The sequence below is a fragment of the Peromyscus eremicus genome, chromosome 15, assembly GCF_949786415.1.
Source record: "Peromyscus eremicus chromosome 15, PerEre_H2_v1, whole genome shotgun sequence".
NCBI lineage: Eukaryota > Metazoa > Chordata > Mammalia > Rodentia > Cricetidae > Peromyscus > Peromyscus eremicus.
This window is the reverse complement of record NC_081431.1, coordinates 86,712,314-86,784,402: the sequence shown is the minus strand read 5'-3', so window position 1 is coordinate 86,784,402 and position 72,089 is coordinate 86,712,314. Positions and strand designations below refer to the sequence as shown.

General features: G+C 42.8%; 1 protein-coding gene across 1 annotated transcript; it reads right to left on the bottom strand.

Moving 5' to 3' along the window:
• Positions 1-35,585: 35,585 nt before the first annotated feature.
• Serpinb5 (serpin family B member 5) lies at positions 35,586-59,515 on the bottom strand. Its single transcript, XM_059280783.1, has 7 exons — positions 59,426-59,515; positions 49,091-49,265; positions 47,101-47,238; positions 44,398-44,515; positions 41,720-41,862; positions 37,401-37,568; positions 35,586-36,087 (listed from the first exon to the last, which is right to left on the bottom strand). Exons 2-7 carry the CDS (start codon positions 49,256-49,258, stop codon positions 35,695-35,697), a joined length of 1,128 nt encoding a protein of 375 aa, XP_059136766.1. The 5' UTR covers positions 49,259-49,265; positions 59,426-59,515; the 3' UTR covers positions 35,586-35,694.
• Positions 59,516-72,089: the final 12,574 nt, after the last annotated feature.

Below are 72,089 nucleotides of genomic sequence, written 5' to 3'. Positions count from 1 at the left end.
GCGTGAAATACTATTTATGCACAATGGTGAAGCACACATAGTGTTTTCAGCACACAAAGCTTCCCAGAGAGTGACAATGATTGGCTCAGTCCTGTGGAGATCAGCTTCTGCCCAACGAAACAGTAGTCTCTGGGTGGGGCAGGCAGGGAGTGGAGACAGGTGGAAGTATTAATCATTCCTTGCTTCCTTCTTGGGCGTAAAAGACAATTTCCCCCATCTCAATTCTGCTAACATTGGCTGAAGTGATAAAGAATAGAATCCCTCTTGTTTTAATTTGTGTTTCCTTCATTGGTTATAAATTAATATCACTCCATATTCATTAACATTAGGTTTTATGTCCTACTGTTTTTTTAATCCAGTGCCACTTTTAATAGTTGAATTAGCTTGTGTTTTTTATTGACTTACACAAGCTTCTGATGACATACATTTTAACTGTGGGTCCTGTTTTGACTGTTCTCTCATTTCTATCATTTGGTCTTCAAATTTATTGTTATTTATTTACAAATCTAGATTTTTACTTTGTCAAATCAAGAATCTATTTTTCTTTAGGACTTTCCTGAGAGAACTTTTGCTTCATTTTTAAAATCTGTATCAAGACCTAATTTCAAATGTTGCAAGAATATTACAAAAAACTACTACGTAACTTTATCTAGATTTACCAGTCATTGACGTTTTGTCTCTTTCGCTTTATAATTGTCTCCCTAATACACGTGGGCACACATGCATGTGTATGAGAACTGTTAGTGAATTAGGTTAATATATTGTGCCTTTACCTCTAAGTATGTTGCACATCTCCTAAGGAAAAAAAGGAAGTTCCATTATATAAACATAGCCCAATTATTGAAATCTGGGCAGTTAATAGAGTTCACAGTACATATTCCACTTTCCTTAGTTGCCCCCAAATGCTGTTTAAATTCCTCTTTCTCAGTCCATTATTGAGTCCAGGATTGTGGGCTCCATTTTATAGCCATCTCTCTTTTGTCTTCTAATCTGGAGAAAATTCCCTACCTTTCTTGACTCAAGACTTTTAGCAGGGTACAGCCAGGTATTATATAAAACAGCCGAGTTGGACCTTTTACATTTCTACATGATTGCATCCAGGTTATATATTTTGGGCAAAAATGACATGTATGTTGCTCTGTGCCTTTACAAAGCACTGTGACCGTGCCATGTCACACATTGCCTCTGTGACTAGTCTTCTTGCCTTTGGTCATCTAACTGGTGATATCCACTTTAAGTACTTATTGCCCCTTTTACTGTATAAATTATAAGGAAACGTTTCAAATAAATATCCTTAAAACATTTCTGAAGTTTAGTACCCTTTAATGATTCTCATTTAAGTTATAACAATAACAGTTGCAAAATTGTTACTTTTTAATACAGCATTCTGTTTATATTTATTAGTTGGTGATCTTGGATGTCATTCTTAAAATTAACTTCAAAACTCATTGACAACGGTTTAAGAAAAGTTGCTTCATTTCTCTGAGACATGGACTCTCCTCCGGGAAAATCTGAAGGTGTTGCATATGAAACCAATTTGTTGGTCATCATGTGCTGTGAATAGGTTAGGCAACTTCGATTTCCACATGCATTGGATCTCGGGCACACACCTTCCTCACTACCTAGTCATTATGCCAGAAGCAATGAAGACAAAAGGACTGTTGCAAACTTATTGAGACCAAAAAAGCAACTTGTAAGGCAAGTCATGATGATTAATGAATAGACACACCATATTAGAATACAAATGGGTACAACTCCCTGGGGATTCTGATTGGTGGGTTTCTCCTAAACACTGGCTCTTTCTGCTGTCAGAAAGAGAAAAAGAAACTTTTGTGAATTTCTGGTACTTCCACTAGATTGACACTCAGAACCAAAGCAGAGTCAAAATCAGCAGAGCCTAACTCTTCTGTACCAGCCAATATCACAGTTGTTTATGGGAAGTTCATAGGGTATTGTTTGTGTGTGGTAGACCCAAAGATGTGCTTCTGGGTTTTAAATATAGAGCGCTCTCTCTCTCTCTCTCTCTCTCTCTCTCTCTCTCTCTCTCTCTCTCTCTCTCTGCATTCCAATGTCACCTCACCTCGCAGATCTTTTCTCTGGAGGCTAAAAACACCATTGAAGAGTTCAGGCTAATCTCCTTCAGTCAATAATCTCTTTATGGAAGTTAGAGCACAGCCACCTAATTTCACAAGCCGTAAAAGTTTAGTGCTAAAAGAAGTGGCAAAGAGAAAAGAGAAAATCCACCCCTATTCCAAACACGTGTGTCTCCCTCCTTCCTGCGCAGTTTCTATAATTCCATCTTTGTGTGTGTTTCATCTGTGACATGGCAATACAAGACTGGGAAGGTTTACTGTGAGAGGAGAAAGATTGCACACGTGCCATAATGGGTAGAGTTAGGCAAACTAACTTCCAAACCCGAGGTCTAGATCAGCAATGATGAAGGCTAGAGCCTGATCACCGTAATAGCCACCAGGGAATCTGGATTAACATGTTTTCAAAGACCTTACTGGACTTCTGCCTCATTATCGGCAGCATTAAGGATTTAGATAGAGGGAATTGTGATTCCTCTCAACTGAGACATTCTGTCATTCCTGACTGGGGGGGTGGAAGAAGTGCTGTGCTTGTTCACATGAAAATTGAAGGGATGGACAATGGCTGGATTAGGCAGTGATTGTATGAAGATGACAAGGTAAGTGACATTCTCAAATACTGTCTTTATATTCCATCTTATACAACCCCCCAGATTAGACTTAATTTTGATTCATAACCATGGACTGAGTGCTTACTAGATGTCAAAGATTTGTGTAACAAGGAGAATCTGTCACACCCTAGATCAGTTTTTTTTTTTTTCAAGCTTAGGAAGATTTGGGACACCTGGAAATGTACTCTACAAACACTCCTGCCCATGCTACTGTCTTCTTTTCCTCTGTTTTTCATTGTTCTTTAATTTCAGGCATCATCCAGATGACAAAATTTGCATGAACTCTTTGCAGATTCACCCCTAAAGGCAGCAGCTCTTCAGCAAACTTTCCAACTTAATTTCAAGAACCATTTTCATTTACCATGGAGACAATCTCTTTCATCTGTAACAGCCCTGCTCTTAATGATGAGTACAGGGTGGATGAAAGACAGAATTGTTGAGTCGGAGGAAAGTTACTGAAGTTTACACCTCCACATGCAACACTCCCACCACTCCTATGGACACCCAGCCTAGAACATCGAGTGATACCAACCCACTAATCAGCATTCTCTCGTGTCTACCAAAGCCTCAGTATTCAGATTCAGTGAGAACTTGGTCTTTCTCTTATTACCATGAAAGTGGGAAATACCAAATAGCTGATCTGATAAGTTACAGGTAAATAGAAATTTCCTATAATATTTGTGACCTTCTCTGAAAGCCCATGACCTTTATGGACAGTCATTGGCATAAGGCTGGATGAAAATACAAGTATTTTCAGTCATGTGCAAGAGGATAGCAGGATCTTGGCAAACTTGTAAATAGAAAGTTAAAAGTGTCAGCCCTGAGCCTTTTGAGTTAAAATATACAAGTGTGTCCTGTAACTGTGTGGCATTCCAGCACTAATAGGTGTCTTTAGCCTTTCACCATAGGATATATGGAACAGGCAGAAGCATAGGCCTCGGTCCTAAGGGCCTTGAGAGCCGGTTAATGGATCTGTGTTGATTATAGTGTTACTATTGCCAAGATCTCAGAAATAACTTTTAAAGCAACAGGAAGTGTTGTGGGTGCACGGTGGCTGCATGGGGCAGAGCAGCAGTCAACATTTTATCATAATAACAGAAGCTTTGCCAAGCTGTCCTCCCTCAATGCTCTGAGTACCACAATTTGGGCAAAATTCTATCCACTATAATTATGTAACAACTTTCCCCAAGAATGAAATCCTAATAGAAACGGTTGCTTTAATCTAAATAATCTCTTGAATCCTTGGTATTTGTTGCAAATTATCTATATCAGGAATAGATATGAGGCAGTGTACAGTTTCAAAGACTGATAAGGGAGAAGCAAGCATGTGTTGAAAGTCTGCTAAATGAGGCACTAAACTGTATTTTACTGGTTGACCTCACTTAATGTTTATCAGAAGACAGAGAGTGTTATCACAGTTTTGCAGATTAGGAAGTGGAAACTCAAGATGTTAAGTAATTTGCCCAAAGTCACTGAACTTAAGAATGTATGATTCAAACCTCCAGTTTACTTGAAGTCTGTGCTGCCTCAAGACCTGTGTCTGCCTGAGATTTGCATTTAACAACATTCTTGCATTTCATTGTGAAGTCCATGCTGTGGCCCACACCTTTACAAATGAAAATCGCAGACTTGCCCTGTGTCTCTGACAGTTTCTCCTCCTTCCTTGTGTAATCGGTGTAAATTGCTAGCCCATAAGTTGGTTAGAATTTAAGTAAATCTTCATCAATTCAAGCCAAAGACCCCAGAAACAGTAGAGAAGGAAATTAAACAATCCAAAGGTCTAAGTGAACCCTCTTAACCAGGAAGGCTAAAGGAGCTCTCCAGAGTATCTAGTTTTTTGGAAAATACAATTTCACCCCTTGAAATTCCATTCATATTTGAACAAGCAATTATGCCAAACTCCTGGGCACAGTGTTATAAAGGAAAGCCCATAGTGTTTGGGGAATCTTTGGGTTTTAAGGAATTGTTTCTCCTTTCCATGTACAGTATGTCTACATATAAATTCTCTTTCTCAGTGAAAAAGACAATGCACATGAACATGTCTATGATTTAGTATCTGATCAGTAAATATTTATTAAATTAGAATCTGACTTACCACACTGTGCAAATCTACTGCCTCCATAGAGCTTTCCCAGTGAACCTATTTCAAACCCACCCCTCCCATTTAAAATTCACTGTTCTAATTATTGCCTTTTGTAACATACTTCACTTAATCATATGCCTGTCAACTGTACATCCTTGAGGGAAGATCAAAATCTGTGAGTGCCTGTGTTAATATAATCCGAGCATTTGATAAGTGCCTGCTAATTGAATATGTTGTGTGATGAGATTTGATATCAATCATTAAAGGCCTGTCTTTTAAAGTAAGAAATATTCTGAAGGCAGCAGTAACAGAAACCTGTGAGTTTTGTCCACATTGCTTTGGCTGATGGCTGACAGCCGAGCAAAGAAGCATCATTCCTCCCAGGATGAGAAATGCAAGCCAAAATTCAGAGAGTTTCCTCTACTTCAAAACCTGAGACTTGGAAGTTTAGAAATAGAGGTAATTCCAGACCTGACCATCCTGTGTCACCCATTGAAAAATAGCAGTGAAGCCAGACACAGCCATGCATATGTGCAGTCTCAACATTTGGAAGATGGAGGTAGAGTTTTAAGGTCATACTCAGCCACATAGCAAGTTTAAGCTAGTTTGAAATGCATGAAAACCTTGTCCCAAAGAAACAGAGAGAAGGTGGAGAAGAGGGAGGAAAGAAGGAGAATGGCTGTGAGCAAACAGAGTGGTAAAGGGAATCCCAGTGAAGAGCACAGCCAGGAAGAGCAGAGCCAGTGTAGAACCCTGACCTGTGGCAGGGTCACCTTCCAAACTGAGAATCTTAGTGGGTTACAGAGACACTACTCACTGTGGCTTGGCTTTGGAGCATGGGACACTGAACCTTGCAAAGCCACCTAGCTGGAATCTTACATGCCCAAGGCACTCAGTTCTCCCAGCAATGGGTGAAGTGATGCATCCAGGTGCTTGTGTTTCTAAGGAACAGTAGTGGTGACAGAGGGGGATGGCTCTACGAGCTTCTTCATTCTGACAGACTTGTTCTTTTCTTCGCTAATATTCCTGTACTGTCATAATACGGAGTTCTTCCTTGGGACCTGTAAGAATCTGGTTTTAAAGTTAGGTTGGAGGGAGTTCCTGAAGAAGGAAAATAGGATATTACAAAGTAAGTAAAAAATGACTTATAGCAGAGTTATTTAATTCAAGTAGAGTGAGCAAAAACAACCTAATTTGTGTCAAAATAGATGGACATTTTAGGTACTGTACATTTAATTGCATAATTCTGTCTCCAGAGATTTGAACTTCTCCTACCCAAGGCATAAGTGCATGCACACACACAGACACAGACACACACACAGACACATACAGACACACACACACAGACACACACACACACACACACACACACACACACACACACTACTTTACTCCATAAATATATATAATAAAATCTTACTGATTATTTTCTCTAATAAAAGACTATCTCAATATATGAATCTATATTGAAGCACTGGAACCTGGGACAGTAACAACTATCAAAACATCAAACACTGCATAGTCACAACAAAATTCAACTGAGTTCCCCCAACTGGGTTTCTGCCTGCACAGCTGGTCATCCACTCATCCACTTGGTTGGAAAATCTGGGAGGCAGTGTTGAGGTTTTCTCCTGTTTGCCCCCTCTCCTTCCACTGAGTGTCAAGCGCCTGGTTTTTGCCTGACTTCGACGTTCTTCCCTCTGGTGTTGGGCCTTTCCACTGCTCTCCTGAGTGAAGCCTTCGAGGTCTTTATTCTGAACTATAACCTCCATCAGCATTTCTATTTCCAGCTGAGGCTTTCTATTTCCACCTGTTTCCCAGATGCCCTTGGTGTATCCATTCACAAATGCACATCTCTAGCCAGTGTGAAAGACTGATTCGTGGTATGGTTCTCCAGAACCATCACATGGGTTCCATCCCTTACTCTTCCACATGTCTGCACTTTGGCCACACAGGCTTATGCTATCAAACACACTACCTTTTCACTGTTATTACCTTCCTTTCCCAGAAATAGCTGTCACCCCACCCTTACCCTGCTTGAAAACTCCTTATCCTCCTCCAGGGTGAGGCGGGGAACATGACTTCTGCCACTATTGTCCCATCCTGGAAACTCTGGTACTGAGTGTGCTCCCCAATTAAGGCATTAGATCACTCAGAGCCTACACTGAACATGAGGTCACACCCTACTCAAGGGAACGGGTCTCACATGCAGGTGGAGGTTCTGCGAGCAGAAGCGTGTTTACATGACATCGGTCTCTGTGGAAGAACAAGAGCTTGAAATTAAAACTTGAGGCCAAGGACTTTTTGTGCCTTTGTGTCCCAGGGGCTCAGAGGATCTCTATGACTGGCCATTCTGTGTGGAGATGAAAGCACAGAGACTCACAGGGGTATGGGCAAAGCATCTATGAAAGTGCAACTGCCCTGTGGGTCACAAATTTATTAATCTGGGATCCTTGGAAACTATTTCAGAATCACAGGTGGTGCTTGCTTCAGAATTCTTATTCTCAGGACTGACCTGCATGGGACTTTGGGATATGTATTTTTTTCAAGGTTCAATAATTTATTTATTACTCCTAAAAAATTTTTAATATTTATTTATCTTATTTTGTGTGTGTGTGTGTGTGAGAGAGAGAGAGAGACAGAGAGAGAGAGACAGAGAGAGAGAGAGACAGAGAGACAGAGAGAGAGAGAGAGAGAGAGAGAGAGAGAGAGAGAGAGAGAGAAAGCTCACAGAGGTCAAAAGAGGCATTGGATCCCCTGGAACTTGAATTACAGACAGTTATGAGCCACCACACAGGTGCTTGGAACTGGATTTGGGTCCTCTGCAAGAGCAACTGCTGAGCCATCTCTCCAGCCCCAAGATTAATTTTGACTAGACTCAGACTTAGAAGTAGAAGCTCTCAGCAAGACAGCCTATGTCTCTTGGCGATCTGTTCCTGGCATTTTTTTTTTTTTTTTGGCTTCCTTCATTCTCTTGGGCAAGAGCTTGGCATATTCTGTAACCTCCTCATTTTTCATGTTGTTGTTTCTTTGGATCAATACATTTGAAATTCTCAAGGGCAGATGAGATTTCCTGAACTCTGGAATGAGAGCTGAGTAATCTCTTGACAGCAAGGTAAACAAAGCAAGGCTGTGCATACCCAGCTTCCAGCTCCAGGTTCCAACCATAAGACTTCATGCCTAACTTGAAAAAGAGACTTGCTATCTTCATCACTTAATTGTGGTGAAGCATCAAGGGGGCTGGAAACAAATCGAGGAAGAAAATCAATTGGTCAATCAGCTGAAAGGGATAGCAAGAGCAGAATTAAGGAGGAAACAAAGAACAATTAACAATCATCCAAGAAATAAAACCTACTACTACTAGGTCTGAGACCCCTCCTAGTGTGGCTGGTAGAGCTGGTAAATGAAACAGTAGAGCTAAAGCCTCACATGTTACACAGAGATCCCAGAAGATATCACCCACCTTGGTTTGCTCTCTATGGCTGTAATAACACACAGTAACCAAAATCAACTTGGAAGAAAGGGTTTATTTCATCTTATACTTCCAGGTAATAGTCCATCCCTGAAGAAAGTCAGGGCAGGAGCTCAAAGTAGGAACCTGGAGGCAGGAACTGAAGCAGAGACCATGAAAGAGTGCTGCTTACTGTTTTGTTCCCTCTGGCTTGCTCAGCATGTTTTCTTATACAACCCAAAACCACTTGCCCATGAGTGGCAGAGACCACAGTGGCGTGGACTCTCACACATTAGTCATTAGTCAAGAAAACACCCACCACAGGCTTGCCTACGGTCCAATCTAATGGAGTCATATCACTAACTGAAGTTCCACCTTCCCACATGTTCCCAGAGCCATTCCTGCTAAGTGAAGCTAAGTCCCCTGGCCTCCTGGTAGGTGACTTTGTTCTTTAAAAAAAAAAAAAAAAAAAAAAAAAAAAAAAAAAAAAAGAGGAATTACTCAGGCCCGAAGCTGAGCCTATATATTCTGGTCTCCCTGAATGAGTTGTGGGGAAACTCATGATCTGACTAGATGTTAAATAAGGTCCAGAAAGATTGAAAGTAAAGAAGTCATGAGATCAAAAGACAATACGCAGAGATCCAAAGCTGGTGCTGTCAGTCACAGCCCAAGTCTGGATCTGTCTTCCTGTGTTTCTCTATTCCAGGGGCATCGGAGTGACAGTATGGGACTTCAGTCCTCCCTACACGCAGTTGTTTGTCAGCTCCCTTCGTGTCATGGTCCAGGAAGAACCAGCCTCCAGGCTGCAGGCAGAGCTCAAAGGGAAAGCTAAGACATTTCCTATCTGAGTATCAGAGGGGGTTGGGAAAACACTCCCACACCTGTTCTGATGGCTTCTCTCTTTATTCTCTTACGTTGAATCTGAATCCCTCTGTTCTTCACAGCTATGTATACCCAGCAGAATCTTTCAGGCAATATAGGAGTTACGTTGGAAGATCACATTCCATTTCTTAAGTAAATGATAAAAGACGAGTCATCCTGAAAACTCGCATGCAATAAATCTAAATAACTTGTCACAAAGCAAGGAAGGAGAATTTTTTTCTCTGTTGACTCTCTAATTGGTGGGCTGTAACTTGCAGCTACAAAGAAATAACCAGTCATTTTGTTATCAACCTAGAGAGATAGTCTTATAAAGGATTTTAAAGGAGTTATAAAACTGAGGAGTCTAAGAAAATTAAGGAAATTGTGTACCACATCCTATACATTTTAAACTAACATTTTGTGATTAACAGTCATAAATGCCAGGGTTTCTCAGACTCTGAGTGCTTACAGAGAGAGAGATGTGTCCTAAATGCTTTGGTTCGGACTCAGGATTACCTTAAATCTTTTAATATTAGCTCACTAAGCATGTTCGAAGGCACAATGACACTAAAAGCATCTTAAATCTTAAAAAATATTTTTCTGTCTTGCATGTAACTTTAGACCATAAAAAAAGAAAATTTGCAACTCTTTCTCGGGGCTATGAAGTCTGTAGCCCTGGCCAATTGGAAAATCTTCCCCTGTGGTGTAGCTGAATGAAAGACATTTTTATCTCTAGACATTGGTTGATTGCTCCCTGTTACCTGCACAATTTCAGGGCCCAACACAGAAAAAAGTTAGTTGGCTGAACTTTAAGTCTTAAGGTTACATACCTGTACCATAAAACTGAGGTTAGGAATTTGTGCAGAGAATTAATCACTGTCCTGGGTTATCAGCCAGACCCAGCAAGAGAGAGTGACACAGTAATTAGGTTGCTTGCACCCTTGGTTCAGCAAATCAGACAGCTGGCTATAATGTCCTCATGAACTGGACTGCTTTTTCTGGGAATAGTTTATCTTAAAAACCATTAGCAAGGCACCTGGTCTAATCTAAAGCTACTTTGAAGCTTTAAATCAGCTAATAGTGTACAGCTATCTTGGCAGCTGGGAAAATACAACTATTTTCCTATGTCAACCTGAGCTGTGATCTAAAACAGCTTTTGGGGGAATTTATAATCCCTGACTTGTGTAGCATTGCTTTGTATTCACTTTTATTCATCAAAACTCTGTATAAGCTAACATTGTTGATATCAAATGGACAATATACCTTAAGAAGGAGTCATCTTCTAGACATTCCACAGCTAGAGATCCCCAACAGATCAGGATGCATACATGAGATAAACACACTTCAGTACAGGCAGTGGGGTATTCCCCATAGCCACTAGGGGAAAATGCAGTAGCACATGTGGAATTACAGACAGAAGCAAATGATATTCCAGAGTCGGTGGCCTTGTGGCCTTGCCTTAATTAACAAGGTTTCCCTCTGGAGAGTTTCCTCCTTGTCGACTGATACCTTGAATGTTAATTGCCCTGTGATGTTCTTATGTCACGGCTCTTGGCACCTTTGTATCATCACAGGTGACCTGTAAGTCTTTCTACATGGTGGGGGAAGGTGCCTCCAAATGTCATCACACTGGACTGAGCCCCGAACACAGAAGAACTCATCCCTGCCTGCCTTCTGGCTTCTTTTCTAGTGTTGCCATTTAAATTTAAAATGGGTGTTTTTTAAACAATAAGACACAAGATTCTCTGATTCTGAAGGACAGAGAAGCCACTTTGAATTCAGAAGACTAGGGGCAGTCCCATTATTCATGTATTTTAATTCTCCTACCTTGAGCAAATAAGACCTCTCTGAACAACATTGCTGTCCTTCCTCAAAAGGGGCAATGGAGAGCTGCCAATTTCTCAAGGTTCTTGTGAGGATTCATCAGCTTTCATGTGAAAAAAATAGTTCATAATCCATAAAACTAATAAATGAATGTAGAGGCTGTTGCTAGTCTCAGGTGTGGAAACTCTAGCAGTTAAGATGGTTGTGATCTTATAGTGCCTGGATCACTTTGGGGAAGCAGGTCACCAAGGATTTTATTTAAGTGTTTAATCCATGAATGTTCCAGTTGAAAGTGAGAGCAGACCTCACTTGAACTCCAAAACTAGTACCCAAGCCCAGCTCGAGGTTAAATACATGTTGGGGGCAACTTCATGCATGTCTTTATAGTCTTCTTGGGGTCTATTCAAGTCCAAGTGAGTTTCTCATGTTATGAAGAGGTAAAGTCAAGCACTGAATTGTAATGTCAGAGTTACCGATCCAAAAATGTAAGCTACCCATCACACCAGAAAAATAATAAATTAATTATAATGTACACTGAAAACAGTGTACTGAGCTGGGAAGGTGGCTCAGGCAGCAAATGTTTGCCATACAAACATGAGATGCTAACTGAGTTCTCAAGCACCCATGTAAAAAGCCAAGCACAGTCGTACATGCCTGTCTACCCAAGTGAGGGAGAAGTAGAACAGGAGGATCCCTGAGAGTTACTGGGTGACTGATACAGCTGAATAGTCAATAAATTCCAAGCTCAATGAGAGAATCTCAAAAAATAATGTGGAGAGTGACTGAGAGAGATATTCAGCATGAATTCTGTTCTCCACAAATGTACACATATGTGCACATACAACACACACACAAATACATACATTCACATGTATGTGCACATATATATGTGTGTGTGTGTGTGTGTGTGTGTGTGTGTGTGTGTGTGTGTGTGTGTAGAAATATACACAAACTTTTTAAAAAGAAAAGTATTGTTCTTTCTTAAGTCCAACTCTCGATGTAAAAATAATCCTGGAATTTGACAAAAACTCCTAATGGGGACCAATGATATGTTGAGCAGTGAAGGGATTAATCAGACTCTCAGAAAAGCTGACAAGTACCCATAAAAATGAAGAGATATTAGCTGTGAGGGAAAGTACCTGATCTGTTTTTTCTATTACTGTATTCCAAGTGTCTTGACCATGTCCTTGCACATAATAGGCATTCAATTAATATCTACTGACCACATTGAATGGAATTGAATGTAATCAATACCTTATTTGCTTTTTTTGTTTTCCTCTCCTCTGACAGAGCTGTCAATTTTTATATGAAATTACATATTTACCTAATCTTCAGTCAGTACCTTCTGCTGAGGACATTGTCTTCAGCCCATCAAGGAGCTCACAGGACAAAGATATAAGCCAACAACTCCCTAATATTGCTCTGGCCCCATTATTGGTTCAGTGGGGAAATTTGTCCATCCAATAAATGCTCACTGAGCACTTCCTGTTCTGTGAGACACCGAGGTGTGCACTGGAGATGCTGTACACAACAGAAAGCTCGAGGCTTCTATTCTCACTGGAAGCAGTGGTGTGAGGAGGAGACATGAAAATATATCCATGCATACATCTTTATATATTTCTTCACAGATGGATACATGTATGCATGTAATATATATCCCTGTGTAGATGTGCATGAATGTGCATTGTTGCTGTGATCTAGGGAGAATGGAAGGAGGAAAAGCAAGATGTGAAGCAATTTAAAAATCTGTTCAGGTGACCAAAAGAGTGACCACAGAATTCAGATAGAGGAGTAAAGAATGCAGAGAATTACACTTGCAAAAGCTACTAATAGAATTGGCTGGAGAAACAGCTCAGTGGGGTCGTGTGCTTGAGTTTGGATACCTAGCACCCACATAAATACAGGACTGGCTGCACTCACCTGAAAGAGTGAGTCAAAGACAGGTGGATTCCTCCCTGGCCAGCCATTCTAGCTGATCCCCAAGCAGTGGGTTCAGTGAAAGAACATCTCAAAAAAGAAGGTAAAGAATGATGGAAGAAGATGCCTGACTTTGACCTCTGGCCTCATTGATGCACACAGGCACACACACATGCAGAGAGGCGAAGATCACAGGCATACACATATGCAGAGAGGGGGAAGACTACTGTGAGGAGATATGCTTGTACATCTTGAGAGTAAAAACTATTATAGAAATGAGTACAGAGCAGGAATCCAGGTAGATGATGCTGCCCTGCTCAAATGAAGGGAAGTGAGGAAGAAGAGCAAGCATGTGGGAGAGATTGTGAATTCAATATGGGTCATACACAGAAGTCCGCAGAGATGCTTAGCACAGTTGAAGCTCCAGAGGGACCCCTGATGATAAATACTGTAGAGTGATCAACAAAGAGCTGGTAAGGGAGATCAAGGAGTTGGATCATCACAAAAGGTCCCTGTGGTTTAATCACCAAAGCAGACAAGAAGCTCCTGCAACTCAATAGTAATAACAACCTGATTTTAACGTATGCTAATGACTTGAATAGACATTTCTCCAAATTAAACACACAGGTGCCAACTGGTATATGAAAAGTGTCTAACATCACTAATCACCCAGGAAATGCCAATCAGAGCCACAGCAACAGAAAGTGGTACACCTGCTTGAATGGTTGTTGTGAAAGGGTCCAAAGACAACAAGTAGTTGCAAGGAAGGAGGGAAATTGGAAGCTGTGTACATGGTTGTTGAGAATGTATGATAGTGTCATCATATGGGAACTGTGAAAAGACATCTCAAAAGTTAAAAACAAAACTGTAATATGACCTAGCAATCCCACTTCTGGGTATAGATCTGAAATGATAGAAAGGGTTTGCAACCCCAGTGGTCATTGCAGCCCTATCAATCATAGCCAAGATGTGGAGACAACTTAAAAGCTGGTGGGCAAAATATATGTTTAGTGGGAGTAGCCAACCACGTTCTAGTCTGATTTAAAGCCCTCTATAAGATGGAATCCATGGCTAGTACTATAGTCAGGGCCAAGAATCTGTGGCTAGATAGATTATGGAGCCCATAGGAAAACCTAGCGGCTTTTCTGCTAAATGAACACAGTTGTAAATCAGCTTCTAATGACTTATCTCTATGCCCGAATTAGTGCATTTCTCAATGCTCATTAATGAAGCTTTTTTCTTCAGCAGATGGTGATTGACACTGATACCTACAACTGGCCAAGATGTAGAGAATAAGAAACTGCCGAATCTTTAGCCCTAACCGTGACATCTGTATCACACCCCTACTCCTAGGGAAAACGGGACAGAAAGATCATAAGGGCCAGATGTTGTGGGTAACTATAAGGAAACAGTATTTTCTGGGCACAATATGGCAGTGACACATATGAACACACAGTGGTTGGGACAGCCTGCATGAGAGCTGTAAAAGATCAAGCCAAACGAAATCCCAGTGTGGAGGGGAGAGAGGTGACCACGAAGCCCCACTCTAGCTGAAAAGCTGTTGACAATAGATAACTACTGGTAGAGGGGGAGACAGTTTTATTTAAGGATGTGACACTCACCCACCCTCTGGCAAGTCTCAACCATGCTCCAGTTGATGGCCCCACAGCCAGGAGAATGTGGAAAGCAAAACCTGGACTCAATGGGGTGAGAGAAAGAAAGAAAGAAAGAAAGAAAGAAAGAAAGAAAGAAAGAAAGAAAGAAAGAAAGAAAGAAAGAAAGAAGAGAGAGAGAGAGAGAGAGAGAGAGAGAGAGAGAGAGAGAGAGAGAGAGAGGAAGGAAGGAAGGAAGGAAGGAAGGAAGGAAGGAAGGAAGGAAGGAAGGAAATGTGGGGATGGATCTGGAAGGAGGTGGGAGAGAAGTGGGAGATGAATGTGATCAAAATGCATTGTATCAAATTCTCAAAGATTAATAATAAAAAACTTTCAGACTCTCTTGGGATTAAAAAAAAAAAAGAAAGAAAATTCTACAGTGCCCATGTTACGGATCAAATGACAAAACATAACTGACGTAAACCAGCCCAGAAAGACAAATACAGCAAGATCCCATCATTTGCAGAATATCTAAAACAGTTAAATTTAAGGTATCTGTGTATGTGCTTCAAAACATTGCACAGTACCTAAAAATATGTGCAATTTTCATGCATGAATAAAAAATTAATATCATCATTATCAACATCATGAAATCTTGGATTGTTCTTGTCGGGGGTAAGAGCTGGAGGAGGAAATTGCTAAGGTAGGTATAAACAGGTGTGAAAAGTCAGTTAGGAAAGATGGATTCGATCTACAGGCCCTCTGAGCAGCACTGTACCTACAGTTAACGATGCTGTACTGTTGCACACTTCACATGCTTGAAGACAGAGTTCGTGTAGGCACGCGCACCATGATAAAAACAATAGGTAGGGTGTCAGCTGCCTAGTACAAAACTTTAAGGCATGTTAGCGTTTCAGAGGAGGAGCTGCATCGTGTGTTTCCCACTTGAAAAAATGTCCTCAGAGAAGTAGGGCAGACGGTATCAGGCACTACAGAGCTGACAGATCTTAAAAGGTTTAGAGTGGTTGAGACAGTGGGAGGCCCATCCATAGCATGACGAATGTCGCCATCTAGTGGCAGATGAGATGAGACGCTGGCAGATGACCGATACTCTTGGTGCACATTGAGTTTGGGCTGCAGCAAACCCTTGGGTTTGACGCTGTGTGGAGGAAACAGGCCACGGAGACAATTTCACAAATTCCTGGGTTCTCAAGTGATAAACCTTGACTAATACCTGGATTCCAAGTACTGGGGCTTCGAAGAGGCTGCAAAGCAGAAGCAAGCAGAGCAGGACTGACTGCAGCCTGTATGTGGGCTAGGGTGGCAGGCTCTCGGCCTGCTCTGTGAATTCCTGGGCATCTGTGGCTCAGAGTCCTCCAGCGGAGAATTCTAGTCCTCAGCCTTATTCTGAGTCCCTTATTCATCCCTAGCGTCCACTCAAACATATGGAAACAACCCTTTCTGTTGTGTCCGGACTAAGGAAACATCCCAAAGCAAAGAGCCCACACTAGACAAACCGCTGTCATGGAAGCCAGTAAGGCACTAGGGAGTGTTTAAAAGCTTCCAGGTCCAATCCAGTGGTCACAGATAACCCTGGTTAAACCAGATGGGTCACAAACAAAAACAAGTCATGAACCTGATAAAGGGATAGGTAGAGATGAAGGGGGTGTGGTTGACAGGGATGGGAAGGAAGTAAGAAAGTGGGTGGAGTAATCAGAATACATTACATCCCTGTGTGAAATTCTCAAATAAAAAAATAATAGCCTGGCCCACTTGCCATCAGAGAGGCGTCATCCAGCAGCTGATGGAAACAGATGTAGACCCACAGTCAAACATTAGTCAGAGTTTGAGGAATCCCTCAGAAGAGGGGGAGGAAGGATTATAGGGAGAATTGTAGGGTCAAGGACATTGTAAGAAAATCCACAGAATCAACTAACCTGGGCTCATACGGACTTACAGAGACTGAACCAACAACCAGGGAGCCTACATGAGACTGACCTGAGCACTCTGCATACATGTGAGGGTTGTGTAGCTTGGTCCTCTTGTGGGACTCCTAACAGTGGGAGCAGGTGCTGTCTGTGACTCTTTTGCTGACTTGTGGGACTCTATTCCTCATACTGGGTCGCCTTGTCCATCCTCAATACAGGATGTTCTTATTGTAACCTGATATGTTGTATTGGATCGATATCCATGGGAGGCCTGCCCTTTTCTAAATAGAAACGGAGGAGGAGTGGATGTGGGGGGAGCACCGGGCAGGTGGGGGAGGGACTGGGAAGAGGAAGAAGAGGGAACTGCCTGGGGGTAAAAATAGAAGTAAAACAATAATAATAACAAATCATTACTAAAAATAAAAATTAAATAAATAAATAAAAAGACCCTTTCTTGCCAATAATTTGACTTTTCCACCATATTGCAGAGAATTATTTTCCAAAACCAAAACACTTTAAAAGAGCAAAAATCACAGAAGAAATTTAAATTACAGATAAAGGAATATATACATAGAGGTAAATATTTTCTTGATTGGCAATTGATTTGATTTTAGTGGTGTACTTTTATACCAAAAAACAAAACTTTTCAAAAATATTTTTCAAAAGACAACCTGCATCTATTCTCACCAAGCAATGTGTGATAAGTACTTAAATTAATCACCTAAATGTTTTTTAAGGTACAAACATAAGCAGAATCGTATTATTTCAACAATGTTTTAAAATTTTGGTGTCTAAATAAGTCACTGTTGTCTTTTAAAAGAGGTATTAATTTTAATAAAATCTCTAGAAGTCCTCTTCAAAATTGCATCTCATTATTTAAAAATTTGAACTTGCTGAAAAAAAACAGTCTGAAGCCTCTGTGTGGCTCGGGCATGCTCTGCCTCAATGGTGCCGCAGTTGCTTTCTTCTACAATAGAGAAAATGTCAAGTGAATTATCTCCAAGACGCGTCCCGGGGGGCTGAGGTGAGGGCTTGGTGGGTGACAACACTGTGCAAGCAGAGGATTTAGGCCTGGAGCCCCAGCAAACACCACTAAGAAGCCGCCTACCTGCAACTCCAGTGCAGCAGGAGGCAGGAGTGTGCTCCAATACGGTGGAGTGGGGGAGCAGGACACCCTCTGCCTCTTCTAATCTCCTCACACTCCCCTGCACACACACTACAAACTCCCATACAGAAAACACACACATACACCTCATACACACATGCACAGAAAATAAATTTTTGTGAGGTGGGTCTCACTGTGTGCCCTGGCTAGCGTGGAACTCATGATGTAGAACAAGCTGACTTCAAACTCCTGGAGATCCACCGGCTTTTGCCTCCCAAGTACTGAGACTGAGCATCACCATAATGCGTATACAGATATCACCAATCTCTTGGTCTTATTTTCTTCTCTTTTGTTTAAAAAATTAATTTATTCAGTTAAGGAATAGAAATTATATCAAGAGTCTTCTCACAAATTAAGATATTCCCAAAACACGGCTACAAATTTGAAAACCATCTTGTACACATTTGAGGAATGTTTGTTTCTAAATTTGTTCAGATTCCTCATTTAGTTTTCATTAACCATTTTTAATGTCTTCTTGCTTGTTAGCTCTGCTTTTGATAATTGCAATTACCTGAAAGTATGGGGGTCCATTAAATGCTTTGGGGTGTCTAACATGTGGCCCTCATGCTAAAAATGGGGCCCAATGCATTTTTTTGCAGTGAGGATAGGTGAATTTTTTTTTTTCGAGACAGAATTTCTCTGTAGTTTTAAGCCTGTCCTGGAACTCACTCTGTAAACCAGGCTGGCCTCAAACTAACAGAGATCCACCTGTCTCTTCCTCCTAAGTACTGGGATTAAAGGTGTGCACCACCATAGCTCAGCAGGATGAATGAATTTTGAACAGTTGCAATCAAAATGTAAAGTATTTGCTTAACAAAAACACAAAACCTGAACATCACTATTAAGACATGAGTCACTTTACAATATAGTTCTACAAAGTTTCAAGCATTCCTAAAATCCAATGGAAGATGGCTTCACTAAAACCCTGTAGCTATTTTTATAATTATATCTACTATTTTGGTGAAATAACACTGTATTTGGACATAAATATGAGAGTTTCTTAATCCTAGAACTAATCCCAAATTTACTGTTAATTATGGGCATTTTTGAAGTTTGGAAAACATAATTTCTTTTAATCCAACATTGAAGTTATCAAGCCCTCTGTATATGCTGGAACCATAGAAGTATGTAAATTTATCTTCAGCAATGAACTTTTATACAAATTCAGTTGATTCCTAATGGCATCAAATGTGTCCCATTTTCTGGACATTCCAAAAGCTTTATGAATGACATGATTGGAACCATCTTGAAATGAGCATAAATGACTCTATTTGGACCAGCTCAAGGCCCTCAACTCTTATTCCAGTGGTGTCCCCACAATTACACCCATTGATACATGGCTTCTGTGTAAAGTTGGAATTATAAATGAGCTGCTTCATTTAGAAAATAGTCATGTGATCTGAGTTTAAAAATAAAATCGCATTTCCTGGGATGCTACCTAGGAATCTGCTCTGTAGCTTCATGGTCAAAATTGTTAAACCCAAAAGAGACACTTGTGGTTCTTTGAAAAGTTTGTATCTCTGATTTCATGTGATTGGTGATTTTAGTACAGTCTGCTTTGTGTGGTGTTATATTCCTGTGTAGCCTTAGATTGCTAGGTCTTACTTATGTCTTAGTCAAATACTCTACCACTGAGCTGTACTTGCATGGGAAACTTCTGTATAAGTTACATGTTCATCCTCAACGTTTTAAATGAAAATTACTGTGGTAGTTTGAATAAGAACTACTAGCAATAGTTTTGAGGGTACCTGAGCTGGCCTACCCTGGTAATCAGATTGGTGAATACCCTAACTGTCATCATAGAGCCTTCATCCAGTAACTGAAGGAACAGATGTAGAGATCCACAACCAAGCACCAGGCTGAGCTCTGGGAGTCCATTTGAAGAGAGGCAAGAGGGGTCAAGATCATGATGGGGAAATCTACAGAGACAACTGAACCAAGCTCGAAGGAACTCACAAACTTTAGACCAACAGCTGTGGAACCTGCATGGGACTGAACTAGACCCTCTGCATGTGGGAGAGTGTATGAGCCGGCTTTCTGGATCCCATTACCTATGGTTGGACACCTTGCTCACCCCTGATAAAGCGGGGAGGGACTTGGTCTTGCCTCAACTGAATATACAAGGCTTAGCTGTCCCCCTATGGGAGAACTTACCCTGTTGGAGGAGAAGATGAGGGGTCAGGAGTGGGGAGGCAGGGGGGAGCAGGAGGAGCAATAAGAGGGGGATGTGTGGTTGGTATGTAAAATGAATAAAAAAAATAAAAAATAAAGAATGGCCCCCATAAGCTGATAGATTTGAATGCTTGGTTACTAGGGAGTGGCACTATTTGAAAGGATTGAAAAATGTGGTCTTGTTAGAGGAAGTGAATCCCTCGGGGGTGGGTTTTGAGGTTTCAAAAAGCCCATTCCAAGCCTAGGGGTTCTCACTGCTGCCTTCGGACCCAAATGTATAACTCTTAGCTACCTACCATGTCTGCTTGCATGCTCCCCACCGTGAGAATAATGGACTCAACTTCTGAAGCTGTAAGCAATCCCTAATTAAATACTTTCTTTTCATAAGAGATGCCATGGTGAATTCATGGTCACATGCTCTTCCTTTTCTTGCTTCCCTCACATTTCTGATGCCTGATGGGTATCTCAGACTCAGCTCAGCTTTCGAAAGGTCCTTCACACTGAGCAGGCTCCTCTAAGACTCAAATCACACATGGATTCCCATCATCCTCCATGTCTTATTGCTGTCTCGCCACAACTTTGACCAAGTAGAACATAATAAACTTTTATCCTGTGAGCCAATGGATAAATGAATTAGTAGGTTGATGAAAATGTCCTTGGCAGTCTGGCTTGGTGGTTTCATGGATACATGATTGAGCAGCTTTCTATTAGATATTTTCTTGGATCTTTAACTTCACTGAGCAACACAATTATTATCATTGAACATGGTATACTTAAAACTACTAGATATAGAAGTGTGAATCTCATACTCTGCTAACTATTGGTGCTCACTAAGATGAGTTTTGATGAGTACTAGGACACTCAGGATAGTCTCTTTGCAGTAGCTTAAGCAGGCTGACTCTCATGCCAGTGATTTTGCAATGATGCCTCCCCAAGGATGGGAAAACCTGTTCACTACATGGAAAAGCACTGACCCAATTAACCTGCCCATTGAGTTCTAGCTTTCCCATAAGTCAGCAAAGAAGATGAATTAAGGGCAGGGGAAAATAGCTCATCCTGACTTCCCATGTCCTGCCCTCAAGTGGCTGGTCAAATTTAGCAATCACAAACAGGCTTTTAATAAAGAAAAATATGCCTATTTACTCATGTGCCTTGCACAAGTATCTCTGCTCTAAGAACACACTCTTGGTTCTTAAGCATGAAACTCACTTTGTGCAAAAGACCTTCCTGCGGACTGATGAAGTTAGAGAAAGCAATGACCTCTTTTGAACCACAGGTTGACCAAGTTGCATGCAAGGATGAAAACCAAGCCATTTACATAGGTCTCAACTTGTCATCACAGCAAACAGGTTGCTCATTGCAGCAATCTTTACTGCTATCAGTGCCCAGTGAGTGTAAAGAGCTATGCTGTGCTCCTCACAAGTCCTCTGTCTTCAAGGTATGTATGCCCCCATGAGCATGGACTATTCCTCATCACCTATACTCCCCAGACATACTTACTTCTAGTTGGGCTCATTTTACATAGGATTGTTATTTTATAAAAAGCAAATGACTGAATTGATGGTGTTGATGTCAGCTACAGTAATTGGTGACATTGATCATGTTATGATGCTTTCATTACTTTGGCCAGTTTTACTGAATAATAAACAGGCTGTTGCCAGCCTACACAGTGCCTTTCTGTGAACTCAAAAGAGGTGACTCTTTGTCAAAAAGATACAGCTCAACACATGTGAGTTAGACACAGCTTACCCTCAGCCTCCTTCACTCTTTCTACAGGATACCCTTTTGTAGGAATCCCAAAAAAGCCCAAAGGAAGAGGGAAAGACTGGTGCCTGCAGGTGAAGAAACAGATCTGTGGTCATAAATAGGCAGACAAAACAAGAGTGTAGTACCTGCCAAAGCTAACTGAACTCCCTTAAATTTTCCCTCCCTCGACAACCATTTGGGCCTTACTAGAGAAAACTCATTTAACTGTTAATGTGGGGTTCTAGAACTGGCATAGGGATTTCTTATCACAGACGTCCCCAACTTCTTTCCAATATGAGGAGAGTCTATAGTAACTAGGCTTCTTCATCTTGGGGGACCAGAGATATTCCTCGTGTCAAGAATGAATGTTGGATCCTTGGCCATACTTTGGAAAATGGAGAGAATTGCATGCTTCCACTAGATGGCGCCTCAGAGATCATGAAGACAAAGGCCCCTTCCCTCTTCTACATTAAAAATCTGAGTCCCCCACCCCCACCCCATAAGGTGTGTGATTGCATGTTGGAATCCAAGACTTCACCACCCATGTGATAACCCAGCAAATTTGGATTTTTTTTTTCTATCCAGATCAATTTCCAGGAAAAGCTAGCTGAGTGTTGACAAATCTTGCTACAATAGACAACAGCCCTTCAAGACACAGTGACAGTAGCAGGCTTAGGGTCATACAACCATAAGGAACAAATACCATTTCATTTCCCTGAGGGTCAAAGCACATTAGCTTCTTGAAAGTGCTTAACTTTGTTTAACATAAACTTTCAAGAGGCTTCAACCGTAGACTCTTGTTTCACAGCAGAACCTTAACCACACACCTACGGCCCCTCTAGACAGAGAACACTGAACAAAGTCTCTGACCCGTCACAGAAGCCGGTATTAGGTCCAAGGGACAAACAACACCACTGAGGCCTGGATTCTATTTTACAATCCAAATTCTATGTTCTATCATTCAAAAATGTATTTCAATAGTTATTACTTGTTAGAGTTTGTTCCAGAAGATGTGAGAAGCATAAAGGGCCTACTGAAGCGGCAGGGTGAGTGTCTGGTGGGTCTGTAGGACCCCTGGAAGTACTGGAAGTTTGAGAACAAGTTGAGCCCTTTTCATTGCTAGTGGAGAAGTCCAGGTCCTGAGAGGAGTGAAGTCACTTGGTGTCAGTAAAACACTTCACTCTCCTCATATAAAACACTCTCTGAAGCTCAGGCAACCACTGTCAGGGCAGAGGGTAGTGACAGATAAATGCCACAGAGCAACGAAACACTCACCTCCACATCTACAATGGCGGGGTGACACCAATAATAACAATGTTATAGAAGGAGTTTCTGGTCCAAGAGGGAAAACTTTAATCTGATGTAAGTTGTAATCAACCTATAGTACACTGAATACAGCCCCTGAGGGCAGAGTAGGACTTTTGAAAATTGTGTTACATTGAAGTATTTGAAAGGTCTGCTTATTTAAGCATTATTTTATTTTTCTTTTTATATGCACTCAACGGTCTTCTATTGAGTGTAAATATAAACAGACAGAAGAAAATCTGTCTTTGAAGGTTTATTCACCAAGAAAAAGTTTTACTATCAAGTCCTAGTGATTAAAAGTATGGATTGTGGAGTGAGAGCCCTAGAGTTTTAATCCTGATGGAAAACTTGCTTCTTTCCAGATCTTCTCAGTGAGTTTTCATTTCATGTCAGGCCTCCTCCTCTCAAGCATGTCATCTGAATTATAGTGTACATCATTCTTAGCAAAGAGCCTAGCTCTTAATAACTACTCCAGGAATGAACGGTGATGGTAGATATCATGGTTGCAAAGAACAATGTCTATAAGTAGATTGGTGCTGGTAAAAAAAAAAAAAAAAAAAAAAAAAAAAAAAAAAAAAAACCTGGAAAACTGTCCACTCACCAAAGCTGAAAGTTTGTGCAGTCTGTGGCTCAATAGGCTGGCTCTCAAGTGTCACATGTATTATTCATGAGATTTACATATTGTGTATATTACATCTACAAATGGATATCAACACTGCACACATAATTCCCCCAAAATACCAAAATGTTTATAATAGCACCAGTTACATAAATACTGGAAAGCATCTTCCCCCGGACTTCCCTTCTGAAGCACAGGTGAGTGCCCTAGCTTGCCCCAGACCCCATCCCTGGGCACCAGCCACTCCGGGGAAGACCTGCCCAACTTGGCCCCAGGTTCTGGTCCCCGGGCAGGTGCCCTTCTACCACAACCGGGAAGGATCCCCTTCTCCAAGACCCTTGGCAGACCCTGCAGTCTCCATGCCCTGCCCCCACGCCCATCTGCCTGAGCCCCAAGCCTCTTCCTGAGACTTAGAGGCCGGCCCCCAGCTCCCATCTTGCCCAGGACTTCCCTTCTGAAGCACAGGTGAGTGCCCTAGCTTGCCCCCGACCCCATCCCTGGGCACCAGCCACTCCGGGGAAGACCTGCCCAACTTGGGCCCAGGTTCTGGTCCCCGGGCAGGTGCCCTTCTACCACAACCGGGAAGGATCCCCTTCTCCAAGACCCCTGGCAGACCCTGCAGTCTCCACGCCCTGCCCCCACGCCCATCCGCCTGAGCCCCAAGCCTCTTCCTGAGACTTAGAGGCCAGGCCCCCCAGCTCCCATCTTGCCCAGGACTTCCCTTCTGAAGCACAGGTGAGTGCCCTAGCTTGCCCCAGACCCCATCCCTGGGCACCAGCCACTCCAGGGAAGACCTGCCCAACTTGGCCCCAGGTTCTGGTCCCCGGGCAGGTGCCCTTCTACCCCAACTGGGAAAGATCCCCTTCTCCAAGACCCCTGGCAGACCCTGCAGTCTCCACGCCCTGCCCCCACGCCCATCTGCCTGAGCCCCAAGTCTCTTCCTGAGACTTAGAGGCCGGCCCCCAGCTCCCATCTTGCCCAGGACTTCCCTTCTGAAGCACAGGTGAGTGCCCTAGCTTGCCCAGACCCCATCCCTGGGCACCAGCCACTCCGGGAAGACCTGCCCAACTTGGCCCCAGGTTCTGGTCCCCGGGCAGGTGCCCTTCTACCACAACCGGGAAGGATCCCCTTCTCCAAGACCCTTGGCAGACCCTGCAGTCTCCACGCCCTGCCCCCACGCCCATCTGCCTGAGCCCCAAGCCTCTTCCTGAGACTTAGAGGCCGGCCCCCAGCTCCCATCTTGCCCAGGACTTCCCTTCTGAAGCACAGGTGAGTGCCCGAGCTTGCCCCCGACCCCATCCCTGGGCACCAGCCACTCCGGGGAAGACCTGCCCAACTTGGGCCCAGGTTCTGGTCCCCGGGCAGGTGCCCTTCTACCACAACCGGGAAGGATCCCCTTCTCCAAGACCCCTGGCAGACCCTGCAGTCTCCACGCCCTGCCCCCACGCCCATCCGCCTGAGCCCCAAGCCTCTTCCTGAGACTTAGAGGCCAGGCCCCCCAGCTCCCATCTTGCCCAGGACTTCCCTTCTGAAGCACAGGTGAGTGCCCTAGCTTGCCCCGGACCCCATCCCTGGGCACCAGCAACTCCAGGGAAGACCTGCCCAACTTGGCCCCAGGTTCTGGTCCCTGGGCAGGTGCCCTTCTAGCCCCACCAGGAAGGATCTCCTTCTCCAAGACCCCTGGCAGACCCTGCAGTCTCCACGCCCTGCCCCCACGCCCATCTGCCTGAGCCCCAAGCCTCTTCTTGAGACTTAGAGGCTGGCCCCCAGCTCCCATCTTGCCGTGGATTTCCCATCTGGAGGAGAGAGAGAGAGAGAGAGAGAGAGAGAGAGAGAGAGAGAGAGAGAGAGGAGAGCACCCATCCTCCCCCGGACTTCCCTTCTGAACAAGAGCTTCCATCCTGTCCCGGACTTCCAATTTGGACAAGAGAGCTCCCATCTGGACAAGAGAGAGAGACTTCCTGAATCTGTCAGCTCTGAACCAAGTGTGCGAATAAGGCCAGGAACGAACCACAAGGAGATGGGCAGACGTCAAGGCAGAAACACATACAACAAAATGAATAGTAATACACCATCACCAGGCCCTAGCCCTCCTCCAACACCTAGACCTGAACATCAGAAATTGGAAGAAGCAGAAGAAAATAGCCTTATGAATGTCATCATGAAGAAGCTAGAGGCTCGTGTAGAGGAAAAGACAAAAAAATGTGAAGAACGCTGTAAACAACTAGAGGAAAGGGCAAACAAATTAGAAGAAATCAATAAAGTCCTGGAAGAGAACAATAAAATACTGAAAGAAAATCAAGAAAAATCAATGAAACAAATGAAGGAAACAGTCCAAGACCTGAAAAGGGAAATAGAAAAAATGAAGAAGACACAAACAGAGGGAATGCTGGAAATAGAAAATCTGAGAAAACGATTGGGAACTTCAGATGCAAGTATAATCAACAGAATGCAAGAGATGGAAGAGAGGATCTCTAGCGTTGAAGATACAATAGAAGAAATGGATTCATCAGTCAAAGAAAACACTAAAGTCAACAAAGTCATGAACCAAAATGTCCAAGAAATTTGGGACACCATGAAAAGACCAAACCTACGAATAATAGGGGTAGAAGAAGGAGAAGAATACCAACTCAAGGGCACAGAAAATATATTCAACAAGATCATAGAAGAAAACTTTCCCAACTTAAAGAAGGAAATGCCTATGAAGATACAGGAAGCCTATAGAACACCAAACAGACTAGACCCCCAAAAAAAGTCCCCTCGCCACATAATAATTAAACAATTAAACGTACAGAATAAAGAAAGAATATTAAGAGCAGCAAAGGAAAAAGGCCAAGTGACATATAAAGGCAAACCTATCAGAATAACACCCGATTTCTCAATGGAGACTTTGAAAGCCAGAAGGTCCTGGACAGATGTAATGCAGACATTAAGAGACCATGGATGTCAGCCTAGACTAATATACCCAGCAAAACTTTCAATCGTCATAGATGGAGTGAACAAGACATTCCATGACAAAGCCAGATTTAAACAATATTTATCCACAAACCCAGCCCTACAGAAAGCACTAGAAGGAAAATTCCAACCTAAGGAAGTCAGATACAACCTCGAAAACACAGGCAATAGATAAAGCCACAGCAGTAGACCCCAACGAAGAAAAGTACACACACATCACCACCAAAAAATAACAGGAATGAACAATCACTGGACATTAATATCCCTCAATATCAATGGACTTAATTCACCTATAAAAAGACATAGGCTTACAGAATGGATACGAAAGCAGGACCCATCTTTCTGCTGCATACAAGAAACACATCTCAAATTCAAAGATAGACACTACCTAAAAATAAAAGGCTGGGAAAAGACTTTCCAATCAAACGGTCTTAAGAAACAAGCGGGTGTAGCCATCCTGATATCCAGCAAAATAGACTTCAAACTAAAATCAATCAAAAGAGATCAAGAAGGGCATTACATACTCATCACAGGAAAGATCCACCAAGATGAAGTCTCAATTCTGAACATTTATGCCCCAAACACAAGGGCACCCACATATGTAAAAGAAACATTATTAAAGCTTAAATCACATATAAAACCCCACACATTAATAGTGGGAGACCTCAACACCCCACTTTCACCACTGGACAGATCCCCCAAATCGAAACTTAACAGAGAAATAAAGGACTTAATTGATGTCATGACTCAAATGGACTTAATCGACATCTACAGAACATTCCATCCTAACAAAAAAGAATATACCTTCTTCTCAGCACCCCATGGAACCTTCTCTAAAATCGACCACATACTTGGTCACAAAGCAAATCTAAACAGATACAAAACAATTAGAATAACCTCCTGTGTTCTATCAGACCACCATGGTCTAAAGTTGGATTTCAACAACAACAAAAACTACAGAAAACCTACAATCTCATGGAAACTGAACAATACCCACCTGAATCACCAATGGGTTAAGGAAGAAATAAAGAAAGAAATTAAAGACTTCCTAGAGATCAACGAAAATGAAGACACCACATATCCAAACCTATGGGACACTATGAAAGCAGTACTAAGAGGGAAATTCATAGCACTAAACGCCCACATAAATAAGCTGGAGAAATCTCACACTAGTGACTTAACAGCACACCTGAAAGTTCTAGAACAGGAAGAAGCAAAGTCTCCCAGGAAAAATAGATGCCAGGAAATTATCAAAGTGAGAGCTGAAATCAATAAAATAGAAACAAAGAGAACAATACAAAAAATTAATGAAACAAAGAGTTGGTTCTTTGAGAAAATCAACAAGATAGACAAGCCCTTATCCAAACTAACCAAAAGACAGAGAGAGAGCATCCAAATCAACAAAATCAGAAATGAAAAGGGGGACATAACAACAGACATTGAGGAAATCCAGAGAATCATCAGGTCATACTTCAAAAACCTCTATTCCACAAAACTGGAAAACCTAAAAGAAATGGATAATTTTCTGGATAGGTACCACATACCTAAATTAAATCAAGACCAGATAAACTATTTAAATAGTCCAATAACCCCTAACGAAATAGAAACAGTCATTAAAAGTCTCCCAACCAAAAAAAGCCCAGGACCAGATGGTTTCAGTGCAGAATTCTACCAGATCTTCAAAGAAGAGTTAATACCAATACTCTCTAAATTGTTCCATACAATAGAAACAGAAGGAACATTACCAAACTCCTTCTATGAGGCTACAATTACCCTGATTCCCAAACCAAACAAGGATACAACAAAGAAAGAGAACTACAGACCGATCTCCCTCATGAACATTGATGCAAAAATACTCAATAAAATACTGGCAAACAGACTCCAAGACCACATCAAAACAATTATCCACCATGATCAAGTAGGATTCATTCCAGGGATGCAAGGATGGTTCAACATACGAAAATCTGTCAATGTGATACACCATATAAACAAACTCAAAGAAAAAAACCACATGATCATCTCACTAGATGCTGAAAAGGCATTTGACAAAATCCAACACCCCTTCATGATAAAGGTCTTGGAGCGATCAGGAATACAGGGAACATACCTAAACATAATAAAGGCAATTTACAGCAAGCCAACAGCCAACATCAAATTAAATGGAGAGAAACTCAAAGCAATTCCACTAAAATCAGGAACGAGGCAAGGCTGTCCGCTCTCCCCATACTTATTCAATATAGTACTTGAAGTTCTAGCCAAAGCAATAAGACAACATAAGGAGATTAAGGGGATACAAATTGGAAAGGAAGAAGTCAAGCTTTCCCTATTTGCAGATGACATGATAGTATACTTGAGCAACCCCAAAGATTCCACCAAGGAACTGATACAGCTTATAAACACCTTCAGCAACATAGCAGGATACAAGATCAACTCCAAAAAATCAGTAGCCCTCCTATATACAATGGACAAAAAAGCGGAGAAGGAAATCAGAGATACATCACCCTTTACTATAGCCACAAATGACATAAAATACCTTGGGGTAATACTAACCAAGCAAGTGAAGGACCTATATGACAAGAACTTTAAGTCCCTGAAAAAAGAAATTGAAGAAGATGTCAGAAAATGGAAAGATCTCCCATGCTCATGGATAGGCAGAACTAACATAGTAAAAATGGCAATCTTACCAAAAGCAATCTACAGATTCAATGCAATCCCCATCAAAATACCAACACAATTCTTCACAGACCTGGAAAGAATAATACTCAACTTCATATGGAAAAACAAAAAACCCAGGATAGCCAAAAGAATCCTGTACAATAAAACAACCTCTGGAGGCATCACGATCCCTGACTTCAAGCTGTACTATAGAGCTACAGTAATAAAAACAGCTTGGTACTGGCATAAAAACCGACATGTGGACCAATGGAATCGAATTGAAGACCCTGATATTAATCCGCACACCTATGAACAAATAATTTTTGACAAAGAAGCCAAAAGTGCACAATGGAAAAAAGAAAGCATCTTCAACAAATGGTGCTGGCAAAACTGGATATCAACATGTAGAAGGCTGCAAATAGATCCATATCTATCACCGTGCACAAAACTTAAGTCCAAGTGGATCAAGGACCTCAACATAAATCCAGCTACTCTGAACCTGCTAGAAGAGAAAGTAGGAAGTAGTCTTGAACACATTGGCATAGGAGACCACTTTCTAAATAGAACACCAGTAGCACAGACACTGAGAGAAACAATCAATCAATGGGACCTCTTGAAACTGAGAAGCTTTTGTAGGGCAAAGGATACGGTCAACAAAGCAAAGCGACAGCCTACAGAATGGGAAAAGATCTTCACCAATCCCACATCTGACAGAGGACTGATATCCAGAATATATAAGGAACTCAAGAAATTAGACATCAAAATGCCCAACAGTCCAATTAAGAAATGGGCTATAGAACTAAACAGAGAATTCTCAACAGAGGAAACTCAAATGGCTGAAAGACATTTAAGGAATTGCTCAACATCCCTAATCATCAGGGAAATGCAAATCAAAACAACTCTGAGATACCACCTTACGCCTGTCAGAATGGCTAAGATCAAAAACACTGAAGACACCTTATGCTGGAGAGGATGTGGAGCTAGGGGAACTCTCCTCCACTGCTGGTGGGAATGCAAGCTTGTACAACCACTTTGGAAATCAATATGGCGATTTCTTAGAAAATTGGGAATCCATCTCCCCCAAGATCCAGCTATACCACTCTTGGGCATATACCCAAGGAATGCTCAACCACACCACAAGAGCACTTGTTCAGCTATGTTCATATCAGCGTTGTTTGTAATAGCCAGAACATGGAAACAACCTAGATGCCCTTCAACTGAAGAATGGATAAACAAAATGTGGTACATATACACAATGGAATACTACTCAGCAGAGAAAAACAATGACATCATGAGGTTTGCAGACAAATGGATGGATCTAGAAAAAATCATCCTGAGTGAGGTATCCCAGACTCAGAAAGACAAACATGGTATGTACTCACTCATAACAGGATACTAGATGTGGAACAAGGATGACTGGACTGCTACTCACATCACCAGGCAGGCTACCTGGAAAACAGGACCCCAAGAAAGACACAGGGATCGCCCAACGACAGAGAAATGGAATGAGATCTACATGAACAGCCTGGACAGGAGTGGGGGTAGTGAAGGGCGAGGGTCGAGGGAAAGAGAGCTTGGGTGAGTGGGAGATCCCAGCTGGATCAAAAACAGAGAGGGAGAACAAGGAATAGGAGACCATGGTAAATGAAGACCACATGAGAATAGGAAGAAACAAAGTGCTAGAGAGGCCCACAGAAATCCACAAAGATACCCCCACAACAGACTGCTGGCAATGGTCGAGAGACAATCCGAACTGACCTACTCTGGTGATGGGATGGCCAAACACCCTAATTGTCGTGCTAGAAACCTCATCCAACTACTGATGGATCTGGAGGCAGAGATCCATGACTAGGCCCCAGGTGGATCTCTGGGAGTCCAATTAGCGAGAATGAGGAGGGTTTATATGAGAGAGAATTGTTGAGACCAAGGTCGGATAAAGCACAGAGACAAATAGCCAAACAAACGGAAACACATGAAATATGAACCAATGGCTGAGGGGTCACCAACTGGATCAGGCCCTCTGAGTGGGTGAGACAGTTGATTGGCCTGATCTGTTTGGGAGGCATCCAGGCAGTGGCACCGGGTCCTGTGCTCATTGCATGAGTTGGCTGTTTGAAACCTGGGGCCTATGCAGGGTCCCTTGGCTCAGCATGGGAGGAGGGGACTGGACCTACCTGGACTGAGTCCACCAGGTTGATCTCAGTCTGTGGGGAAGGCTTTGCCCTGGAGGAGATTGGAATGGGGGGCGGGCTGGGGGGAAGGTGAGGGGGGCGGGAGGGGGGAGAACAAGGGAATCTGTGGCTGATATGTAGAACTGAATTGTATTGCAAAATAAAAATAAAAAAAAAAAAAGGCATCATGTTCATCATCATGCCAGATAGTCTTTAAAAAAAAAAAATAATAAAAAAAATAAATAAATACTGGAAAGGCCCAGGTGCCCATTGATAATAGAATAGAAATAAATTGCAGGATTTATTCACAATTTAACTTATCCACAAATTTGAGGAAAGGTGATCCAGAACTGCATTCGGCAGTATGGAAGACATTTTGTACAGCCAACTAGAAAGAGAACACCATGACTCCATGTGTGCAAAGCACAAAAACAGGACAGACACTGCCTCTCTGTTGTTGGTGGATACCAGCTCCCCTTGGGAGGGGTGGCATGGAGCAGGAGAGGCGGGCCCAGAAGGGCTGCTGATACTCCTGACGGGGAGCATGGGCGAGTGCAGGGTGGAAGCCTCATCCAGCTGTATGCGTGTCTGCACCTGTATTCTGCTTTGAAAAAATGTTTAGATAGAACAACATACAGGGGGCGCTGTTGTTTTGTGAAAGGACAGGTAGTCAGGAAGCAGTTGTACGGCTGCAGGGCTTAAGAGCCTCAACTTCCTCCGTGAGAATGTATGATTGTCACCAGCTTCTTGGGATCTTACATAAAGCAAATGTTTGTGAACGCATCCACTCCTGTGGAATCCTGGTGGAAGATTCCGGAATGTTACACCGCCCCTGGGCATTCTCCAATGTTTTGACGGGTAGGAGCATGTGCTGAATGTTGGACTTGCTGTTATTAAAGGTCATCCTAACGTAGCTTAAATTATCAGAAACTAAGTATTGTCCCTCTTAAATCCCATCCCACGTATCCCAAAATCACACCCGCGGCAGAGCGCCTCAGACAACACTGACGGGTACAGAAATGAAAATACTTTCAAAAGGCGAATTTAGAGCTGGGGACCTGGCCCTGGTGGTGTGGATGTGGGAGAGCTGGTCCTTGGCATGTGGATGGGAGAGCTGGCCCAGCCCCTAGGTTGGGGTCTACACCTACACCTACCCACGGGTGTAGCGAGCTGGCAGGCTGACCAATTCAGCTACCACCCAGGCACAGATCCAGAGCTTTGAGTTGGCTCACCTCAACATCTACCCCATCTAAGAACTGCTGGAGCATGTGAAGGGGCTGGTCCTGCAGAACCAAAGATGCAGAATCTCCATGACACAGGACAACAACAGGATATCTAAGAGGAGTCCCAGTAAGAGCCCAGTATGGACAGTGTAGCAGAAGCCAGAGGCCTCGAACCAGACCAATGATTCATTGCAATGAACATTTGCAAGTAAAGCTGTTTAGGCAGACAGGTCTGGACGACACACTGTGGCACACCGAACCTTCCATGCAGAGATGTTTTGTTGATGTTGTTTTTAATTTTCATTTTTTACATCATTTTTATTTTTTATTTTCTTTTGTGGAGGAGGTTGCAAGGGCAGAGGGGGGATATGGAGGGATGGGGAGATGAGTGGGATTGGAGTGCAGGATATGAAATTCACAAAGAATCAATAAAAAGTTTAAAAATTAAAAAATAAAAAAAGTATCAGCAAATGGCTTTGGTGAGCTGAACCAGGCAGAATATGAGCAAACACACCCTAGTTCCCCTAGTTCTTTAGACGTGCCGACGCCCTCCTCAACCCCATTCCTAGCCACTTTCTTCCCTACTCCTTAGAGGAAACCCTCTCCGTCCTAGGCTGCCGTTCTCCCAGCCGTTGTCCTGTGTCATATGGACATCTCTGGAAAAGAACAAGCTTAGAAGCCTAAATCAGGATTGAGTCCCTTCTGATAGAAAAATCATCCTTCACAGCTGGGTCCGACTGAGACTAACTAAATACAGGGAAAGGCAGTAGGAATGGGTTTCGTTCCTACTCTTCACCACCACACATACCCTTCCTCTTCACTGCACATGCAACTGAAGAGCATGGAGAAGAGAAAGGTGTAGGAAGGAGCCCCTGTGATCTACTATTGGCAATGAGAGAAGCCAAAAGTTAGTTCATCGGCACAGCACCCTCGTGGGACTCTAAAGACCATTTCATCTGATTGGGCCCCTCACCCCCACCAGACAGGATCCTCCAAGCAAGATCCGCCAAAATAATCAGTCCAGTGAATTGTAGGTCTCATTACAGCTGACAGCAAGCAGGCATCCCTCATCCTCTACTATAGTTCCAATCCTTTCTTCTTCCTCCACCTGAGGGATGCTCTCACTCCATCTGTCTTTTAGCACTGACCCCGTGGGCATGATGAGCTGGATAACACTCTTAAGGAGGGTGGTGTTTTGGCCTTTGCAGGTGTTAATTGACCAGACCAAGAGATGTTCTCCCAGTAGTGAGAACAAAAAGATCCTCTAGAGGGCAGAAGTTCCCCATGGTTGGAAAAGACCACTGTGGACGATCCCAGAGAAGCTGTCAATGTTTTCCAAATTCCTGGAGACAACTGAAGCTCCCTGAGCCATTGGCCAGGAGGCACCACCCTTTCCTTCCTCTTCACACTCACTCACCTTTCCCAGAATCATCCCATCTTTTATTTGTAGGTTGGAAGGGAGAAATAAACAAGAGTGGCAATCCTGTCCAAGTAGTCATTTCCATTTTATGATGTGGACATGTTTAGATATTTATTGCAAGAGAAGACACATTCATTTTGTGCACATTGTGAGGGTGTTGACTTTTAGGTTCAAGTGCATTATAAGTAATTAAAAAGAAACTAATATAACAATGACAAAAATGCACTGACTAAGGAAACATTATAAGCTTATGGGTTTCAGTAAAGTATGTTTTGAGGAAGGACCCAAAGAGAAAAGGTCTGGAGAGGAGATGCATGTCCTTCTGGGAGGTTGTGATTTCACATAGCTTATGTGCTTGAATGATTCTGACACCTTCCTGGTCTTGTCTCTGTTGGAATAAACAGAGTGCAGCAGCCAATGGCCAGGGAGAAAGAAAATAGCATGACTTCTTTGTATTCTTTTTAGTCTATATTAACCACCTCCCAGAAGACACTTACATATATAAATGCTTATAATTAATGGGTGCCTTGATTCTACTTCAAGATAATAATGCTAAGCCAATAAAGAAAGAGCAAGGCACACAATCCAATAGTATTTTATTGTCAATAGCACAGAAAAACAGCCATCATTGAACCTTCAGGAGAAAAAGAACCTTATTTAGAATAAATGGCAATGAATTGGAAAAGGGGAGGCATGTAAGAAAAACCACAGCAAATACTTCCTTCTGGGGGTGAGTTGAAACATTAGGTTAGGTTGCCACATAACTAACTTATCAGAACCACTTTATAATTTATTTGTGTAGACTACAAACTGCTATCAAATAGCTAGATCTGAAAAAAACATATGCCAAAGCATGATGGGTACTTGAATAGTTTTGCTTGTGCCTTTTGAAGGTTTGGGATCCCTTCCCTTTTCCCACTGTCACATTAGACAAAGAGGAAAGTTCCTTCAACAGCCACGAAACTCTCTTTTCATCAAGAGAATCCCTGTAGACTTCAAGCCCTGTCAGCAGTCACACCACCCAAATGACCAGGGGCAGGGGCAGCTAAGAAAAACAAAAGCCAATTTTTGTAAAAGCTGAGCTTCCCCCTAGGGTCTTAGTCTTCAGCTAAATGGGCCCAGAATTCTCTATCTAACACTCCAAGATCTAGAATGTTCTGCAGGATGTTTCCATGTGCTGACAACTTACTCATTTTTTTTTTTCAGAAAAAAAAAGATCGCTTGTGAACTATCTTTATGTACCTATTTCGTTTGAATAATTTATGTTTTGGCAGAAATATTAAAGTATTGGCTTACAGGGTAATATTCCAGAACCTATTTGTGGAGCTCCATAATATATACTATTTACAACATGTCATCTTTCTAAAATCATAAGATATTGAAAAAAGTGTTTCTTGGCGTTTTTTAACATGAAGACTTCTGGACCCACAGCACTGTGACATGTACACAAATTTCATTGGAAAGGGGTACTCTTATGGGCCCCATACGCTAGAGTTTCTCAAGGCTTTAAAAGAGTGTAAATGTCTAGAACATTCTTTATCTCAGTGAAGAAAGGTGAAGTTCTGAGGATAATGTCTTCCACATCATCCTTACAGGAATTCCTGTGTGGGAGACTGCGTTTTTATCAATAGCTCCGGATGCTTTGACAAATGAAGAACACATATTTTCTGCTAAGGTGATTTCCCCTTCATTACAAGCATGTGCCATTTTATTCAACAAAGGAAAATAAGGAAGAATTGGAAAAGAAATGTCTGTTAGTGTGAAGGCTGCGTATGACAAGTACCAGCCACTTCCTGATTCAGCAAAATTAACAATTTATTGTATAGAAAGTGGTTGTCTGCATACAAAGTTTACAGAGATCTGAAACCACAGACAAGTTACCTGAGACTTTGCAGGGCCTTGCCACTTAAGGAGAACAGAATTTGCCAAAGAAAATGATGTTTCGTGTTTTGTTGTGTCGAATGATGTAGATAAATGGGTGGTCAGCATTGAAGTCATCCTTGTGCTGTAAGATCCGGGATCCTGGCACCTCGATGGACTCGCCACCATCCTCAGTTATTTCTAGGCATACCCTGTGAATCACACTTGATAGGGCCACTCCCTTGGTCTCTGACATGCCAGAGAAGTCAGATGTATTTTCATTGAAGAGACTTTTCAGCCCCAGGCTTTCCAGACTAGCCTTGGGATCAATTATCTTTTCCACCTTAAACTTTGGGAGGGAGAGTTTGATTTTGGCATTGGCCATGGTGCTGGGGTTGGTCCACTGCAACAGTGTTTCTGGGTTGAGTTGTTTTTCAATCTGAAGGACAAAACAGAAAAGAACTTAATTTTATTTACTTCCAATTGGAAAAGGGGGGGGGGGAATATAGGTAGATAGATGATGGATGAATGGATGGATGGATGGATGGATAGATAGATCAAGCTTGATTAAAAATAGAAAGTGTTGCTCTAAGTCCAGTTTTAAAGAATTTAAATCAACTTTGGTTTGGAAATAGTCCAGCAAGTTCCTCATATAGGATCCACCAGCCACCCGATGCCTTCTCTTCCCCACCCTACAGAAAGACTCTCTTTTATTTGCTTAAATTATAGAATAGTTTTTTTCAGAAATAGACACATAGATTATGATGTTACATACACCACAGTAAAATGAATATAAAATTAGAAACTTTTGTATTGATCTGCTGACTGTTTATTATCATTTCTTTACAAAGGAGTTCACATTATTCATAATCTAGGCATACCACCAAAGTTAGTTAAAAGCTATTCATTGTCTTTTTATATGATGGGAACTCAGACTAGCTCTGATCTGCTCTTTAAGATTATAGGTGATGAGCACAACCATTTCGACTGGTTTAAAAGACAGATATGCAACAAAGCATAAAATAACTTAGTTATAAAATTCTTCAGAGCAAATGAAGTTAAATTCCTCCTTGAACTTCTCACAAGTGCCACTAAGAATGACAGTTCCCTGCTACTAACATGGAACAATACTACCCCAGTGCCACTCGCCTGGTGTGGATAAAAGCCAAGGGCGTGGCAAGGTCACAAGCGGGTGCGAAGGCATTTTTAATAGAGAAGGAACAATTTATTCTTTTATTAGTCTACAACAATTACTTTTCAATTAATATTCTCACTTTCACTTGGTACAAATTACTAGAACAAAAAAAAAAAGATCACCATAGTTAACTAGTTTTGCAACTAATGGGCTTTATATCTGTCCACTTCCCATTTAAGCACAGAGTACAGACCAAGAACTCTTTCCTCTTGAGCTCAAACTCTTGGTTTTCATGGCATTGACTGATCCTGTGGTCATCAAGTGGCCACTCACCTCTGTGACTCCCTTCCTCTTTGGTAAACAAGAGCATGGTAACAGTTTCTAATTCATAGGAATGTTATACAAATTAAATAAGAAAATTATTTGAAGAATTTAGTGGCAACCTTGGCCCATTGTAAATGACAAACAAATGGTGGACCTCAAAACCCTTGAAGGTGACTGGGCTGGAGAGTGTGAGGCAAGGCTATGGCCAACTCCTCTGAGCCCCACAGGACTCCATCCTCTCGTTTCTGTGGTATGTGGGGTTCTCTTGTCTAAGTACCCAGCTGCCTCCTGACCTTTTCTAGGCCTGTGGACTCGTCTTCCACATCCTTGGGGAGCACGATGAGCATACTGAGATGCTTATTCTGGAAGGGAAGTTCTATGATCTTAGAGTTGATGTCATCAATGTTGCCCAAACAGAACGTGGCTTCGAGATTCATCATTTGTACCGGTTTGGTGTCTGTCTGTTAGAAGAAAACATTTTGAAAGGGTTAATTTACAATTTATAAAAGAATACATAAATACATACATATATACTTATATATACATCTATACAAATACATATATACAAACAGAGGCACAGATTTAGATGATAGAGACAGAAATGATAGAAACGACAATAGTGATAGACATATACAAACTTCTCTTGTGGTTTTGGAGCAGTGTGGTTTAAGCACATACACACAAGAATCCACGCTGTATGCATCCTGTGAAGACCTTATGACTTCCTTTGAAAGTTATTCATGTACTTTACTATCTCTTGTGCTCCACATGATAAAAACTGTATCTATTATGTATTCCATCTGATAAAAATGTATCTACTATATTTACATATATAAAAAAGGAAAAATAGGACAATTTGACTTCATATCTCATATGATGAACAGCTATCAAAATACAAGGATTGATATGAATATGGTAACAAGCACCTGCAATCACAGTACTCTGTAGGCAGAGGCAGAAGAATCATGAATTGAAGGCAAGCCTGGGCCACAGAGCAAATTCAACGATGGTTTGTGCTACATGGAAATACCTTGTCTCAAAAAAACATTGGCTGAAGACATAGCTCAGGAGTATAACATTTGCCTAGCATGTGCAAAGCTCTGGGTTCAACATTCTAACAACACACACACACACACACACACACACACACACACACGGGGGGGGGGGGGAGGAAATATATAAAATTATTTTCAAACTATGTTTCTAATATGTATATGAAACATAAACAAATTTCTTAGTTAGATTTGGGTTCAACCCCAAGATAATTCATTAAATAAGTGGAAATATAATAAAATCTGAAAAAAAATTTAAACCCAAAACCACTTCTTGTCTCAAGCATTTAGGAAAATATGGGCATAACTTATAGATCTGTACATAATTTTTCAGAATATACATTACATTAAGCCCTTACTATAACTTGATCAGTGTAGTCTAGCCCTTAAAGGAGATACCAAGGGACATGAGAAACAGCTCAGCACCATCATTCAAAACAGTGATTGGCAAATGTGGTTCAAAGGACACAGGAGAGAAATAATAGGTCCTAAAGGAGTGTGTTTCCCCCATGCAGCCAGGGTCACGTTTAACTGCATGTTGGGCAGATACTGAACTACCATGACATAGCTATGACCTATAACTCTGCTCACAATCTAGGTTTCCAGGCTCTGATGTCACCTGGCTTTCATGACTTAACTGCAAGAATACAGGGAGAGCACACATTCTCCCTCTCCTTTCAGAAACATGTTTTAGCACTTCCACAAATATAAAAACTACAAATCTTAACATGATCAAAACCCAAGTCCGAGTTCCACCCACGGGCATTCCATGAAGTAACCCCAGGGAATTCACAAGAGACACCATGAGCCAAATGCTTGAGATTTCACTCATACCCTGGGACCCTTTGCCAGCTCTTCCTGGAAAGGAGTGTTAACCATTAAAAAGAAATGAGCTGTGTTATCCTAGTCCTGTCCCTAGCAGTGGGTTAAGTGCAGTCAAAAAGCTCAGGGAGAGAAAGTGTGAGGAGAATCATCTGCCCCCTCAACCAGCACCCTGGGAGATGCTGAATCCATTAGGAGCAATAACAGCATTCTCCCTCCTGTGCAATCACAGACTGTTGTGTTTTATCTGACATTGACCTTAGAGCTGAGGACTGCAGCTCAGTGTGTCAAATGCTTGTCTGGCATGCACAAAGCTCTGGTTTGAATCCCAAGTGTGGTGGTGCATGCCTATAATCCCAGTACTGGAGAGGTAGAGACAGGAGAGTCAGAAGGCCATTTATGGGTATGTCACAAGTTAGAGTCTAGACTGGGCTACATGAGATTGTCTCCAAAAAAAAAAAAAAAAAAATTAGGGCTGGCCTTTGAAAATTGATTGATTAAAGCCAGGCGGTGGTGGCGCACTCCTTTAATCCCAGCACTCGGGAGGCAGAGCCAGGTGGATCTCTGTGAGTTTGAGGCCAGCCTGGGCTACAGGGTGAGTTCCAGGAAAGGCGCAAAGCTACACAGAGAAACCCTGTCTCGAAAAACCAAAAAAAAAAAGAAAAAAGAAAAAGAAAAAGAAAGATGATTGATTGATTATTCACCCAAAAGTTTGCAGAGCACTTAGTTGTAAGACACTGAGGAGAGAAAGGTATGGTCCCTAACCTTATAAAGTCCAGGCACTAGTGGAAGAGGCAGGAAAATTTGTCTTAAGTACATTTGAGGTGAGTGGGGTATGAACATAAACTCCATGGGAGGACGGGGGAATTATGGAAGCCATTCTAGCTAACCCAGGTCAAGTTAGTATCTGAAAGGGATTTTCTCCTAGGTTCTAGAATTAAGAACCTGAGACTAGATAGGTCATGGGCCCAGGGGAAAAACCTACCACTATTATTCTACTAAAGGAACTAGCAATAAAATGGCTCCTGATGCCATTGTTATACACATAGATAAGAGCATCACTCAGCCATCATCAGAGAACAGAGAAATCCACAACTGGACAATGTGCAGAGAGTAGGAGCACTCAGCCCTAAATGGGACGACTTTATCTAACTCCTCCCCTCGAAGCTCAGAGGTCTATGTAGAAGAGGTGGAAAAAGCCAGAGGTGGTGGGCAACTCCAAGGAAACAGCCTCTTCCAGACACAACAGGGCTGGTGCACAGAGGAAAGTACAGAGGCTGTGACGGCATGTACAAGACCCGCACAAGCTCAAGCTCCATGAGAGCCCTGCGCTGAGAAGGGGAAGTGAACACAAAGTGCCACCCCAGCCAAAAAGCCATTTGCAATTGATACCTGCTGGGAAAGGGAAAATCTGTTTTCTCCAGTGTCACTGGGTATCTGAACCGCACTCTGGAGCACGCCCCATGCCCAGGAGCAGTGTGCCTTCTGTTTGTTATTTCTTGTCTTATTTTCTGTTTCATTTTGATTATCTCTTTTGACTGTGGTTGTTTCTCGGTTGTTTGGAAAGAGAGTGAAAACATCGTGAGGTTGGGTGGGGAGGGAGATGGGAAGGCTCTGAGAGGATTGGAAGAGTGGAAAGAATATGATCAAAATAAATTTATTTTTAAAGATTCTACTTGGTGAAAACAAGTGGCTGATACCAGGCAATACAAGAGAAACTGGGAGAAACTGAACACTAAGAAGTGTTGCATAACATCTACAAAGCAAGATACCTTGAGTGTTTCAGCTGAAGTGTGCATTGCTTCAGGCCTGAGCTTTTTATTATTATTACATTTACTCGTGTGTGTGTGTGTGTGTGTGTGTGTGTGTGTGTGTTTGTGTGTGTGTGTGTGTGTGTATTCGAACATATGCAAGCACTATGGTGCACGTACACGTGTGCAAGTCAGAACAACTGGCAAGAATCGTGTCTCTTTTTCTACTAAGTAGCAAGTTTTGGGGGTTGAGCACAAGCCATGAGGGTTGGAAATAAGTTCCTTTACCTGCTGAGACTTCTTGCTGGCCCAAGTATTCACACAAATCACATCCCAAAAACAAGACCAAATCATACAGTTTCCCCAGGCTCTTTCACGATTTTTTCAGTCTTGGTTCTTTGGTTTAATTTATTTAAAAAAAAATGGCCCTTTACTTACAGATATTAGTTTTTAAACATCCACTTAAATAGTATAAATGAGACCACCCAGAAAAACAGGCTTCTAATTCTTTCTATAATGACTCCTAGTAATGTAGATGAGAAAAGCTATGCTTTTTTCTTCGTAGTCAACCAGTGCCTCAAAGCATATTATAAATGCTTTGGGCTGGGGAGGCGTGGGGATGGGGCTCAGCTGGATGGGAAGGGCTGGGAATGGGCTGGGCTGGACTGGATGGGGCTGGGCTGGGCTGGGTCTACCAAAAGGAGAAAGGAGGAAGGGGTGGATGATAAATGTTAAACCGTGGTTTTTTATCTCCAGGTAAGTAAGAAAATGAGATAAAAGTGAAGTGACTGGGTCAGGAAAACAGCTCCTAACTGGTCTAACTTTCCTGTTAATCCAAAGGCCTCCAGTGTGGCTTCTCTGCTTCCTTCCTTTCCTTTTCCTCCTTTGATTTCTGGAAGTCTTCATGGTCCACGCTGAGAAGTACCCCTGTGCCCTACTCAGCTACCAAGATTTTGAAATCTACTTCCTACTTCATGCTGCACATACCTTGTTGACTCTGAATGGACATTCTCTTGTTTCTGATTCAGGAAATTTCTTCATCCACTTTCCAACAAAGTAGGCAGCATTAACCACAAGGATTTTGGTCTGGTCACTTATACTGTTCTCCGATAAAATGTTCTCAAAGTGGCCTGCAAACGATCATAGAAAACCACACATCACAGTCGTTCATCTGAATTGCCTGCTGCTGCGTGAATGCTCATTCCTCGGGCATTCATCACTCATTAGCGTCACACCTGGAAGGACTGGTCACCAAGACTGTCTAATTTAGGGCCTCTTTTCTGTCCTCCTGCCCTGCCTGACCAGACAATTCAGAGAGATCTAGGATTGGAAGTAAGCCCTTTCTGACTCAGTCTGTACTCCTGAGCAAAACTAAGTAAACATGTGCCTTACACCTGGTCATGTTCATCATTTCCACACTTACTACCTCACTGTTTTCGATTTACAATGGAGGAAACAGGTTGAGAGTGGTTAATGGGCAGCCCTACTGTGCTCAGCAGAGAAGTACATCTTTGCCCTACAATTCTACACTCCTTTCCCCAGTTCACTCCTTGTAGGCTGCTGATGGACTCAAGGTCAGCTGGAAGATCCACAAATGTGATCCCAGCTATAATTACCCCAGACCTGAAATCCTCAACAGCCCACAGAACACAACCATGAAAGCCCTTAATAAAAACACTTCTCTTGTGTTTTTGCAAAGAACTGTCATTTACCTGATCTCTATTTTTCATGTAATGCTGGGGATGCTGTGAATGTGTTGCTCTGATCGATTGATAAATAAAATGATTGGCCAGTAGCCATGCAGGATGTACAGACAGGACAACCAGAGAAGAGAATTCTGGGAACAGGTAGGCTGAGTCAGGAGTCGCCAGCCAGACACAGAGGAAGCGAGATGTAAAAGTACCAGTAAGCCACAAGCCACGTGGCAACGTATAGATTAATAGATATGGGTCAATTTAAGATATAAGAGCTAGTCAATAGTTAGCCTGAGCTAATGGTCGAGCAATTTTAATTAATATGAGCTTCTGAGTGATTATTTTATAAGTGGGATGCGGATCTGCAGGGGTCCGAGTGGGACTGCAGAAAACTCCAGCTACAATGTAATGCCCAGTGTGCGTTTTCATGGGCCATGCACAGGGTCAGTGTTCTTCCATCACTGCCTTAGGATGCCAACCTAGTGAATCTTTAAGATGGACCTGCATTTCATTCCTGTACTGGCCCTACCATTGCCACCTCTGTTGGCATGTGATGGTTTTATCAAGCCTTGAAGAGCTAAGAAGTCCAGGTGCCCACAGTGCCAGAGCTTCAGCTGAAACCTTACTTCTGTCTCCAAATTCAGAATTCTCCCTAAGCCCCACCCTCTCCAGTCAGAGACCTTAAACTTACTGAGATGCCAAGATAAAAAGCTCTTTGAGAGAAAACTGAGAAAGTTTATAAACAAAACTACAACAGCAACTTTGAGCAGAAACTTTTTTTGCTTATAATGTTCAAAATTATGCTAAGCCTGGTGCTATTTATACAAGCTTTCTCTTTCTATGTGTCACCAAAGAAATTTTATTTCAGTAACATATGTATAGGTATATATACACACAATATCTGTGTGTGTGTGTGTGTGTGTGTATCCACATGCATATGTGTCTACAACTACCATGTATTATATATATACATGATGTACTTGGAGGCCTCACAACAACCACGTATAAATTTAATTAAGTAACATATGCCACATTTGACGATTCAGTACATTGAAGCTCCATATCTAAATATGTTGATGGTCCACATGGATTGGAATCTAGGTTCTAAATGGCTCTGAAGTTCCTGTTCTTTCCATGTTGTTAGAGGTGGACATCATTCATGAGGAAGTATTCAAATAGGATGCCATGCTGGATGGGCTCTGCTCATTCTCAAAAGAAGTATGTCTCCTCACCCCAGCAGCACATCCCTCCACAGCCATCAGTGACTGCCAGTCCTTTATAATTACTTTCTATTTCCCAACAGGCTCCCCCTGCACAAACACTATAAACACATCTCTAGGAAAGAAGAGCTAGTCACTGATTGCAATCCAAATCATCTTAGTTCCAATTCTTTCTTGGCAAGAAAGACAACTCACAGGGACTTTTAATGGGGGAGGTAAAGTAAGGGCAGAGGCTGAGAAGGCTCTGTGGGAAGCAGGAGTGGACTTGAACACAGAGCAGCCTGAGCGGTTGTGAGCCTGGGGACAAACTTCCACTATGATTGCTAGGTTTGGCTTTGTTCTATATTTGCTTTTTGTCTTTTTTTCAGTTTTGATAAAGCTGTAAATATTTTTAGTTGGAAGTAGATTCAAGGAGCATCTTTCCATTTCCAGACTTTAAAACCTGGTTTTGTGATTTGCCAAAGCCTTAGCAGAAAAGGAACAGCTGGGTCCCTACTAGGGCATGTGGCAGCTTGTCAGAGAGCAAGGCAAAGCATGCTAAAACAAAGCACACAATTCGCCAAGAAATGAGTTGATACAAGAAATGCCCAGAAACTTAAGTTGTTGACATGGCTTGATGGGCAAAGAATTTAGCTTGTGTACTAAAAATACCCGAGGAAGCTTCCAGATGTTCAGTATTTTTAGGCTTGGAGCAAGGATTCTTAAGCAGGGAGGCCTCTACTCTTTACAGAAGGACATTAAAGGCACTTGCCATCTGTGAGTTCCTTGAGAGAGCTGTTAATTTGACCTTTAGTTTCTTCCAGTTTCTCTTTGAAGTCGACAGTTTCCAATTCTTTTGCATATGGTCTTTTTGTAGAACTGATAAATTCCTGAAAAACATCCAATTCACAAAATCACAAAGCTCTTAGCATCTGTAAATGGAACTCATGCAGTATTACATGGCGCTAAGAAATGGATTCCTATTACTATGCATACATTTTCAAAAGTTGGTCACACTATACGAAGCCTTGTGTAGAAATAAGCTTTTTCTTTGTATTAGGTGTTTTATTTCTATGATAAAACATGTCAATTATTAAAATTATCAATTGGTTACAGCTCTGCCAAAAACAAAAGAAACACTATATTAAAAACATATAATTATAGTATAAATCCCAATTATTTCAAAAATATTTATATTATTACATACATAATATAAGTATATAGTTGTGGTTTTAATCTAAAATATGTCTCAGACGCTTACGGTTTAAACTCTTAGTTCTCAGCTTGTGGCACTATTTTGAGACTTTCTATGAACTTTGGGAAATAGGACCTGAGTGGAGGACAAAGGTCACTAGAGTCCTTGGAGATAACACGTCACTGCCCCTTCCTGTCGCTCTCTACTTCCTGGTCCTTCCTGATGTGAACAGCTCTCTTCTGCTCCACACTCCTACTGATGAGCTATCTGCCCAACTGAGCGGGAACAAGCAGCCATGGACTTCTGAAACTTAGAGCCTAAGCAAGTCTTTCTTCCGTTAAGTTGTTTCTAGAAGGTATGTTATCACAGCAACAAGAACAAATAATGAACACAACAACTATACATACATATGTGTCAAAATATAGAAACAGGCCGGGTGGCAGTGGTGCACGCCTTTAATCCCAGCACTCGGGAGGCAGATCTCTGTGAGGTCGAGGCCAGCCTGGGCTACAGAGTGAGATCCAGGAAAGGTGCCATAACTACACAAAGAAACTCTGTCTTGAAAAAGTAAAAAAAAAAAGTAAAAAAAAAAACTGAAACAGAAATGAAAACAGTGAGCAGAAAACCCTTATCATTACTAAAATAATGAATATTCTTTAGAGTCCTGACACTCAAAATATGGTCCAATGATCAGGAATCAAGCATCACCTAAGATCTTGTTAGAATGAACTCTCAAGCCCCTAGACATACTGACTGCATTTTAGCAAGATTTCCAGTAGTTTCATCTGCACACTGAAGTGTGAAACCTAGGGCTGTAAAGAACATAGCAATGTGTCTAGCTCTAACTCATGTTTAAAATGCAAAGCCAACCCACACTGATCTTGATGCAAGAGATTGGAGGCTGTGAACTCAGGCTTTCAAGAGCCGCTTGAGTGGTTCAAGTTCAGGTGATGCTCCCGGGGCACAGCTGTTTGTTCTGTAACTAGTAACTTTGCAGGTGCTACATAGTAAGAGAAATGAGGGAAAACAGAAAGAGAGAGAAGGGGAAGAGGGAGAGAAGGGGTGAGGAGGGAGGAGGAGGAAGGGGAAAGAGGGTAAGCAAAGGAGAGGAGAGGAAAGAAAAGGAAAGAAAAGGGGAGACAGGGAAAAGAGGAAATAAAAAGGAAGGGAAGGGAAAGGGGGAGAGAAAAAGGGAAACGAAAAGTTTGGTAGAAACAGTTCTAAACGTGGAACGGAAGTCCAACCGAGCTAACAGACTTGAATGCCATGTCACTCTGTCCTTGAATACCCGAGACCATCAGAGACACTGCCAGTGAAAGCTGCACTGTCACTGCCATGACGGAAATCTTTAAGCATCACTTAGGGAGCTCTCAACGTTTCCATGCCCAGCAGAAACTCACATCTCAATTTCCTTTAATTTCCCAGGTGACAGCTAGAACAAAAATAGTTGTGCATTTGTCTTCAAGTCACAAGGGTAAAGTCACAACAATAGCTACTAACTTAGTTCACAAAGATCTCTCACAAAAACAAATACAGAATGCACAACACTGTCACGCCATGGTGGGACATTTGGCTTGGCAACCCAGAGATTGAAAGTGTGACCACAAAGACAGGAGCTGAGTCAGCTCTACATTACCAAACAAAGGGATGTTCTGGAACCAAGAATGTTGGCTATGTGTTAAGACAGAGATCTGAAAAATATTATGCTACACTCTGGATCTAACAGGAGGGGACCACAGTGCTCTTCATACGACCGCTTCATGAAATGACTTGGTTCAAATGGCTACAGCAGCTTTGTACAAATGTCCTTCTGACTAGTCTAGGAAAACAACTCTGACTCACATCTGATGGAAACTGGTCATTTGTGGTGGTTATTTTCTTTCTTACTGATTCTAAAGATATCTGGACCGTTAAAAAGGATGAGTTGGGAAGTTTAAGACAACCTCAGGCCACGTGCCCCACTGTTTAAGGAGAGTTTGTTGCAAGTCACTCTGAGCCCCTTATGGAGATCCATTTTCCAGATAGCTGGCTCTTCCATTATCCCTTCTCTCCAAAGGAACTGCGGGTGGAGGAGGATTTGTTAAAATACGTGGGGAAGGAGACACACTTCTGTGTATTCCGAGTCAGATGTGACTCTGTTTCATCCCCCAACATCCAACATCTGCAATGGAGCCGCTTCCTTTGATAATATGAAAGGAACTGCCCTGGAACAAGCTGTGGGCCTCAGGGCAAATGCCCCTTCTGGGACAGAGTGCAAGCAAGCTGTTAGAAGCAACTTACCGTAGAAGGGTTCAGAGATTTGTCTATGTAGAGTCGCTTGATTAGTTTCAAAGAGTAAAATGAACTGAGCTTATTAACATCAGAAGTGACTGTTTGAAACCCAAAGGGTACATCTTTGACATTCTCAAAATGAAGGACCTGTTAAAAGAAAAACAAACATTCCGTTATCCAAAAACTAAAATCAAGCATTGTTCCGGGGGTTGAGGAGATAAAGTGCTTGCGCTGCAAGTGTGAGGACCTGAAAAAAAAAAGGAAGAAAGAAAGAAAAAAAATCCAGGCATCAGCAGCTCCTTGGTAAGAGACAAGGCATGAAGAGCACCTCTGGTCTACACCAGGATTTGGTCTGGACCAGTCTTTTTCAGGTCTTGTGCAGGGGACCACAGCTGCTGGGAGTTCCCGAGTGCTCTGACCATGTCAAGTGCAAAAGTTTGCATTTCCCAGACCTTCTCCACATCCCCCATGTCTTACATCCTTTCTGCCTCCATTTTCACATTCCCTGAGCCTTTGTGTTGTGCGGGGAAGAGAGGTCAAGGAAGATACCCCGCTTGGCACTGAGCACTCAGTCTTTTATTTCAGAACTTTTACCAGTTCTGCATCCCAGCCTTGCCTGCTGCCCACTGCACAAGGGGTTTCTCCAGACGTGAGAGAACACACAGCCACTGGCATGCTTCCCGTGCCTCAGTGGATGCCTCTCACCTGTACACATTAGGCAGCACTGACTGAACTAAGTAGATTATTAGAAAAAAAAAAAGACATGAAGCTTGGAAAAGGCCATGTTGAAGGGGATTTGAAGGGAGTTACAAAGGGTAAATGGGGCTGAATATGATCATGTTTCATTGTATACATATATTGAAGTTCTCAAGAATTAAGAAAAATTAATATTTAAAAAGACCAGATGTGCTGGTAAAAGCATATGTCGCATGTACTGAAATATCTTTCCTGTGGGTGAGGGATGGACCCCCCCCACCACCACAGCCCCTGCAACCTTTCTGGAAAAAGAGATGAGAAGTGAGGAGTGGGAGCTGGTTTACAGCCTGTGGAGATGAGTTCAAATCCAGCTCCTCTCCCCAGGAGTGAAGCAGCCTCTCCTGCCTCCCGTGGTTTCTCATCCTGAACTAGTCAACATTTATGAGTCATCGTTTTATGGATACTGGTGATTTTACATACCGATGAGTTTGTGAAAAGGAAGATTTTTTTTAAATCTTACATCAATCTGCATAAGGAAAATAATAGAATGGAATTGGAAGTACACCTACTGTCTAAGAGCATGTGAGGTCTCGAGAGGAAATCAGCTCATTTGAAGGTCCAAGAACTTTACAAAGCAAATCAAGCACAGCCCCAAAGAAATTCTGAAACATCTATACACATATGTATATGTTCGCAGGGGAAAAGTTGCTTTCATCCATGCCTCTCAGATAACCAAGGACCCAGGATTCTGAAACATATGTGCATGCTATTTATTTTATCTATTCCAGTTTGAAGATAGATTATTTAAAATGTTACTTCTGGGATTGGAAATACTCTAGGGTAGAACTCAATTGAGTTTGCATCTTAATGTTAAGTTTGATATTCTAAATGAATTGTGTTGAGGAGCAGTGCTTGTTCTCTGAATGTAGGGCAGGGGGCAGGGGATAACTTTCCCTCATTTACTAAGCATGTGTGCAATGGAGTATTAATCAGTCATTGACTGATTTTCATACATGTCAGGTGAGGGATGTCATGTGACATGCTGACAGCCACTGAGGAATGGAACATCTGTCCAATCCCCACACTCTTCATCCTAACCTGGTACCTATTCAAAATATAGAACATGCTATGCAAAATGAGTGTTCACATTCAGGATAAATTAAAAGAGCCCTGGGGATGGTATAGCTCTCAGTCCTGAATAGTTCCAGCTACACCGTTTTTTATCTTAGGCCCGTGCTATGAATTCCAGTAACTATCCCCCTTCAAAACCGTTCAAAACCAAAAGAAAGCATGGGCAGCTTACCTGTCCAATTTCATTTGCTGTGTCACCTTTGGCACCTACTTGAGCGAGTGACAGGGAGGTGGAGAGACATATTGGAGAGAAGAGGATGTTTCCCGCTGGCTCCTTTTCACATAGCTGTTTGAACAAGTCAACAGCAAAAGCCGAATTTGCCAGTCTCAGGGCATCCATCGTGGGCCTGGAACCAAGCACAAAACTCAATTTCCTATGCAAAGTGTGCTCCCAGCTACATCCTGCCAACAGCAGTAAGGACGCTGCTTCAGGGAAGCAATGATCTTGGGCAGGAGGCAAGGAGAAACTTTTGGTAACTTCCAAAAGGAAAGCAGACATGAAGAAAGCTCTGGGCAAATGTCTTGAGGCACAAGTTGTATTCTGTGTGTGCCGTTCACCACAATATCCTTGCATTCTGCTTAGCCACTATGAGCAGCATCAGAGGCCCAGCCATGGTGCCACTTCCTCAGCAGGTGACCAGAGCAATTGACAGCATCAGTAAAACTCAGTTTGCTTTATAATCACATATTTTAATTACTATTTTGGTTGAATCAGACAAAATAATTATTTGTATATCAAAAAGTAATCGTAGCAGTTTGTGTTGTTCTATTTAATATTTATTAAGTATATAATTTTGTCCTTAGAAAAAGATACACTGAATTCCTAAATTTTTTTTTTTTTTTTTTTTTTTTTGGTTTTTCCAGACAGGGTTTCTCTGTGTAGCTTTGCGCCTTTCCTGGATCTCACTCTGTAGACCAGGCTGGCCTCGAACTCACAGAGATCCGCCTGCCTCTGCCTCCCGAGTGCTGGGATTAGCATGTGCCACCACTGCCTGGCAAATTCCTAATTCTTAATACCTATGAATTTAACATTGTTTGGAAGTATGGTCTCTGCTGTTTTCATTACTTAAAATGTGGTCATAGGGGAGTTAATCCAATTGACAAGTGTCTTTCTAAGAACAGAAAAGAAAATACAGATACAGATATACAGAAAAGAAAGTTAACCTATATACATACAGACAGAGCAAACCAATTTGTATCTTGAGCAGGATGCGTACGCCGGGGTCAGAGAGACAGTTTTAATACTCAAGGTCAAAGGCTTCCTTAGCTAGGACCCATAAATGTGTCAGAGCCAAGTACATGGGCAGGATTTAAATTTTTATCTTGGACCTAAACAGAAATTCCAAACTCAAAGACAAGAATAAAATAAAAAATTAGATTCCTGGTCTTCAGATCAGTGTTTAGAATTCTCTTTATGAGTCTGTATCTAGAATGAACTCAAACAGATAATATTCCTGAGAATCTGAAAAAGATTTGGCAAAAGAAAGCCAAAGCTGAGTCCACTGGTAACCACCAGCTACACCCCTTTACCTCCCCACCTCCTGCACTGGCAACTGCCAGCCACAGTCCCCCCCACACACACACACACACACTGCCCTGGTGACCACCAGCCATGCTCCCTGAAACACACACACACACACACACATCGCTCTGGTGACCACCAGCCACACTCCCTGAAACACACACACACACATACACACACACACACACACACACACACACACACACTGCCCTGGTGACCACCAGCCACACTCCCTGAAACACACACACACACACACACACACACACACACACACACCCCACCCTGGTGACCACCAGCCATGCTCCCTGAAACACACACACACACACACACACATCGCCCTGGTGACCACCAGCCACACTCCCTGAAACACACACACACACACACACACACACACACACCCCGCCCTGGTGACCACCAGCCACACTCCCTGAAACACACACACACACACACACACACACACACACACACACACCGCCCTGGTGACCACCAGCCATGCTCCCTGAAACACACACACACACACACACACATCGCCCTGGTGACCACCAGCCACACTCCCTGAAACACACACACACACACACACACACACACACACACACACACCGCCCTGGTGACCACCAGCCATGCTCCCTGAAACACACACACACACACACACACACATCTTCCTGGTGACCACCAGCCATGCTCCCTGAAACACACACACACACACACACACACACACACACACACCGCCCTGGTGACCACCAGCCACACTCCCTGAAACACACACACACACACACACACACACACACACACACACCGCCCTGGTGACCACCAGCCACACTCCCTGAAACACACACACACACACACACACACACACACACACACACCGCCCTGGTGACCACCAGCCATGCTCCCTGAAACACACACACACACACACACATCGCCCTGGTGACCACCAGCCACACTCCCTGAAACACACACACACACACACACACACACACACACACACACACACATACACACTGCCCTGGTGACCACCAGCCATGCTCCCTGAAACACACACACACACACACACACATCGCCCTGGTGACCACCAGCCACACTCCCTGAAACACACACACACACACACACACACACACACACTGCCCTGGTAACCACCAGCCACACTCCCTGAAACACACACACACACACACACACACACACACACACACACACACACTGCCCTGGTGACCACCAGCCATGCTCCCTGAAACACACACACACACACACACACACACACACACACACACACCGCCCTGGTGACCACCAGCCACGCTCCCTGAAACACACACACACACACACACACACACACACACACACACACACACCACACACCGCCCTGGTGACCACCAGCCACACTCCCTGAAACACACACACACACACACACACACACACACACACACACACACACCACACACCGCCCTGGTGACCACCAGCCACACTCCCTGACTTCCTCCTGCTTATGCCCCTGATGAGCATGGCAGGTGCATTCAGGCTGGTGTGCCTACTACAAATCAATCACAAGGCACCCAAAACTTATGATGGCCATTTATGCTTTTTTAAAGCCACTAATCCTATCCCTCCTTGTCTAGTTGTTGTGACAAAATACTCCAGGCCAACAACTTAAGGAAGGATGTGTTTCCTTTGTGTTTCAGTTGCAGAAGGTACAGCCCCTCAGGACAGGGATGGTGTGGTGGTGGGCCTGGTCACGCTGTGCATCCGTAGTCAGGGAACAACGTGACTGATGATTATGCCCAACTTGCTTTCCCGTTTTCACTCATTTTGGGACCCTGGTCCCTAGAATAATGCCTTCCATAGTTAGGGTAATCCTCTACTTTAACTAATCTAGAAACTACACACACACCGCCCTGGTGTGTGTAACATCATTAGCCCTGGACAAATAAAGGCTGACTAGTGTGAAGTGCATAGAAATCAGCAGCGTCTCCTGGGGTGTGTGTCTGTGGAGGGCTTTGAGCAGTCTGCCCACCACAGGGGAAGATAGAAGAGACTCCTCACTCCAGGCTTAGGAAGTAGACGTGAGAGACTTTGAAAACAAGACGTCAGGCTTCCATTAGCAGCATATTAAACCCTGACAATTCTGAGTTCATCACAACCACAATTCAACATGAGTGTGAATGAGTGTGAAATGATGAACTATTTCCTCACCAAATAGAGAAACCTAAACTCAGATTCCTGCAAACTTTCCAACACTTCATCTAGGAAGTGTAAGGAAATGTTCACTCTGCCATTCATTAGTTACAGCATGCTGAGATACATTTAGCCTAAATGACTCTGCACAGATTCACTCAACTTTTAATAAGGCTAATTACAAAGTATATTAGTGCTGTATTGCAACGTGAGCCTTGGATCCAGGTTTTGGTTGGAAACTATAAATGGATACACACTTGACAGGTGGTGTGGTTCCTATCAGCCAGACCTTCCCTTCCACAGAGAACCTTCTTCTGCAGGGTGGCCTCAGCACTTGGAGTCCACATCCTCCTGCTTTCCTGACAGCTGGCTCCTTTATCAGAAAATTCTCCTTTGCTGTGAAGAAAGGTAGCAGCGCAATTGTCTGATACAGCCCAAAGGTATCAAATGTAAGGTCTGCATATACATGGAAAGTGTTGTAGTGGTGTGGTGGGTCATCCTCGCTGTGAACTAATGTAATTCAGAATCATGTTGAAGCAAATCTCTGAGCAGGCTTGTGAGGTAGTTTCTAGATTAGTTAAAGTAGAGGATTACCCTAACTATGGAAGGCATTATTCTAGGGACCAGGGTCCCAAAATGAGTGAAAACGGGAAAGCAAGTTGGGCATAATCATCAGTCACGTTGTTCCCTGACTACGGATGCACAGCGTGACCAGGCCCACCACACCATCCCTGTCCTGAGGGGCTGTACCTTCTGCAACTGAAACACAAAGGAAACACATCCTTCCTTAAGTTGTTGGCCTGGAGTATTTTGTCACAACAACTAGACAAGTGGCAAGCAGCCACCAATTAAGAAATCAACCAGTTATCAAATGGAAAATCACATCAGTAGTTCTGTGATTTGTCCCAAGTGACCTAAAAACACTCTGAAGCTGGTGTGTCTACGGCAACTTGAGAGAAGACTTAGAGTACAGCCAGCAGGCACCTTCCTATGTTGTAGGACCATGAATTGAAGGAAATCCCAGACATGTGGACAGTAACACTCACAAAAACAGTGTGAGGTTCCTACATAGGTCATTTTGCACAAGCAAATTCTATTTTAAAACTAGTAAATGCCACATCCAAGGTGAGTAAGCCCCATACAATAAGTTTACAGTCTAAATGTTTGCACTCGAAATGCTAAAATCAGTTCAGTTGTTTCCATTTTATTATCACCTTTGTACAAGATTGTCTTCTTTCATTTTCATGAAAACCTAAGAATCTTATTTTTTTTAAGATACTATTCGGGCTAGAGAGATGGCTCAGCCATTGAAGGCCAGGCTCAGATCCAAAGTATAAAAAGATATTATTCTGTTTTACTCTAACAGAAAAAAACTGCACCTCACAAACCAACGTGGGAGAAACTTTCATCTTGACAGGAGGAAAGTAGGATGACTCCTCAAGCAGCCATACAAATGCAGTTTTCAAGAATTTATAGCTCTTTGACTAGGGATGGACCCCCTAACTGGTCACATGACAGCAACCTGGTCAGCCCTGAAACCATAAACACACAAGCAACACTAAGGACTCGGCAGGTGGTACTTATATGTTCATGTGTTTATAAACATATGTGACAATAATAATCAAAGAAAAAGACTGCGAGCGTGAGAGAAAGCAGGAGGGGTAGGAGGGCTTGGACAGGGGAAAGGGAGAAGGGGATGTGACTATATTTTAATCAATTTTTTAATTATTAAGAAAACGGAGAATTAAAAGCCAAGAGACTTTCTCCTGCAGTTCTTTGCTGAGGTATTGTATAATCATAAACCTTTAACGTGGGACAAGATCTTGCAGCAGGATCTAGCCTGGCCCCACCTCTTCATTTTGCAAATGAGTGAAGTGGAGGAAGATGTAGTGATTCTCCCAGGCCACCCACACAGGGAGTGAGAGTAGCCAGGCTGAAGCTGGAATTCATTTCTCTGGATCCCAGCCCAGTCCCTCCCCACTACACCTCCTCACCTTCTTTCTTCATAATTGGGTTTTGCTGACATTTGTTTTTTCTGAAGCTTCTCAAATTCTAAAAATCCTATATCCTAAATGATCCACTTCAAAGGTACCAAGATTCCCTCTGTGTGTAGGAGTGATATTGTTTTTGTTTGGGTTTTGTGGTTGTTTGTTCAGTTGGCTGGCTTTCATGACACAGAACTTTTCCCCTAAGATTTTCCCACTGGAAGGAGTTCTGTCTTTTTCTGCCTCCGATGTTTCAAGCTGTCAATGTTTCGATTCTTTCGTTCTATAAGGTATGAGCACCTAATGAAAGCCAGGCAGAAGGAGTCATTAAGAATCCCAATGGGGAGCCAGGTGGCGGTGGCATATGCCTTTAATCCCAGCACTTGGGAGGCAGAGCCAGGATCTCTGTGAGTTCGAGGCCAGTCCGCTCTACAGAGCAAGATCCAGGACAGGCACCAAAACTACACAGAGAAACCCTGTCTTGAAAAAAAAATCCCAGTGGGGCCTTTGTAATGGCTCAGTGGTTAAGAATCCTGGCTGTTCTTCTAGAGAAACAGGGTTTGACTCCCAGCACTCACATGGTGACTCACAAACATCTGTAATTCCAGTTCCAGGGAATCTAATGGCCTCTGTGGCATTCATGTGGCACACAGACATACACACAGGCAAAACACCCATACACATAAAATAAAAAGAAATAAATCAAAACAATTGGGAAAAAAAGGATCCCAAGGTGCACACATCCTAGCTTCTGCCTCCACCAAGCTATCAGCTAGTGTCATGTGTGATGATAGAGTGTACTAGTTACCATGACAACCCTCAGCAACACCTCACCCCTAGTGGAAATCTCAGTGACACCTCCTGAGAGACACTGACATCTGAGTCATACTAAAAGGATAAGAAGGACTTAATCAGACAAAAGTGGAGGCCAGAGAGCATTGAAACAAGTGAGCGAGCAGAACCACATTTACTGTGGGTGTGAGCGTAAGGTTTAGGATCCAGTAAGGAATTATGTTAGTCTAGCATCATGTGACAGTAGATGCTTTTCTAATGTCCGTGACCTGACTAGCCCTAGAAGCTGGCTAGGTTTCCAGGACCAGGCATGACGTCCCTCCTGTTGAGTGGGCCTTAGGTCCAATTAGGCAGCTGCTGGTTGTCACTGACACATGAGTGCCGCTGACTGCACCTTTTGCACACCTTGCCGTGCTGGTAACTGTCGTGGTTCATAGGTGTTAGAGCCGGGAGGACTGTGTAACAGCTTCCCTCCTTTGGCAGCTTGCATAGTATTTTCTGGAGCCATGGAAGCCAGACCACAGGAAAGATGCTGTCAGGGCAGATCCAGCTGGAGTTTCTGAGTCCTGTGTCCTAAGTGTGTGGTGTCTTCAGCAACAGGGATCCATCCTCAACCCTCCTAGGCAAGAAAGGGCTAAACCAACTATCCATATTGTTCTGGGAGTTGCTTGGACTACAATGACCAACACTTTGAAAAGTTTCTTGTGTCCGGTACTGGACTTTTTATTCTTTTTGTTAGTTTTGTGGTTCTTCTAGAGAGCATTGTCAGCCCACATGGTTTAACTTCTTTTAAGATAGATGATTCATAGATAGATCGATAGATAGATAGATAGATAGATAGATAGATAGATAGATAGATAGATGTATATACATGTAAATATACACATACACTTATATGCATTGTATATGATTTTAAGTAAATATAAAATAATATAATTCCTTGCATCTTATCAAACAACCTTGCTGTTTTTTGCTCCTCTTTCTTCTTCTATATTAACCGTCCTTTCTCCTCCCCAGCTGGAGCCTCCTCCTCAATATTCCCCTGATCAAAAACCTCTCTTACAGAAAATGGAGAAGACCACAGGAGACTACAACTGGATATAATGTAGAGATCAACAGATCCTGGAGATCCTAGCCCCACAGACATCATAGCTCCTGCATCTATGACTCAGGGAACATTTTGGGAGAAGGAATGGAAAGACTGTATGATCCAAACTACCAGGAAGTCTGTTGTGAAACAGTCTTTCTTAGAAATGGCTGCATAAACAGGACCAGAACAATGGTGGTATCAATGGACACATTACCGTGGAGGGGAAAGCTTGAGGGGTCCAACACCTAGACAAAGAACTAAAAGCAACTATTGACTGATAGGAGAATTAGCCCATCCCAGAGATGAGCCTCTTTATTGGCTGTCCAGTGCAGAATGGTCAGCAGTGAAACCATACACAAAATAACAAAAACAGACTCAGCAGGTTCTACTTAAATATATCTGTATACACACACCACGTGTGTGTGTGTGTGTGTGCGTGTGTGTGTGTGTGTGTGTGTGTGTGTGTGTGTGTGTGTGTACAAATACAATCAAAGAAATAGAGGCTATCAACTTGGTGGGGAGAGTGGGGGGATAAGGGAGAGTAACTAGGAGGGGCTGGAGGGAGGAAATGATATAATCCTATTTCAATTTAAAATAAATGAATGGAGCCATATGCACTAGGATGAGGGAGGAGAACTCACTTCTCTGGAATCACAGGTTATGATGCCCTTATGTAAAGATTTCCCAAGTATGTACAGCATCCGAGCCAGTGACCTTCAAATGTTCTCCTCTTTAGGCTCTGGAGAGATAAAGCTCCCCGTGGGAAGGTGATTGATTGGTCATGCACCCAACTTTGCCTGAGACAGTCCTGGTTTATGACTGTTGTCCTACATGCTCACAGTTAAACGATACAGGTCCATCTTATCTACAGACTGTCTGCCACACTCATTTGATACACAGACATGTGAACACACACACACACACACACACACACACACACAGTACTATGTGCACAGTTTTTCTGCCAGGCCTGATAGCTCATACTGTAATACCAATACCAAGAAGGCTGAGGCAGAGAGATTTCCATGAGAGCTGTGAGTTCAAGGTCAGCCTGCCCTGCATAGTACGTGCTAGGCCAGCTTGAAGGGCTACATAGTGAGATCTTGTCTAAAGAAACAAAAAACGCAATTTTCAGTACCAGAGTATTATGACTATCTTTTAGCCTAATTTGCCTCCTTGTACAGACTGGAGACTTGGTAAAAAAGTCTCTGTTAGGTATTTATTTATTTAATCATTCATCGTTGAATTAAAGATTGAGCCTAGCGCCTTATGCATGCTAAGCAAGTGCTCTACCACTGAACTATGACCCTAGTCCATTTTCTTTAACCTTTTATTTTAAAATAAGTTTTTCCTATGTTGCCCAGGCTGACCTTAAACTCCCTCTCCCACCAAAGTGGGCCTTTAACTTGGCCATTCTCCTGCCTCAGCCTCCCAAGAAGTTAGGCTTATAGGCTTCTACCACCAAGCCCAGCTCTCTTGGAGCTTTGATGTGACCTGAAGCATAAGAACAGAACACTGCCTCTATGGTTCACTTTCTGACTCTAGGAGGAGAAAAATCAGTATCAGATTTAAAAAATAGGAGACTCTCTAGCTTCTTTCTGTGACATAATGTTATGAGAATTAAATGAAGTGATTGGGTAAACTCATCTGGAAAGGGCCTTCCTTGCAGGAAAGCACATTGCTAGTGCAAGCATTAGCAATGAGGTCACTCTGTCCTTTCCAGCCTCAGAGGATCCTGCTTTGTCACAGTCTCAGCCCTCATGGCTGCACCTGGCTCCCTGAAGCCTCTCTGGCCTTAACTGCTGACCCACTGCATTGCTGCCAGACGATGCCAGACCGGGCCACACCTGGATAGCCCAAACTGCTGAGACAGCATGCTCCGAAGTCAACCCCAAACCCAGAGTGACTGAAGTGGCACCCTGTGAGGCGTTAGGAAGCATGGGTACGAAGCTGCTGACTCACTTTCTGGAGTCCCGTTCTGCTAGGCTTCCTCCTGTCCGCCCATCCGAGAACTCATCAACACTTGCACTTACTGGAAGGTGACTGATGTTTGTAACACGATTTTGTTAAAGATCTTCTTGAGATGCAAGAGATAAAGGACATTTCTATCAGAACTTATGCCATGAAAACATGCCTGGCTGTCCATCTGAAGCCTTCTTCCACTTAAGCCACCCTACCTTCAAGCTGTGTGACTTTAGATCTCACTTTACCACTGACATTTCTTCACCCTGAGCAGCTGAGCAAAAACTGGTCAAGGTCCCCAGTTCTGAGATCCTTGGGGCAAGTGAAACAACGTATTGTACTAAATGGAGTTTTCAGGACGAAATGTTTGAACGAAGCCATAAAACTTTCGTATTATTATTATTATTACCCATGAGGAAGAGACAATAAGTCAGCACATCTCAAAAGTTCAGGAATTTATGTTGAAATACATGATTTTTTCAAGTTTGCTGAATCTAACAGGAGCGATGAAGAATGATTTCTGCCTAGAACGCAGGTGGCAGACAAGGAACACTGGTCTAACGTGTAAGATGGCAAGAACAGTCTACATTTCAACCCCACAATGCCCACTAGGAAGGGCAGCCCCTGCGCTCTTCTTCTCAATCTTCTCCAGGCCTTAAGTACCACACCCTTTCAGAGACTGGCATCGCAAATCCATCCCGCATTCCACGGTCTTCCCGAAATCACTGCTGTTCCCCACACCACCATCACCCAAACCTCATGCCCTTTGCCTTCTTCATATTCTGAGTGTAGGTGGCTATGTGGTGTGGCGATGGTTCTGCCAGAGCCACTCTGGGCACACAAAGGCCTTAGGAGCTGGGACTGCAGCCCGTCATAGGGAAACTTGATAAAACCCACCCACTTCTTCACCATTTGGAGTCAGCCCCCTAACTATCTCATGACTTGTCCTCAAGAGGGAACTCATCAGCCCTGTGACCCCACTTCGCTTACCTTGAGCAGCTGGTGTCCTGGGAAATGCTCTGCAAGGGAAAAGGCCGGCAGGCTCTCAGAGGCCGTGAAAGCTGTGCTCTGGGCCGGGTGGCGAGCTGGCTCACCTGCGGCCACGCCCGGCCTCCCACCCTGGCCCCGCCCACAGCTGCGCTCTTACTCATAACTCTTGGCAGCCTGGGCAAAATTGGAAGACATGATTCAGGCTGAACTTGCTGCTGCTGTCTGCACAGCTTTGGATGGCCTGCGACAAGCACGGGCAGGAAGGGTCTGTCGGTGGAGCCTGCCCTGAGCTGAGCACAAGCATGCAAAGCCAGCAACAGAAGGTGAATGGGAGGAAATAAGAATAGAATAGGTGGTGATAGAAATACTACAAACTTCTCTGACCTCCATCTTTTCCGTGTAGAGTGCCATTGCTCGTTCTGATAACATACACAGTGTTACAGGCAAAACATGCAATACGGAATTGATTAGGATAAACAGCTTGACAGAATTGCAGAGAGGGTGTGTCCCAGGAGAGGACACAGCTTTGCTCTGAAACGTTTGGTGTAAACTTGATTTGACAACTCCAGATCTCCTGCAGCTTCCTGACCTGTGGGATCTGTTCTTTTCCTACCCTGCTTTCTGGGAAGCCAGTTGCTTCTCCGGAAGATCACCTATGCTCCTTGTTCATGTGCTGGTTTGTTTCATCATAGCCTTGGCTTCAGCATCCCCACACTGACTACTAGAACTTTAAGGATAAGGGCCAGCCTCACTCATTTCTTAGCAGCACTCCTTGGCATGCCCATGATTTCCTATATGCAGTCAATGAGCGACTGTTGACTGGATGGAAGTGACTCGGTCGTGTCTCCTCCCCCTGCTCTGAGTCTTGTTACTAGCCAGAATCAAACTCATAAACAGAATTGAGTTCAACTCTGAAAGCACCATTCCAGGCATCAGGGGAGCATGGGAAGAAAGATCATAAAGACAGGGATATGGGCAGCACACCTCATAAAATATCACAGTATCTAGCTGCAGTGAGGGAAATGTAGGTTTGAGGGCAGAGTCATAAGTTTTCAAACTGTCCCTACCACTTATTCTTGGAGAAATCCTAAACAAAATGTTTAATCTCTCTAGCCCCATGTTCTTAAATTTTAAAGTAAAATATACATGCACATACATATGAAGACAATTAGTACCACTTTGCTGTTCCTCAGAAAAACTCAGAATAATCTCAGTGGCCAAGAGGCCAGAATGGGATATTAGCATCTAAGTCACCACAGCTATTTATTCAGCATTGGACTGCAATTTTGGATCTCAATAGATCTTAAACCTTAGTACTTGGTCAGCTCTCCCTTTTCATGCTTTAACTCCCTCTGCTACGTTCTTGTTAACTCTCTGCCCATACTGGAAAGAAACATTTCCAATGACAGAAATTCAGCAACTCCCGAGGAACCTGAGCACAGCACGGTTCTGATTGTTTGAAAGTTAGAGGAGCCATACACTTAGAAATGTGATGCGTTCCCTATCCCTGAAGGACTTACAAATAACACAGTAGGAAGAGAAGACATAAATAAATTCAAGTACCTGATGGTGCAAATGAACAGACACAATAAGACTGGCATGTGACCACATACGCAAATGTAGTTCACAGATGAGTACAACTCTTACAGCCTTAGCGAGCTGGAGAGGCATCAAAGCATGGTCCATGGACAACAGAGGACCCGGGAGGCCTAGAAACAGAGAATGAGAAGTCCATAGCTAGAACTGAAAAAGACAAGTATGACCAGTATGGCAGTGAATGGCTAAGTAGAGCTTTCCCACTCACTTGTCCAAGTGTCTCTGGACAGTGAACCCAAGTGTTTGCGCCTTGGATTTGAAGCCGATATTTAATGTAACATCCTGACAAACACAATTACTGACTGAGGAAAAAGCTATTCCTCTTCATGGGTAGGGAAATTAAAATTTTGATTCTATTTGATTAGAAAGAACTATTTCCCTGGGATATTTTTCTCTGTGGTGGCCATAAATTTGAATATTATTATACTCCACATTAAAAGACACAAGAAAACGGAGAGGTGGGAAGGAATGGAGCTGAACAAGTGTCTCATAGGTCTAAACACACACATTTCCAAACTAGTCTCTAGAAAACACAACAACAGATTAATCATAGGAGAGAACAGCTTGGAGAGAATTTCTGCTGTTGGCATGTCAGTTCCTATTATGACCCTTCTCTTCCAATGGGGCCCTCTTGACAGGAGTCTTTGGTTGATTAAACGCACCTGGTTTGGGTTGTGAGCCTAACATGGGTTTACACCAGGTCTTCCGCATACATGCTGTGTTTTTTGTGGGACTCCTAACAATGGGAGTGAAGGTGCCTCTGACTCTTTTGCCTGCTCGTGGAACCTTATTTCCTCCTACTGGGGTGCCTCATCTAATCTTGATATGAGGACATATGCCTAGTCTTATTGCATCTTGTTATGTCCAGTTCAGATGCTATCTCTGAGAGGCCTGCTCTTTTCTGAAAGGAAACAGAGGAGCAGTGGATCTGGGGGAGAGGGGAGGTGGGGGTTGAGAGGAGTGGAGGGAGGAGAAACTGTGGTCAGGATACATGAGAGAATAATAAAGTAAATAAAAACTAAGCCTCTGCTGAGTGTGTCAGACCTGATCAAGTCCCTGGGACATCTAGACATCAAGAAGAAAACCTAGATATTGGTCTCAAGGACTCTGTAGCTTGGCTTTCAATGCTAACACTGACATCTATGATCATTACTGTAGTGTGAAAATACACAGCCTGGAGGGAAATCCTGGAAAGGACAATGTTGTCAGTTATGTTAGCATGGACACTTCGAGGAATGGGATGGTTAAAAAATGTCCTATATTTTAATAGCAACATAAAACCATTTATATAAAAACAAGAGAGAGAGAGAAAATGAGAGAGAGAGAAAAAGAAACTAGAGGGGTGTGGGAAGGAGAAGGGATTAGAGGTGAATATGACCCCTATACATATATTCTTGGAAGACTGTCCTCAGGAAACCAACACTACCTTATGGATGCACACCAACTGTATTCAAGGGTTGTAATTCAGTTCTTGTTGTAGTGGTCAGCCCCTTGCCATGCAGCCTCATAAAATCCAACTCTTGAGTACTTTCAGTTTTCTTTGCTCTTAATAAAATTTGAACCTGTATGAAATAGATACAAAAATCAAATCTGACAGTTTCCCATATACCATACCACATTATGCCAGACTATACTATATGATTAAGTCAGTGTGCACTGTCCTCGGTCTCCAACCCAGCAGGGCCCACTGTCCCAAGAACTCTGAATGGTCTCTGGCACAGTGGATGTGGAATTAATGAATGGGGAATGACCTCTTTGTGGAAGGATATGTTGCATAGATGCAATTAATTCAAACATTGATGAATTCAACCCATAAATCTGAGATCAGGTATTCCCTTAAACACAGCTGCCTTTCTCTCAGTTCTCTTTATAGATTCTTAAGGCCACTTCAGATTATTCATCCAACCATGTTCAGTTCTTTAAGGAAGGTTTGGTGGGAAAGGATATAGTTGTTTGTAGAAAATTTTCTTTGCTTTATAACTCCCAAAACAATTCATAATGGTCTCTTTCTTGTAAAACACAAAATCCATTTTACAGACCATGCACATAAAAACAGTGGGTGGGCTTTGGGGGTAGAGGGAAGAACTGCCACTTAAAGAATTAATAATCCATTCATAATGCACTTTTATCAAATGACAATTTTCTTTAGTTCAACAAAAGTAGTCTATAGACCAAATATTTACTAACCTTGGCGACTGTTTTGTTGGTGGTTTTTCTTGCCTATGGGTTTAAACATTACAAACATTATGACTGGATTACACAGCATTCTGGCTAAGGATGACTAGACACACCCAGCCACTCCCAGCAGCTACTCAAAGGAGCTTTGTTATGACATGCTCTTCAGTGCTCTCTCTCTCTCTCTCTCTCTCTCTCTCTCTCTCTCTCTCTCTCTCTCTCTCTCTTTCTCTCTCTCTCCTCTCTTTCTTTCTCTCTCCTCCCCTCTCCTCTCCTTTCCTTTTCCACCCTCTCTCTCTTTTCCAAGAAAGGAAGTTTCAGCCGTACATTCTTGAGCATTCTCTCGAGACATCTATAAACCATTAGGTGTTTGAGCTTCACTGATAAATAAGATTTCCATTGATTCCTATGACCTTTCCCCAGCAGGAGAGAGGAATAATGCTAGCCTTGCACTTTTCCAACAGTTCACAGGAAGTTCACAAGGCTCATGCCTACTTCTGAGGACTGTTATCTCTTTTTCTCATATGAAGAAACTGAGCCAGACAAGAAAAAGATATATTAATTGTCCTGAAGTTTATGGCTAAGACAGAAAACATATCTATAATATGTATACTTACATACAAGTGTGTCTGTGTGTGTGTCATGCATGCGTGTGCGTGTGTCCTTAGTTGAGTTTTTATTTCTGTTTTATTTTGTTTCACTTTTTGAGACTGATCTCATGTTATCCAGGCTGGCTGTGATCTTCTATGTAATGGAGGCTGGCCTTCGACTCCTGACTATATTGCCTTTACCTACTGGCTACTAGGATTACCAACATATGTTGCTCATACTAAGCCTCAGATCTCTAACTAATAAATTTATACTCCATTGTGGGCAGTGATCTCCTTGCTGTACAATGTATCTACTCCACTGTGAAAATCCAAGTTCCATGATGTTTCTATTAACAAGTCCTAGGGTTTTCCTGGGAGAAGAAAATCTTAAATTGTAACTAATTCTGAAAAAAGTATGTGAAAATTTTCACTATGATTCATACTTAAAGAAACACAAACTGAAGATGGATAAAACAAGACTTAGAGCTAATTCAGCTGCCAGGCTTAACCTCCAGCTTCTCACATTCTACAACGAAAGCACAGAGAAGCAAGGTTTCCTTCTAAAGGACCCATGGCCATCATTAAGTTCCTAAATTCAATACGAAAGGTGTTTCTAAGCAATGAGAGGGCCACGCCCAATGCTCTGTGTGAGAATATATTAATAAGGCCTTTTATACATGCCCTGCAAGAGCTTCTTACATAAGTTTTTTTTTGTTTTATTCTACTTTATTTTGTTTTGTTTTTGAGATAGGGTCTCTCTATGTAGCCCTAGCTGTCCTAGAACTCACTATGTAGACTAGGCTGGCCTTGAACTTGATCTGCCCCTCTTGTCTCCCAAGTGCTGAGATTAAAGATGTGAGCCACCGCTCCAGGCTTATAAGGTTTATTTTTATAAAATTATCTAAATGAAAAGGCAAACAGCAAAGTATGCAGTGTGCTGAGTAAGTTCTTCCATGTTACAATGTAGTGAATGGTAGAAATGTATTGAAACCAGGTATGCTCCTAAAGAATACACAATGCTCTGTATTATGCAATTCTCTGGTCATTAATCTTAGATGTAAGGTGCCTGTTTCTGAATGCATTGAAAGAAAGGCTTTCCTCTAAAGAGCATTCATTACCATGTGATGACAGGATCAATTCTGTGAGATAGAAAGTACAGAAATTCACAGCTCTCAGAACTCTGACCTCAACAGCCAGGAAAGAGGAAATTTTTACAAGGGCATCAAAGGAATTTGTATCTGGAGAAGGTGTGAATCTACTTATACACATGCCTCCATGAGAGACGTTTTGGGTAAGAACTCTAAACCTTGGCTTTCCCTCCTGTCCAGCACCCTGGCTCGTTTCCTCCATCCCAGAGGACTTTCTTCACTTGCTCGGACGACAAGTGCTTCGAACGCAGAGAAGTGAGGCAGCCGCTTGCTGAGCCTCATTCTGCCCTTCTACTCTGTAATCGTGTGCATATGTTGTTCACGTCTGACTTCAGTCCCTTCCTGAACTGCAAACCACATGAAAGGAAGGGCCCATAGTTATGTGTTCTTAGGGCCTGGCCATAGAGTGTCCGCAGAAAGGTTCATATGTTGAAAGCCTTGTTGAGAGATGGAGCCTAGGAAAGTGTTATGATCGTGAAGACTCTGTCGTGTCTTCCTCCTCAGTGGGAAATCTCCTAATAGAGTCACAGCTGAGTAGACTGCTGAGAGGTGGTGGGAACTGTGCGAATAGGAGCTGACTGAGGAACGGAGTGCGGGCATGCATTAAAAGTTTAAGTCTTTCCTTTCCCCCTCCCTTCTCTCTTCTCTCTTCTCTCTTCTCTCTTCTCTCTTCTCTCTTCTCTCTTCTCTCTCTCTCTCTCTCTCTCTCTCTCTCTCTCTCTCTCTCTCCCCACACACACACCTACTCTGTCTTCATATTCTGCCTCACCATAGGCCCACAGCAATAGGACCAAATGATTCATTCTAGACTGAAATCATAAGACAAAAATATATCTTTCCTTGGTGAGAGAGATGATTCAAGTGATTAAGCAAACTGTTCTTCCAGAAGAGCCAGGTTTGGTTCCCAGCACAGACATGGCAGCTCATCTGTAACTCCAGCTCCAAGGACTCCAACATCTCCTGGCCTCCATGGGAACCAGGCATGCACACAACATGCAAACATGCATGCAGGCAAAAATCGATACACATAATATAACACTTTAAAAGAAGAAAGAAAGATGTTTTGTTTGTTTGTTTGCTTGCTTGCTTTATTTTTGTTTGTTTGTGGTTTTTTGGATGGGTGGGCTGACCAGCTAAATTCTGGGATCTGCCTGTGTCTGTGTATGATGCCATGCCTGGCTTTTTACAGGGAGGCTTGGGATTTAATCTCAGGCCTCATGCTTGCTCAGCAAACACTCTTGCCCACTGATCCATACTCCAGCCTCTATTTTAATATTCTGAAACAAGAAACAAAAAGAATTATAGTAAGGAAATCAAAGAGTTTTGATTCAGCCAGATGGAAATGCTTGTGTACCAGCTCCTCGTCATGCCCTTGCATCTGGATCACAGGGAAGATGGGGGATGGTGGGGGACTGTTAGTCCTCGACCCAAACTCCCAGAGACTGCAGTTGCAGAGGTCTTGGGTCAAGCCCAGGAATTAGGATTAGTCCAAGTGACATAGAATTGATTGTTTACAGACCTTCACATTTAGAACCACTGGTGTGTTCTGCGATGCCCCAGGTTGCCCATGATTTTTGTTGATTCCGGCATGAGACTACCTGATTCCCATATCTCATTTATGCTATGCCCAATAAAGACTAACTGACTTTGTCTCAGCTCCTACATCTGTAAAACAGGGAATTACATTAGTGCCTCCTCACTGGGCAAGAATGAAGAACATGCAAAGTGCTTGGAATCCATTCTAAGTAAATGTGCAACAGACAGAAGCTATAGTCCATCTCTGCTCTCCAAAGCTGTGGAGTTACAACCTCAGAGAGACTCGTCTCACTTCTTTAGTAGGCATAGAGAGAAAAAGGTCAATTACGTTTAACTAGGAAAAAAGTGATTAGTCTTTAAAGCCTGAGAGGATTTGATTGTCTATATCACACATGTACCCATTATACATACACAATTTGTGTGACAGTTTTACTTCCTACCTATAGGTCATAGTGTCTTATGAACGAAATGAGTAAGAATAAAAGAAAATGTGTGCAAACTTAGAAAGCAGGATTAAGAGTTCAAGGAGATGTGGGCACCTGGGGCCACAGTGGTGTCCAAGGGCCACACAGCTGCTGGGGCCATGCTGATTTGAGTGGCTTGTTCTTCCACCTGGGGCCACGGTGACATCTAGGCTTGGGCTGTGGCCAAGCACCCTATCTGGGTCCTACAACAGCCAGGGTCTGAGTTGATGTCCGTGGCTCCTGTCACTACTAAGGGCTGTGGGGATGCCCAGGGTGTGGTCAGCCATCTGAGATCATATTGGTGTCTGAGGACCTTGCTGCCACCAGGGTCATACTGATCTGGGTACCCTGCCCTGCCTCCAGGGCCATGATGACGTCCAGGCCTGAGCTGTTGCTGAGGGCCATGTCTGGTTCTATGGTTCCACTGAAGCTGAGGTCTGTGTCACCACAAAGGGCAAAAAGAATTTTAACACATCCATGTTAAAATCCAAGGGCCATGCTGAGTGGGCCCCACCCTTCACTGGCCCTGGGTGGCCCTGCTCCTTGCTTGAGGAAGACAATCCCAGTGGCTAGGATTGACCAGCTCAGCTATCACCAAGACCTGAATCCTGGGCCTTGGGTGGGCCCACCTTAACATCTACCCCATTTGGAACCTGCTGCAGCTCCTGAAGAGACTAGTCCTGCAAAACAATAGCACCTGGATGCCTGTGACTGGGGCAACAACAGGGTATCCCAGAGGAGTTTCGGTAAGGGTCCAGTGATGGTGGTGTGCCAGAGCTTGAACCAGACCAATGACTCAATGCAGTGAACATTTGGGGGTGGGGCTGACTGGACAGAAGAGCATACTGCATGGCACACTGCAGCTCCCAATGCCACCAGGATGAATGAAGAGAGACAGGAAAGATGGAGAAGCGAGGTGGGTTTTTTGTTTTATTTTGATTTTAACTATCTTGAGGGGGATGATGCAGGGATGAGGGGTAGATATGGAGGGACTAAGAGATGAATAGAATTGGGGTGCATGATGTGAAATTCCCGAAGAATCAATAAAGAACTGTATTACATATTAAAAAAAAGATTTCAAGGAGAATACCGTATTTAATATTTCATATTATAATAATATTCAAATGATGAATATTTATCATCACTGTCATTATAGTAACTTATCATAATTATGGGACTTTGTAATGTGTAAGTTGTTACTGTGTACCCGCCCTTTTGCCCAAAGCAGTAATATAAAATGTATTATCTTTCTCAAATCTCACAGTAACCATTCAGTTATAATTATGGGGCCATTTTACAAATGAGAAAAGTGATATTAGAGGGTTGGGGTGCAGCTCAGTGGCAGATCATTTGCTGTGTGTTCAAGGCTCTAGGTTCTATCCTCAGCACCAAAAGGAAAGTGAGATTAGAAAGTAAACAGCAGGTGCTAAGCAGGAATCAAGCTCACACCTAGAACTCAGTAAAAGTACGCAATCCTGAACCCTCTTTCTGCATTTAAAAAGGTGGGAATTGACCTGGAGTCCTAACTGCTCAAGAATAAAGCAATCGAAAACAATTCCCTTGGTTGGCTTGATCCCAGACTCTGCAGACAGAGGCAGGTGGATCTCTGAGTTTGAGGCCAGCCTAGTCTATATAGTGAGTTCCAGGACAGCCAGAGTTACCTAATAGAAAGACCCCCATCTCAAAAAACAAAGAAAGATAGAAAGAAAAAATAGTCCCCTTGAAATTCTCTGTAAGTTTTCTTTTTAAAGGAAAATTTGGATACTCAACACAAGGCCAAACCACACTGATGCTGGAGGCAGCGCCAAGTTCCCCCCACCTCAGGAACTTGCTGTCACTCATCAAAGTGAAGCCAGCAGCCCCTCTCAATGAACTCTTCCACATGCTTCTCTTATGGAGCAGAAATTCTCATGGCCCCTGATATAATCTGGACCTTCAGTGGACCTTCAACAGCTTATGTGGTGTAGACTTGGATCCAAGCTTGGCACTGCGGGAAAGTGGGGTCACTTAAACAAGTGAGGCCTAATGGGAAGTCTCTAGTCATTGGGGCTGTCCCCTGAAAAGGTCCGTTCCTCCCCTTCACTTGGCTGCCATGATGTGCTAACTCACCAAGGCCTAAAAGCAATAGGCCAACAGATCCTTGACTGGACCCTCCAGTGCTTTTTTCTTTATTGTTTCAAGGACTTAAAATGACAGACAGCTGACTGACATGACTTCCAAGTGGGTTATACTGTTACCTACACCCGTTATGTGTACAACAAGGACGGTATGTTTGCTTTCTTTGTTGAATGTGTATATTTTATTAGCATATGTTGATTTTTCATAATAGTGAGCTTCATTGTGGCATTTTCATGTCTACAGTGTATTTTGGTCACATTTGATCTCCCACAGATCCTCTTTACTTTTTTATTGATTGGCTGATTGTTTTTGATGATACGGTGAGCTTCATTAGAGCTGCTTACAGAGTGACCTTTCAGTGACCTTTCAGCATGAGTGACATGCATTCTAAGTTTACTAGAAAGATTATCTTTGCTTTACACAAGAGGTCTGCAACATCCCCTAAGGACTTTTAACTTCTTGCGGGAAAGTGACTGAAGAAAATATTTCTCGCTCCTTCAGCAACCATGAAATCTCTATGGATATTCAGGGAGGGCTGGGGGCTCATGAGCCCCTCCCTACTAGCTCCCATCATCTGCCTGGAGGTTCTGGGGAGGGGGCTTCATGGTCCCTTCTCACAGCCTCCATGGCAGGATGTTGACAAGCCCAATCTTCTGCAGATCTTGGGGCAATAATCCTTTACTGTGGTATTGAAAACAATTGGGATGTCACATGCAAAGACAGGGCTCTTTCTATCTCACTCCATTCCTTCTTCTTTAATGTTCTTTCTGCTCCATCGTCTGGATGTTTCCTAGGTCTTGGAGGAGGAGATGTCAAAATCCCATTTATGCCTGAGCAGTCCCTGATTCGCAGGCCTTGGATCAGTAATGAGTCTCTGAACTTACTGATGTCCACTGCAGAGAGCTAACTTTGCCCAACGATGGCCATACCACTAACCTGTGGTTGTAATCAGAACTGTTTAGAGCAGTAATTTGAGGGACACATCTTGTCCATTTAGCAGAACAATATCAGTAGCTTCTCCACTCAGGCCTAAAGTGCGTTTTCACATAAGTCCCTTTTGTCAGGCTCTTTACGCTTAAGCCGGTGTTGACCTGTTACCAAGACTTAGGAAGCCTGGAAGATGTTCCCGGTCGGAGGAGAAGCCTGAGGGAAGGGAAGCAAGTCTCTGAGTAAGCTGGGGTAGGAGAAGGCTGTGCAAGGACTTCAGAATCACTCATGTCTTCCAGTTTACCGTCAGGATGATTCAAAGGATGCCTTTAAACAGCCGAGAAGCCCCTACGTCAAAACTGGCTTTAAATCAAGGAAAAATAAGAAGGAAATGTGGTTCCTCATACACACAGGAAAGTCAGTGAGTACTGTTGTTGGCGCATGAACTAGGGATTAAATGAGTGCAAATTAAACCGAGACTTTTCTAACCAGTTAGGCCAGATGTGTGGGGTTTGCATCGTGAGATAAGGGTCTGTAGTATGCAGGAGGCATTGGTTCTTCTCCAGATGGGCCAGAGGGTATTGTTAGGTAACTAACGAAAATCTCCTGTCAGAAGGAGGCCTCTGAGTGCCCCCCTTTGAAGCACCTCATGTTCATGGCTCTTCTCTCACATTGCTAACAGCAGGTTTGTGCTGATGAGGCAAGCCTACTCAAGGCCACACAATTACAGGGTGCTGCTGCAATTAGTCTGGGTGGAGAACACCCATTTAATATATTCAGACTCCAAGATGGATGAAAGTATTTTAACTTTAACGTCTCAACATTAAAAATCCCAAGCTCTGAGCTGGGTGTGAGGGAGGGCAACTCCCAAGTCACAGCTGCTCATCTGTCCGAGGTCCCCGGTCACAGATGACCTTTCAGCATGAGCTGCATGCATTCAAAGTTTACTAGAAATATCATCTTTGCTTTACACAAGAGGTCTGCAAGATCCACTGAGGACTTTTAACTTCCTGTGGGGGGAAGTGACTGCCATCCTCCACCTGCCTGGCATCAGTAACTGCGTCTGAAGACAAAGGAGCGTTTACTATTATTCTGCCTATGACAGAGACGTGGGGATTGTTTGTTTATAGTGCTCTGACATTTTCCCATCACCTACCCTGTGCCAGTCATCATGATACCAAACGCTTTATCAATAACAGATGTGCCATAATCTATATTCAAGTTTCTGCACACTGTATGATTCATGGTATCAAAACTGAGTCAGAGATTGCTAGCTCTCCTTTTCTCCGGCTCTTTGTGGACCAGCCTTCTTGGTGTTGAAATTGAACATTAAACCAAGGATAAATCTATCGCCTCTCTCAGGGTGACGCCCTCACAATTTGGGGCGAGTTGCTCTCCTGCCTTCCTCAGGTCTCCCCATTCTTTTATCTTTAAAATGAGGTTAATAATACCTACTTCTTTGAGAAGATGGGTCCATAATTAGACTGGATACATAGTCTGAAGATGAAAAGTGGTCTGTTGCTTTTGTGTTCACTGTTCTGTCGATGAATCCTCCAGGGGAAGCAGCATGTTCCTTGAAAAACCAAATATGGGGCTATCCTGAGAGAGGGTTATGGTCACCTCTCAGCACATGAGCAAGCATCATCTAGATTTGTATTCTTCTATAGCCACTGAAAAGTGTGTTTTTCTAACCAGCTTATTGTTTTGAAAACTGATGCCAGGAGAAAGAACACATGCTTCTGTTTGCTATGAATCTGAGATAACTAAATAATTGATAAGAAGAGGCTTTCCCATGACTAACAAACACAAAAGGTGAAAGGAATAGAATCCCTAATTAATTAATGGATCTTGGGTTATTGTTACCAAGAATTTTCACCATCACAAAGGGAAAATTAAGGAGCTTTGTACATTTCCTAACAGACAGCCAATGCACCATCTTTAAAGTAATTTTCCCAAAACATTCACAGCTGAATATATGGATGCTATTAAGAAACTGGTGTAGGCCTCAGTGATACGGAGCATGCTTAGCATGTGCAAAGCACTGGGTTCAATCCCCAGCATTGTAAAAATAATAAAATGAAAAACTGAAATGATTATTATATCAAGTTGT

Bases quoted from the DNA above. Each gene is read 5' to 3' on its own strand.
- Serpinb5 (XM_059280783.1), bottom strand. From the start codon at position 49,258: ATGGATGCCCTGAGACTGGCAAATTCGGCTTTTGCTGTTGACTTGTTC. The intron at 44,516-47,100 runs GTAAGTTGCTTC...GATGTTTTTCAG, and splicing joins AATCTCTGAACCCTTCTACG to GAATTTATCAGTTCTACAAA. The intron at 36,088-37,400 runs GTCAGGAGGCAG...TTTGTCCTTCAG, and splicing joins AGTCCACAGGCCTAGAAAAG to ATTGAAAAACAACTCAACCC.